The sequence below is a fragment of the Nerophis lumbriciformis genome, linkage group LG14 (genome assembly GCF_033978685.3).
Source record: "Nerophis lumbriciformis linkage group LG14, RoL_Nlum_v2.1, whole genome shotgun sequence".
NCBI lineage: Eukaryota > Metazoa > Chordata > Actinopteri > Syngnathiformes > Syngnathidae > Nerophis > Nerophis lumbriciformis.
In genome coordinates, this window is record NC_084561.2 from 42,865,049 (window position 1) to 42,937,137 (window position 72,089).

General features: G+C 41.1%; 2 protein-coding genes across 2 annotated transcripts in view; one reads left to right on the forward strand and one right to left on the reverse strand.

Annotated features, from left to right (window-relative positions):
• The first annotated feature begins 4,499 nt into the window (after nt 1-4,499).
• On the forward strand, nt 4,500-55,937 carry slc25a24 (solute carrier family 25 member 24). The gene is made up of 10 exons (XM_061976329.2): nt 4,500-4,948; nt 24,956-25,082; nt 25,166-25,253; nt 34,472-34,583; nt 50,118-50,276; nt 50,361-50,513; nt 50,620-50,727; nt 52,803-52,970; nt 53,045-53,195; nt 55,614-55,937. The coding sequence occupies exons 1-10, from the start codon at nt 4,769-4,771 to the stop codon at nt 55,793-55,795; spliced, it is 1,428 nt and encodes a 475-aa protein (XP_061832313.2). The 5' UTR covers nt 4,500-4,768; the 3' UTR covers nt 55,796-55,937.
• Nucleotides 55,938-67,567: 11,630 nt separating this feature from the next.
• Nucleotides 67,568-72,089, reverse strand: part of LOC133616743 (transmembrane protein 69-like) — an 8,414-nt gene continuing 3,892 nt past the window's right edge. Inside the window, exons 2-3 of the mRNA XM_061976328.2 lie at nt 68,463-68,504; nt 67,568-68,380 (exon numbers count right to left, since the gene is read on the reverse strand). Coding sequence (XP_061832312.2) covers nt 67,646-68,380; nt 68,463-68,504 — 777 coding nt within the window. The 3' untranslated portion in view covers nt 67,568-67,645. The remainder of the gene's footprint in view (nt 68,381-68,462; nt 68,505-72,089) is intronic.

Here is a 72,089-nt window from a genome sequence, read left to right on the forward strand (position 1 = left end):
CTTTGGAAAAGCAAGAATTCTGGAAAATCCTGGAATTTTTTTTAACTTGGAAAAAAGGTAGTTTGAATTTCCAGGATGGTGAAATGTGTTGAAGGTGGAATGATGGGTTAAAAAATGTGGAAATGATGGAAGTTTAAAAAAATGGCCAATTCATTTTGAATGGGGAAAAATGTCCCGGAAAACCTGGAATTATGGGAAATCTGGGAATTTGGGGAATTTGTCAACGGAATAGGCTGAACAGTTTGAAGGTGGAATGGTTTGAATGGGTTGACGAATGTGGGAATTGTGGAAGTTTGAAGAATGTCCCATTAATGTCAATGGAATTTCCAAAACATTTGGGAATTTCGGGAAAAGCTGGAATTGAAATTTTTATTTTTTTTAAAACTGGAATGGTCAGAATTCGTTGAAATGGTTGGTGTTGACATTTTCCAAATCGGTCGAGAAATGTTGAAGTAGTAACATGTTGAATTGAGAAATTGTATTACGGAATTCCTGGAATTGCGAGAAAACCGGGAATTTTTCCAGTTAAAAAAAACCTTGTTTTTTGTCCTGATTATGTGGAATGTGCTGACGGTGGAGCGGTTGAAAAATGTGGTAGGAGTAGTCGCCAGAAAAAAGGGTGGAAATGGGGCTTTGGAAAAGCAAGAATTCTGGAAAATCCTGGAATTTTTTTTAACTTGGAAAGAAGGTAGTTTGAATTTCCAGGATGGTGAAATGTGTTGAAGGTGGAATGAGGTTGAAAAATGTGGAAATGATGGAAGTTTTAAAAAATGGCCAATTAATTCATTTTGAATGGGGAAAAATGTCCCGGAAAACCTGGAATTATGGGAAATCTGGGAATTTGGGGAATTTGTCAACGGAATAGGCTGAACAGTTTGAAGGTGGAATGGTTGGAATGGGTTGACGAATGTGGGAATTGTGGAAGTTTGAAGAATGTCCCATTAATGTCAATGGAATTTCCAAAACATTTGGGAATTTCGGGAAAAGCTGGAATTGAAATTTTTTTTTGTTTTAAAACTGGAATGGTCAGAATTCGTTGAAATGGTTGGTGTTGACATTTTCCAAGTCGGTCGAGAAATGTTGAAGTAGTAACATGTTGAATTGAGAAATTGTATTACGGAATTCCTGGAATTGCGGGAAAACCGGGAATTTTTCCAGTTAAAAAAACAACTTTGTTTTTTGTCCTGATTATGTGGAATGTGCTGACGGTGGAGCGGTTGAAGTGGGTTGAAAAATGTGGTAGGAGTAGTCGCCAGAAAAAAGGGTAGAAATAGGGCTTTGGGAATGCAGGAATTATGGAAAATCCTGGAATTTTTTTAACTTGGAAAAAAGGGTAGTTTTAATTTCCAGAATGGTGCAATGTGTTCAAGGTGGAATGGTTTGAATGGGTTGAAGAATGTGGGTATTGTGGAAGTTTAAAGAATGTCCCATTAATGTCAATGGGAATTTCCAAAACATTTGGGAATTTCGGGAAATTTTTTTTTAAACTGGAATGGTCAGAATTCGTTGAAATGGTTGGTGTTGACATTTTCCAAATCGGTCGAGAAATGTTGAAGTAGTAAAATGTTGAATTGAGAAATTGTATTACGGAATTCCTGGAATTGCGGGAAAACCGGGAATTTTTCCAGTTAAAAAAACAACTTCGTTTTTTGGTCTGATTAAGAGGAATGTGATGACGGTGGAGCGGTTGAAGTGGGTTGAAAAATGTGGTAGGAGTAGTCGCCAGAAAAAAGGGTGGAAATGGGGCTTTGGAAAAGCATGAATTCTGGAAAATCCTGGATTTTTTTTTTTAACTTGGAAAAAAGGTAGTTTGAATTTCCAGGATGGTGAAATGTGTTGAAGGTGGAATGAGGTTGAAAAATGTGGAAATGATGGAAGTTTTAAAAAATGGCCGATTAATTCATTTTGAATGGGGAAAAATGTCCCGGAAAACCTGGAATTATGGGAAATCTGGGAATTTGGGGAATTTGTCAATGGAATAGGCTGAACAGTTTGAAGGTGGAATGGTTTGAATGGGTTGACGAATGTGGGAATTGTGGAAGTTTGAAGAATGTCCCATTAATGTCAATGGGAATTTCCAAAACATTTGGGAATTTCGGGAATTTTTTTTAAAAACTGGAATGGTCAGAATTCGTTGAAATGGTCGGTGTTGACATTTTCCAAATCGGTCGAGAAATGTTGAAGTAGTAACATGTTGAATTGAGAAATTGTATTACGGAATTCCTGGAATTGCGGGAAAACCGGGAATTTTTCCAGTTAAAAAAACAACTTCGTTTTTTGTCCTGATTATGTGGAATGTGCTGACGGTGGAGCGGTTGAAAAATGTGGTAGGAGTAGTCGCCAGAAAAAAGGCTGGAAATAGGGCTTTGGAAAAGCAAGAATTCTGGAAAATCCTGGAATTTTTTTTAACTTGGAAAAAAGGTAGTTTGAATTTCCAGGGTGGTGAAATGTGTTGAAGGTGGAATGATTTAAGGTTGAAAAATGTGGAAATGGTGGAAGTTTTATAAAAATGGCCAGTTCATTTTGAATGGGGAAAAATGTCCCGGAAAACCTGAAATTATGGGAAATCTGGGAATTTGGGGAATTTGTCAATGGAATAGGCTGAACAGTTTGAAGGTGGAATGGTTTGAATGGGTTGACGAATGTGGGAATTGTGGAAGTTTGAAGAATGTCCCATTAATGTCAATGGAATTTCCAAAACATTTGGGAATTTCGGGAAAAGCTGCAATTGAAATTTTTATTTTTTCAAAAACTGGAATGGTCAGAATTCGTTGAAATGGTTGGTGTTGACATTTTCCAAATCGGTCGAGAAATGTTGAAGTAGTAACATGTTGAATTGAGAAATTGTATTACGAAATTCCTGGAATTGCGGGAAAACCGGGAATTTTTCCAGTTAAAAAAACAACTTCGTTTTTTGTCCCGATTAAAAGGAATGTGCTGACGGTGGAGCGGTTGAAGTGGGTTTGAAAATGTGGGAGGAGTAGTCACCAGAAAAAAGGGTAGAAATAGGGCTTTGGGAAAGCAGGAATTTTGGAAAATCCTGGAATTTTTTGAACTTGGAAAAAGGGTAGTTTGAATTTCCAGAATGGTGCAATGTGTTAAAGGTGGAATGGTTTGAATGGGTTGAAGAATGTGGGTATTGTGGAAGTTTGAAGAATGTCCCATTAATGTCAATGGGAATTTCCAAAACATTTGGGAATTTCGGGAATTTTTTTAAAAAACTGGAATGGTCAGAATTCGTTGAAATGGTTGGTGTTGACATTTTCCAAATCGGTCGAGAAATGTTGAAGTAGTAACATGTTGAATTGAGAAATTGTATTACGGAATTCCTGGAATTGCGGGAAAACCGGGAATTTTTCCAGTTAAAAAAAAACTTTGTTTTTTGTCCTGATTATGTGGAATGTGCTGACGGTGGAGCGGTTGAAAAATGTGGTAGGAGTAGTCGCCAGAAAAAAGGGTGGAAATAGGGCTTTGGAAAAGCAAGAATTCTGGAAAATCCTGGATTTTTTTTTAACTTGGAAAGAAGGTAGTTTGAATTTCCAGGATGGTGAAATGTGTTGAAGGTGGAATGATTTAACATGTTGAATTGAGAAATTGTATTACGGAATTCCTGGAATTGCGGGAAAACCGGGAATTTTTCCAGTTAAAAAAACAACTTCGTTTTTTGTCCCGATTAAGAGGAATGTGCTGACGGTGGAGCGGTTGAAGTGGGTTGAAAAATGTGGTAGGAGTAGTCGCCAGAAAAAAGGGTGGAAATAGGGCTTTGGAAAAGCATGAATTCTGGAAAATCCTGGAATTTTTTTTAACTTGGAAAAAAGGTAGTTTGAATTTCCAGGGTGGTGAAATGTGTTGAAGGTTGAAAAATGTGGAAATGATGGAAGTTCAAAAAAATGGCCAATTCATTTTGAATGGGGAAAAATGTCCCGGAAAACCTGGAATTATGGGAAATCTGGGAATTTGTCAATGGAATAGGATGAACAGTTTGAAGTTGGAACGGTTTGAATCGGGTGAAAAATGTGGAATGTGAAGCGCGCCTATATCTGGAGAAGAAGAATAATAGATTTTGATGTAGAAAACCATATCAATAAAACCAATAAATAAATGTATAATAATCAATAAATAATAATAATAATAAATAATAATAATAATAATAAATAATAATAAATAATAATAATAATTAATAATAATAATAATAATAATAATAATAATAAATAATAAATACATAAATAATAAATAAATAAATACATAAATAAATAAATCAATCAATAAATCAATACATTTATAATAATAAATATATCAATACATTTATAATAATAATTTTAATAATCAATAAAACCAATCAATAAATGTCATGAATACATTTGGCAGCGAAAAGAATCAGTTCTCTTGAGTGACTTGAGTCATAAGAACCGAATCTCTTAAAAGAGCCGAAATGCCCATCCAGCTGCCAGGACGCCGTGTTGTTCCTTGTTAAAAGGGCGTGTCCGCGGCGTGCGTGTACGCGCACTAGAAGGGGAGGACTTTCCAGGCCAAGTCAGTAAATGTAAAGTGTGTTCACTCCCTCACGCTCACGCTACAACCTAAAAAAAAAACCCCACACTTTCATCACATTTTTGATGCCATCTTCTCCTCGTCGACGTAAGTTGACTTCGCGACGACGCGCGGCACGACGGAGGTGAAACCGGAAGTGGCAACCACAGGAATCGTCGTCCTCTTTCTTTTTTTCTTTTCTCGTGTGTTTGCATAGCTTCCATTCCTCCTGTCAGCCATGCACAGCTTCGTCAGAAAAGTCTTCTTGACGCACTGCCAATGCGCGGAGAGCGAGTCCAAAATGTACGAGGAGTTGTTCGCCAAACTGGACACGAACAAGGATGGGAAAGTGGATGTTTCCGAGCTGAAGGCGGGCATCGCGGCTATGGGCATCCGGTCTGGGAGAGGAGCAGCCCAGGTAACTGAAACACTAAAACTATGTCATAAATGATACCACAGTTAAATATTACACGTACTCACCAAGGAAGGACTTATTTCCTTGTCTATATTCACACATGAACTATAATGTGTGGCGACATGAAATAAGCAGGGGCGTCCGTGAAAAAAGACGTGGCTCGGTCGGCATCGTTTTGCTGAAATAAGCAGGGGCGTCCATGATAAAGTTACTTGGCTGTTGCTCCAAAACCTGTTTGTACCTTTCAGCATTAATGGTGCCTTCACAGATGTGTATACAAAAGCCAAAACCAGTGTAGTCATGTCGTCTAAATGGTAAATAAAAACAATACAATGATTTGCAAATAATTTTCAACTTATATTCAACTGAATAGACTGCAGATATATTTAATGTTCGAACTGAAAAACTTAATTTTTGTTTAACTTAGAATTTAATAGTAACACATTGCAAAAACGTTGGCAAAGGAGCATTTTTACCACTGTGTTACATGGCCTTTCCTTTTAACAACACTCAGTAAAGGTTTGGGAACTGAGGAGACACATTTTTGAAGTGGAATTCTTTCCCATTTTTGGTTGATGTACAGCTTAAGTTGTTCAACAGTCCGGGGGTCTCCGTTGTGCTATTGTAGGCTTCATAATGCACCACACATTTTCAATGGGAGACAGGTTTGGACTACAGGCAGGCCAGTCTAGTACCCGCACTCTTTTACTATGAAGCCACACTGTTGTGACACGTGGCTTGGCATTGTCTTGCTGAAATAAGCAGGGGCGTCCATGATAAAGTTACTTGGCTGTTGCTCCAAAACCTGTATGTACCTTTCAGCATTAATGGCGCCTTCACAGATGTGTATACAAAACCCGAAACCAGTGAAGTTGTCACGTTGTGTAAATGGTAAATAAAAAGAGAATAAAATGATTTGCAAATCCTTTTCAACTTATATTCAATTGAATACACTGCAGATATATTTAATGTTCGTACTGAGAAACGTAAAATTTTTTTTGCAAATAATCATTAACTTATAATTTAATAGTAACACATTGCAAAAAAGTTGGCAAAGGGGCATTTTTACCACTGTGTTACATGGCCTTTCCTTTTAACAACACTTAGTAAACTTTTGGGAACTAAGGAGATACATTTTTTAAGCTTTTCAAGTGGAATTCTTTCCCATTCTTGCTTGATGTACAACTTAAGTTTGTGGTATTTTAGGCTTCATAATGCGCCACACATTTTCAACAGGAGACAGGTCTGGACTACAGGCAGGCCAGTCTAGTACCCGCACTCTTTTACTATGAAGCCACACTGTTGTGACACGTGGCTTGGCATTGCCTTGCTCAAATAAGCAGGGGCGTCTGCGACAACGTTGCTTGGATGGCAACATATGTTGCTCCAAAACCCGCATGTACCTTTCAGCATTAATGGTGCCTTCACAGATGTGTATACAAAACCCAAAACCAGTGTAGTTGTCACGGTGTGTAAATGGTAAATTAAAAAAAGAATACAATGATTTGCAAATAATTTTCAACTCATATTCAATTGAATTGACTGCAAAGACAAGATATGTAATGTTCAAACTGAGAAACTTAATTTTTTTTTTGTGCAAATAATCATTAACTTATAACTTATTAGCAACACATTTCAAAAAAGTTGGCAAAGGGGCATTTTTACCACTGTGTTACATGGCCTTTCCTTTTAACAACACTTAGTAAACGTTTGGGAACTGAGGAGACACATTTTTTAACCTTCTCAGGTGGAATTCTTTCCCATTCTTCCTTGATGTACAGCTTAAGTTTGTGGTATTTCAGGCTTCATAATGCGCCACACATTTTCAACGGGGGACAGGTCTGGACTACAGGCAGGCCAGTCTAGTACCCGCTCTCTTTTACTATTATCCTGCACTACCATGAGCTAATGCAACAAAATGTTGTTCTTATCTGTACTGTAAAGTTCAAATTTGAATGACAATAAAAAGGAAGTCTAAGTCTAGTCTATGAAGCCAGGCTGTTGTAACACGTGGCTTGGCATTGTCTTGCTGAAATAAGCAGGGGCGTCCATGATAACGTTGGCAACATATGTTGCTCCAAAACATGTATGTACCCTTCAGCATCAATGGTGCCTTCACAGATGAAGTGTACAAAACCAGTGTAGTTGGCACGTTATGTAAATGGTAAATAAAAACAGAATAAATGATTTGCTAATAATTTTCAACTTATTTTCAACTGAATAGACTGCAGATATATTTAATGTTCGAACTGAGAAACTTGTTTTTTTTTTTGCAAATAATCATTAACTTATAATTTATTAGCAACACATTGCAAAAAAGTTTTGGCTTCATAATGCGCCACACATTTTCAACAGGAGACAGGTCTGGACTACAGGCAGGCCAGTCTAGTACCTGCACTCTTTTTCTATGAAGCCACGCTGTTGTGACACGTGGCTTGGCATTGTCTTGCTGAAATAAGCAGGGGCGTCCATGACAACGTTGCTTGGATGGCAACATATGTTGCTCCAAAAAATGTATGTACCTTTCAGCATCAATGGCGCCTTCACAGATGAAGTGTACAAAACCAGTGTAGTTGGCACGTTATGTAAATGGTAAATAAAAACAGAATAAATGATTTGCTAATCATTTTCAACTTATATTCAACTGAATAGACTGCAGATATATTTAATGTTCGAACTGAGAAACTTGTTTTTTTTTTTGCAAATAATCATTAACTTATAATTTATTAGCAACACATTGCAAAAAAGTTTTGGCTTCATAATGCGCCACACATTTTCAACAGGAGACAGGTCTGGACTACAGGCAGGCCAGTCTAGTACCTGCACTCTTTTTCTATGAAGCCACGCTGTTGTGACACGTGGCTTGGCATTGTCTTGCTGAAATAAGCAGGGGCGTCCATGATAAAGTTACTTGGCTGGCAACATATGTTGCTCCAAAACCTGTATGTACCTTTCAGCATTAATGGCGCCTTCACAGATGTGTATACAAAACCCAAAACCAGCGTAGTTGGCACGTTGTGTAAATGGTAAATAAAAAGAGAATACAATGATTTGCAAATCATTTTCAACTCATATTCAATTGAATAGACTGCATAGACAATATATGTAATGTTCGAACTGAGAAACTTCATTTTTTTTTTGCAAATAATCATTAACTTTATTCGCAACATTAGCATTTTTACCACTGTCTGAGTACGCAAGTGGCCCAGATCTTCCTGCAATAAAAGCAGATACAAGCAAATAATCCAACTATGCAATTAAAAAGATCCCAATACTATATTAAAAAAAATAGATTTTTCGAGTGATTTTTAAGGATTATCCATAGGTAGAATTCCCAGACATGTCGAACCATCTGGTGCTCCGACGTCATTCTACACGACAAAATAGATGAAAACTTGGAAAAGCATGGGGGTCTACAACTTCTTTGTGTGTGGCTGGGTTAAGGAAATTGGTATCAAGACTCTCCCAGATAAATATGCCGAATTTTTGCATCTATATAAAGTTGTATTTCATGATTCAACTTTGCGTCTTGCGGTGACACGTCCACGTAAATAAACGAGCACGCAACAACTGACACCTGTGACTGCATATCCATTTAACAAACTAACAATTAATTAATCATCACCATATTTGATTTCTTTCTTGTTATCATTTGTACTCTGACACATTTGTGTACGAAATAAACAAGAGGGGAGACGTAGAAATACCTTTCCTGACCAAGTATCGACTCTCATTTTTGGTTTCTGTTTGTTAAAAATTAAAATATAAATAATATCAAGACAATACTTCAATGGGAAATATTGAACAAGTAAAGTATATCAAACAAACCTTTAACAAAGTGTGTTATTCGACTCTGCTCTCTTGTACTGGAGAGTGTGCCACTTTTGTCGTTGTCTTTCGTAAAATCTTGCGCTCTTCTGCCCTTCTTGATGACCTCTCGAGGAACTCTGAAGAAACGTTTATTCTTTTCGCGATTTAAACGGCTCGTACAGCCGAAAACAAGGCAAGCATAGGGCATTTTTCTTAGAGAAAAGCTAAATAATGCCGAGTACCCATTGAGAACAGACGCTGCTTGACCACCACACAGATTTAATGAGCTGGACGTGAGCCGGACGCGACGTCATTAAAGTCCAAGCAATGGCAGTAATATCAAGCACTATGGTCTCTATGTATCAGTATCATGGTGACTGAGACGCTTCTACACTAAACCGGCTAAGGTTATCCAGGGTAAATCCCACCTAACCTTATCCTTGTCCACACACACACACAATGGTCATTTAAGACCCCCTCCGTACGCTCCGTCCGCTGGCGGAACGCGATTTAGTACGCATGCGCGGAAAATGCGCACGTCATAGTCACCTCCCAGTGTTGCTTTGTGTGCAAGTTCTTAAATGTAACTTATCTGAACAATATCCAGTGTTGAGGTATTTCAATGAACTGGAATCCAGTGTGCTGTGGGGCTCTATTGTAGTGAATCACACCTGAGACATCATAAATTAATCACATCTTTATTAGACATGTAAACAATGTGACAAAGAACATTTTACAACAATCAATCTCGACATCTAGATATCTGGTCAGGACACTCCTCACTCTTTTGCCTTCACCTTCATTGTCCATTCCTTTTTGGTGACTTTATATACTCTGGACCTGGACGTTGAGTCCGAGACATACATGGCGGACAATAACTGATACAGTCTGCTTTGCCAGTCCAAAAGCATTCGCCGTTTTCCGTAGTCTTCCCTCGACGGCCAGGTAATACAAAGCACATGCTTACCTTTTTTTTTATCACATCCACGGGAGCCCGCATTCTCGTTGACTCCCCTTCGACAAATGGACGAGGTTTTTCGGTAAGTAGAATCCCAGCTGACCTGGACATTGGAAAGTTGTCTTGCAGTCTGAGAAGTGTTGTATCCCAAATAGCTGCAATGGCTTTCTCTTAAAGGGGAACATTATCACAATTTCAGAAGGGTTAAAACCATTAAAAATCAGTTCAGTGGCTTATTTTTTTTTCCGAAGTTTTTTTTCAAAATTTTACCCATCACGCAATATCCCTAAAAAAAGCTTCAAAGTGCCTGATTTTAACCATCCGTCCATTTTCCTGTGACGTCACATAGTGATGCCAACACAAACAAACATGGCGCATAGAACAGCAAGCTATAGCGACATTAGCTCGGATTCAGACTCGGATTTCAGCGGCTTAAGCGATTCAACAGATTACGCATGTATTGAAACGGATGGTTGTAGTGTGGAGGCAGGTAGCGAAAACGAAATTGAAGAAGAAACTGAAGCTATTGAGCCATATCGGTTTGAACCGTATGCAAGCGAAACCCACGAAAACGACACGACAGCCAGCGACACGTTAGAAAGCGAGGACGAATTCGGCGATCGCCTTCTAACCAACGATTGGTATGTGTTTGTTTGGCATTAAAGGAAACTAACAACTATGAACTAGGTTTACAGCATATGAAATACATTTGGCAACATCATGCACTTTGAGAGTGCAGACAGCCCAATTTTCATCAATTAATATATTCTGTAGACATACCCTCATCCACGCTCTTTTCCTGAAAGCTGATCTGTCCAGTCCAGTTGGAAATGCATCTGCTTTGAGTGTCGCAGGATATCCACACATTCTTGCCATCTCTGTCGTAGCATAGCTTTCGTCGGTAAAGTGTGCGGAACAAACGTCCAATTTCCTGCCACTTTGGCATCTTTGGGCCACTGGTGCAACTTGAATCCGTCCCTGTTCGTGTTGTTACACCCTCCGACAACACACCGACGAGGCATGATGTCTCCAAGGTACGGAAAACCGTCGAAAAAACGGAAAATAACAGAGCTGATTTGACTCGGTGTTTGAGAAAATGGCGGATTGCTTCCCTATTATTCGCTCCGAGAGCGAATAATAGAAAGGCGTTTAATTCGCCAAAATTCACCCATTTAGAGTTCGGAAATCGGTTAAAAAAATATATGGTCTTTTTTTCTGCAACATCAAGGTATATATTGACGCTTACATAGGTCTGGTGATAATGTTCCCCTTTAAGGTATTCATGTGTGATTTCCACAAGCGTCTGTACATGTAGAAGAAGGAGAAACACGGCCATGTCTGGATGACTCGCCTCCATATTTCCAGTGGTTACCTCCGAGTTACGAAACCGCTTTATTATGAAGCTGGCGGTGGCGCGTTCTTTCTGACGTCACTTCCTGTGTGGGGCGCGGTCTTTCTGGCGTCACTTCCTCTCCGAACTCAGTTTGTAAACGATCAATGAGTCCATACAAAGCTAAGAGCCGCAGATTCAAGACGGCGTACTTACCCCTGTAAAAAAATTGTCCGAGGAGGAGGACCTTAAATGATAGTTTAGTGTGGCTGACACAAGGTTTATGCTAAATAATTATTTCTTTAAGGGGTTATCCGGCTTAGTGTAGACATAGCCTTACTCTATGGACAGCTATCCGTTTGGTCCAAATAGGGCCAAGGAGTATTCAAATTAGGGCTGGGCGATATGGCCTTTTTTTAATATCTCAATATTTTTAGGCCATGTCACGATACATCATATATATCTCCATATTTTGCCTTAGCCTTGAATGAACACTTGATGCATATCATCACAGCAGTATGATGATTCTATGTGTCTACATTAAAACATTCTTCTTCATACTGCATTAATATATGCTACTTTTAAACTTTCATGCAGAGATGGAAATCACAAGTAAAAGTGTATTTATTAAACAGTTATTAAGCAGTGGCACAAACATTCATGTCATTTCCAAAACAGAAAGTGCAAGATTGTCAGAGACATTTTAAAACAAGCTATTAGTGCACTTTTGTGCATGATGTCACTAAGATGACATATCAAAACAACACTCAATTAAAGTGCACTTTTTGTACAGAACGCCACTACAATAGTTTAAAACTAATAAAGTGCACTTTTGTGCATGATGTCACACAATATATTTCAAATAAAAATGAGCTGCATAATAGGAAATCAAATTGTGTCCGTCCTTCGCTATGTGGTAGGTTCCTGCGGACGTTATCTCCTTCTGTTGTGGACTAGTTTTTTCATACGGTGTTGATGTGGAAATGGTTGCTTTGGCATTTTGTTGGTGTGGCACCGAGCGGAGATGTTGACATGCGGAGTTTCAAGCACTCTTCATTCTCTAGCGGGTGACTTTTCAAATGATGCTACATATTAGCGGTAATGCTACATTTTGTAGCAACGCTTTTGCCCCACACTTGACAAATTACCGTATTTTCCGCACCATAAGGCGCCCTGGGTTATAAGCCGCGCCTTCAATGAACGGCATATTTCAAAACTTTGTCCACCTATAAGCCGCCCCGTGTTATAAGCCGCATCTAACTGCGCTAAAGGAATGTCAAAAAAACAGTCAGATAGGTCAGTCAAACTTTAATAATATATTAAAAACCAGCGTGATGTGGGCGCGCATGGAGTCGTATATCAACATAGATGGAGCTGCGTGAAAAAAGCCACCCGGCCTCTTCGCGTAAACTTACCTTAACCACTCGCTCATCTTTTCTTCATCCATCCCTTCGAGTTAGCTTTTATGATGACGCCGGCTGGAAAGGTCTCTTTTGGCAAGGTCTTCCTTTTGAATATCACCATGGGTGGAAGTTTCTGGCCATTAGCATGGCAAGCTAGAACCACAGTGAAGGATGACTTCTCATTCCCTGTGGTGCGAATATTCACCGTACGTGCTCCCGTTGTATCCACAGTGCGGTTCACAGGAATATCAAAAGTCAGTGGAACCTCTTCCATGTTGATAATGTTCTCTGGCCGGATCTTTTTTTCAGCTATCTTGTTTTTACAATATGCACGGAAAGTAGCCAGCTTTTCTTGAAAGTCTTTAGGCAGTTGCTGTGAAATAGTAGTCCGTGTGCGGATGGAGAGATTGCGTCTTTTCATGAACCGGAAACCTGTCGCTTAGTAGGAGCCATTTTGTGGTCTTTACAGATGTAAACACACAAAGGAAATGAAACGTAATATCCGCGCGCTTCTTCTTCTTCTTCTACGCGGGCGGGTGGTTGCTTACAGTAGTAGAAGAAGAAGCGCTTCCTGTTCTATGGGGGCGGGTGCTTACCTTGGCGGTTGCTTGCGTAGAAGAAGAAGCACTTCATCTTCTACGGGGAAAAAAGATGGCGGCTGTTTACCGTAGTTGCGAGACCGAAACTTTATGAAAATGAATCTTAATATTAATCCATATATAAAGCGCACCGGGTTATAAGCCGCACTGTCAGCTTTTGAGTAAATTTGTGGTTTTTAGGTGCGGCTAATAGTGCGGAAAATACGGTACGGTTGACTGTTCGACATCTTCCCGCTTGAAGCCACACCACCGCCAGACGATGGACCCCCTGCTGTTTTTCTTGGGAATTAATTCTTCCTTCATTTGTTACCAGATTCGCACCTTCTTTCTCTCGTAATACCACTCGCACCGCGGCTAACGTTACCCATGCCGCTACCGCTCTGCTCCGCGAGGGCGTATACGTATGTGACGTATGTAAGAAGGTGCGCTTGTTTTACGTCTCTGTGAGAAGGAGAGACAAGAAAGAGTGAGAAGAGCCTGTAGTGTAATGCTCGCAGCTAAAAGCAACTGCGTGAGAACGTACAGTGTTTCCCACACATTCATTTATTTTTGGCGGCCCGCCACGAAAAGAATTACGTCCGCCACAAATGGATTTTTCGGCTTTTGACTCACTCGACGGCTCATAAAAGCAATGGGACTGTCTGTGAATGTTGCTTGTAGTTACAACTCCGGTGCAGTAGGTGGCGGTAGCCTACTATGCATTGTAACTCCGCCAATAGCACTTAATTCACCTGGTGGGCCAGAATAAGATGAAGACGACGACAACGACGAAGTAAAAGAAGAACGGACCGACCGGATCAAAATACGAGGGTAATATAAGTTATAGGTAGATAGGTTATAGCTGCATCGCTCGTGGCTCGTCATATATTTAACGTTAATCCGCGATTTCACCGAGCGTTTCACTGATGGTGAGCAGCCTGACGCTGCTTCATTAACACCGCCGCTGTTTGACTCGGGGTCCGGGGCAGACGCACGTAGTAACAGTCACGTGTTACAATACCGACGAGCTAACGTGTCCAGGTTATAACCCTGTTGTCAATAAACACACATGGACTGAAGCTAAATTGTCCACTGTCCACTGCAGCATGTGAATGCAATGAAAATAATAAAATCTGAGCCAACCAGCTGTTAAAATGTTGTCCAGGTTAATGTTTTGGCCATTAAAGGCCCTTCATTTCAAGATTTCAACTGTGATCGGGCTTTAAACAGGTGGCTGACCTGTTCAGATGGGTGTAACTGCTACTGGTCAAATAATGTGAAATAGCATTTAATTTTACATGTATGCAATGCCATTTAAATGTATTTATAGATAATAATAATAATAATAATAAATACTGTGTAGTGTTGTAAATAGTCAACGGGAAGGATTTTAGTAAGATATAAGCCATGAGCACTACACAGCCAGAAAAAAACCGAGGCAGGACAAGTAAAAATATTGGGGCAAGTAGATTTGAGAAGTCAGGCAAGTAGAAAAAAACCTTAACGTTGAACCCTGCATGTGTTGAGCTGCTGCCGCTTAAGGTTAGACGGCACTGTAAATAGAGCGGTTCTGCTCGTTAGTAATACATTCTAATGTTGGATGTTCACTCCTTCACACAGATGAGTATAGAAAAATATTTTCAACGGCCGAAAAGGGCTGGACTTGGAGAGGAGGTAGGCCTACAGTCCGGACCACAGGTGCGACCTGTTCAGCAGCAGCAGGAGGAGGAGGAGGAGGAGGTTGACTGACTGTGGCGGCAACACTTCATGTTGCTGGTAAATAATATGGTTGTAGTAGTAGGCTAAAGTTAAATTATTTAGTATTCACTAATTAAAGGGGCAGAGCTTTAAGAGACATTTTAGCTTTTATATTTTATAAAATATATTTTTTGTAAGAACCACAATTAATAAATATATTTCAGTGAATCACTAATTGTTCAAATCTGTATATAAATATAAACATAAAATGTTGTAATTATATTCCAACTCCGCGTTCTTTTTGGTCATCGCCGCTGCTGCCGCCGCCACCCCCCGACCACACCACCACAAATAGATGCCTGTCCTGTGGGAAACACTGACGTATACTCCAATATCACCATATAGTCATTTTCTATATCGCACAGAGACAAACCCGCAATATATCGATATATCGCCCAGCCCTAGGTCCAATTGGCCTGGGATGTCCTTGTTGATTTTCGTTAGGTGGAAAAAAGTTACTATCACTGCAGGGTTTGGTATCAGAAACAATTCTTTATTCGTTGTAATGCAGTTTCTTGGCGTTCGGAGATACATCGATGGGAAGGCTTTGTGTAACACTGTGGTGTGTCACTAAGTGCAGCAGAAGTGCTCAATTGGCAATATAGTGTAGGTCAATCCACATTACCTGCATTGTTAACATCCTCTTGCTTGCAGTTTTTCACTATTTAGAACACACAGAAAAGTGTGTGTTCTTGACTCACTTAGGGACTGTGGATGATGGGCATAATTACCCAACAATTGCAGTTCCCCCTTAAAAAAATGATATTTTTACAATATAAAAAGGGAACTTCATAAATGTTCATTCATAGTAGACTGGTAGTTTTGTCGACTATAGCAGAAGGAAGCTGGTCCTGGTTTCTATTGGCGCTGGCCTCTGTTGATGTTTCATAACACAATGACTAGATGGCATCACATGACTTCATCTTATGAAAGTGGCATTATGCTCAGTTTGGGGAATCTCTGTTGGTTTTTATATTTCAAACTCAGAAAACGACAAATCTATGGACATATTAGGGATGTGTTTGACTTATTCAACCAGGGAGGAAATTAACAATAAATTAATTTATCATAGCTTCTTTTTTTTAATTAACATATTCTGTAGGTATGGGAAAATCTCTGAATATTCTGAACTCCTGTTTTCATGCCAGTGTTGTATTGAGCATATTAATACAGCCTGGAGGAGGTTTATCATCACATACATGTATCTTAACTTCATAAAGCTAAATGTCTGCCTTTAAAAATAAAAAAATAAAATATATATATATGTATGTATGTATGTATGTATGTATGTATGTATGTATGTATATATATATATGTATGTATATATATATATGTATGTATGTATGTATATATGTGTATATGTATGTGTATATATATATATGTGTGTGTATATATATATATATGTATGTATATATATGTATATATATATATATATGTATGTATATATATGTATATATATATGTATGTATATATATGTATATATATGTATGTATATATATGTATATATATATGTATGTATATATATGTATATATATATGTATGTATATATATGTATATATATATGTATGTATATATATGTATATATATATGTATGTATATATATGTATATATATATGTATATATATATATATATGTATATATATATATATATGTATGTATATATATATATATATGTATGTATGTATGTGTATGTATATATATATATATATATATATATATATGTGTGTATATATATATATATATATATATATATATATATGTATATGTGTTGCTAAAAAGCCAAACTTGAAATGTCATTTTCAAGACTCAAAAGTAACTAAAGGATTGATTGTGGTTAGGTATGTAACAATAAACAGTACTAATGATAATCACAGTAAAACTGCTAATGGTTAGTATTACTGCTTCAATTTAAAATGATTGAAAAACCGTGATTCTCGCTATTTTAAATGCTAACATGAAAACAAGACATTAACGTCTTTCCACATCGTCAATGATATACTGCAGTCTAAACGTATATAGACATGTTGCTATCTGAGCAAGTAAGCTATTCAATTGTGTACATTGAACCTACAAGCGGATCGTTCTATACTCAGAAAAATACGAGACAGATGTGTTTTTACGGTGTGTTCTAGGACCACTGAATGGATAATAATAATTGTCAGAATAATTGTATCTAAGTTATCACAAAACTTTGTGTTTCAATGAGTTCCCGGCGAAAGGACAAAAGCTGTCTTTGATCCTACCAATCAAAAGGCTTGTAAAACTCCACTGTGTAGGATGGGAAGCGACATGAAGGCGTGGGTTTCTTCGATGTATTGTAATCCCTTTGAACTGTTTTGTAACCAAAGGCGATGGCTGTTTACGACCCCCCTCCCTTAGAAACAGCTGTTGCCATGCAATCAGGGAAAGTCCAAATAAAAGAGGAGGCGTACAATCTTTTGTCAGAGCGTTGGACGACACTGTGCAAGGGTACAGTGTCTACGCGTTTCTCCTCAATTGAGCTAAATTGAATTCTGTCTCTATTTAATTCCTTGCTTCTTGTCTTGTTTAATAGATGTCATCAGTGTTTGAACCTGACAATAATACATTTTATTTGTCACGCACTTTTCTTTGAAATAAATCTTAAGGTGCTACATTAAAAAAACAATATTTAAAACAATATAAGCAAAGCCATTAAAACAGATACAACACTAAGACTAAAATACTATCAGTGAAGCATAAAAAATATGAAATATGCAAAATAGTGTGTTTTCTAACAGTTTTCTATTTGAGTTATTTTGAAAAATAGCTTGGTCAAGAGATTTCTGTGTGTTTATAAATACTTTTTGAGCACATTCAACAATACCGCAATGATAATGATAATCACGATAATTGTGGTAACGATAGCGTCATATGAAATTTTCATATCGTTACATCCGTAATCGTGATACAGTAGATGTATGCACATACGTGCATGTGCGTACCCTCCCGTCATGCTATGTCAAAGCCGTAAACCAAGGCTAAACACTGCCTACAGTAAAGCATAGTGGTGGTAGCATAATGGTGTGGGGTTGTATGGTTGCCATTAGCACTGGGAAGATGAGGTTGATTGGGGTGAAACATGAATTCCGACTCTACCATTATGAAACTGAAAGGGATTTTCCATTTTGGAAACGGGCTTGCACGGCACTTTTCCAACATGGAAAGGAGCCAAAACGCATCTCCAAGAAGATGAGTACCTTGCTGAAGAAGGTGAATGTGATGCAGCGCCCAATTTGGACATGTTTACTCTGAGGTGAAGTTGGCCTCTGTCTGTGTATATCTAGAAAGAAAAATAATCTGTTTAGTTAAACTACTTTTATAGAACATACAGAATATTGCACACACATACACGTAAGGTACATATACTGTATATCAGTGTTTTTCAACCACTGTAGATACAGTTTGGTGTGCCGTGGGAGATTATCTAAATTCACCTATTTGGGTTAAAAATATTTTTTGCAAACCAGTAATTATAGTCCGCAAATGATGTGTTGTTGTTGAGTGTCGGTGCTGTCTAGAGCTCGGCAGAGTAACCGTGTAATACTCTTCCATATCAGTAGGTGGCACCCGGTAGCTAATTGCTTTGTAGATGTCGAAACAGTGGGAGCCAGTGTGCAGGTAAAAAGGTGTCTAATGCTTAAACCAAAAATAAACAAAAGGTGAGTGCCCCTAAGAAAAGGCATTGAAGCTTAGGGAAGGCTGTGCAGAACGAAACTAAAACTGAACTGGCTACAAAGTAAACAAAAACAGAATGCTGGACTACAGCAAAGACTTACTGTGGACCAAAGACGGCGTCCACAGTGTACATCCGAACATGACATGACAATCAACAATGTCCCCACAAAGAAGGATAAAAACAACTGAAATATTATTGATTGCTAAAACAAAGTAGATGCTGGAAATATCACTCAAAGGAAGACATGAAACTGCTACAGGAAAATACCAAAAAAAGAGGAAAAGCCACCAAAATAGGAGCGCAAGACAAGAAGTAAAACACTACACACAGGAAAACAGCAAAAAAGTCCAAATAAGTCAGGGTGTGATGTGACAGGTGGTGACAGTACACCTACTTTGAGACAAGAGCTATAGTGATGCATGCTTCGTTATGCTTTAAAGCAGGGGTGCTCACACTTTTTCTGCAGGCGAGCTACTTTTCAATTGATCAAGTCGTGGGGATCTACCTCATTCATATATATAATTTATATTTACTTATTTATGAAACATATGTTTTTGTTAACAAGTTAAAGGTGTTTAATGATAATACAAGCATGTTTAACACATATAGTTAATATTGTTAATAAATTAAAGGTGTTTAATGAAAATACAAGTATGTTTAATACATATAGTTAATATTGTTAACAAGTTAAAGGTGTTTAATGATAATACAAGCATGTTTAACACATATAGTTAATATTGTTAATAAGTTAAAGGTGTTTAAAGATAATACAAACATGTTTAACACATATAGTTAATATTGTTAATAAATTAAAGGTGTTTAATGAAATTACAAGTATGTTTAATATATATAGTTAATATTGTTAACAAGTTAAAGGTGTTTAATGATAATACAAGCATGTTTAATACATATAGTTAATATTGTTAATAAGTTAAAGGTGTTTAATGATAATGCAAACATGTTTAACACACATAGTTAATATTGTTAACAAGTTAAAGATGTTTAGTGATAATGCAAGCATGTTTAACACATATAGTTAGTATTGTTAATAAATTAAAGGTGTTTAATGATAATACAAGAATGTTTAACACATAGTTAATATTGTTAACAAGTTAAAGGTGTTTAAAGATAATACAAGCATGTTTAACACTTGTAGTTAATATTGGTAATAAGTTAAAGGTGTTTAAAGATAATACAAGCATGTTTAACACATATAGTTAATATTGTTAATAAGTTAAAAGTGTTTAGAGATAATACAAGCATGTTTAACACATATAGATTCCTTTCTTTCATGAAGACAAGAATATAAGTTGGTGTATTACCTGATTGTGATGACTTGCATTGATTGGAATCAGACAGTAGTGCTGATAAGGTCCGCATTTTCGAATGGAGGAGGAAAAAAGTCCTCCTTTCTGTCCAATACCACATGAAAATGGTTGGTTTTTGGCATCTTATTTGTCCAGCTTCCGTACTCCTTTGTATACACTTTACAAGAAATACATTGTCGGCAAACTCCGTAGTTTGCTAGCTTGTGCACACCAGCTTTCTGAGACTCTTATTTTGGTAGCGCAGGCAGGATGAAGCAGCGCTTTTATTGTGCAACTGTGCAGTCGGTCTTTGGAGTTTTGACGACAGGTACGGCGCCAGAGTCTGTTGAAATAAAGTGTTTCTCGCCTTCCAGTCGGTAATTTTAATGAGCTGGCGGCAGCCAGCGTCATCTCAGAAGACCCTCGGGTGCCGTGAATGTCAATCAAGTGACGAAAGTGACGTCATAGTGAAGATTTATGATCGCTCATTTTTAGGACTATTTTATTAATGCCTGGCTGGTGATCGACTGACACACCCTCCACGATCGACCGGTAGCTCGCGATCGACGTAATGAGCACCTCTGCTTTAAAGTCATACCCAACAATTGCGACGACGACTTTTTCCTGTCAACTGAGTTTCGTTTTTTAGTGATTTCTGCTGGTGGTGTGCCTCCGCATTTTTTCAACGCAGAAAATGTGCCTTGGCTCCAAAAAAGGTTGAAAAACACTGCCGTATATGGACAGTGCACTGCGTCATTGGTGTCGTTTAGTTTATTATTTAGTTCAATTGACATGCTGAATAGGAGAGGAGAAACATTGGTAGCATCACTCAGAACATTCCAGTTCTATCTCTAAGTTCAAACTCTGGATCAGGGTAAATTTGTGTGGGTGTGCCTAATGACTTGATTAGTGAACAGAAGCAACAGTTTGATCAAAGTCCAAAAACAGGCCTCATGTGATACCTTTTTAGAAAGTGTATTGAGTAGGAGGACATTGTCGTCCAGAGTCCACAAATCTGGTCTCAGGAGACTTTGAAGGTTAAACACAAGTCCTCAAAGTGTTCAAACGGCATAAGAGAGTTTTTATTACAGGTCACAACTTAAGAGAAAGGTCCCGCCTTTGCTTGGATGGACCAACAGTCCATCGGGGCTTCACAGCTCACACAGGTTTATGTGTGTGATAAGAGTGTGTAGCAGAAGTGAATATGTCCTACTCTGAAAAATAGATAATGTACTGCATGTAGACTGTTGTTAAGGAAAGTAAACAAACAACAACAAGAAGCAGTGTTGCAAACATTTTGCAACCATCTTTCATTATCAGAAAAAATGGTAAATATTTTCAATCTTTATTTTTTATTTATTTTCGGTTGACTTTCTAATAATGCTGGGTTAATTGGAAACTCTAATGTGAGTGATTGTTTGTTTATATACAGTCGTGGTCAAAAGTTTACATACACAGAACATCATGTCATGGCTGTCTTGAGTTTCCAATCATTTCTACAACTCTTATTTTTTTGTGATAGAGTGATTGGAGCACATACTTGTTGGTCACAAAAAACATTCATGAAGTTTGCTTCTTTTATGAATGTATTATGGGTCTACTGAAAATGTGACCAAAGTATACATACTAGAGATGCGCGGATAGGCAATTTATTTCATCCGCAACCGCGTCAGAAAGTCGTCAACCATCCGTCATCCACCCGATGTAACGTTTGATCAGAACTGCACCCGCCCGCCATCCGCCCGCACCCGCCCGTTGTTATATATCTAATATAGACGATGCAAGGCATTAGTGAGGCATACCTGCCAACTACTCCGGTTTTCCCGTAATTCGTACGGTTTTCATCAACCTATTCCGGGTTACGGTTGCAGTGATAAAAAATACGGTTTTTCATTAATTAAAAAAAAAAAAAGGGTGAAAACTACGCGAATTGCACCTTGTGCAGACAAGATTTTTCGATCGGACACGGAGGAATTAGCGATGTAAAAGACCACGTTGGGACAAAAAAACACAAGTCTAATGCCGTTGCTAGCGATACAAGTGGAAAACTTTCAACGTTTTTCGTCGCCCAAACAGATTCTTTGGATGTGATAAATGCCGAAGTTTTATTTACGGAGGCAATAATTGAGCATGGACTTCCAATCGCACTGGCTGATCACATGGGACAGTTAAATGTTTGTAATGCAACCTTTAAAAATCATTACGCGGTGATCGCGGTCCCAAAAATAAACTTTTCTTGCATGATAATGTCCAGAAAAACTCGCTTTATATTACTATAGAGTCCTTTTAACGAATGAGTTTGATGGTTTATCACAAACCTTAAATGAAAGAAGTCCTTTGTTCTCCTGCAGCATGCATGCGCTTTGGCCTTGCTTCGTGTTTGGTGCGCAATCCTGTCGGCTGTATTTCACAGCACGACATACTGTTAAAAGTGTTTATACTATTTATGCTTTCAAGTCCAAGTTGAAGAAATCTTGTTAAATGTTGACAGCATAACTACCAAAATACAGAAGTATGTCCTTAATATTTTTGCAGTGCTATTTCTGTTGAAAAGTTCAAATGATTACATTAGAGATGTGATGTGCCACTTTTCAAGTGTCTGATGGCTTAAATTAATTTTCATTAATTTTTCACATTTTGAATTCTTTTGAAAGGCTTACAAAAAAACTACATTTGAATTGTAATTCCATGCTATTGACAGGACTATTAATTTTAATGAAGTTAGCTTACCATGTTTACAGTATGATAATTGTGATAGAAATGTGAATTTTAGGCACAGAATATTTTTTACAATTGAACAAGGCAGTAGATTATACAAGCTTGGACAGAAAGTTAATGACACCAATTTTTTTTTTAATGGAATTGTTTAGTACTGTTTTACCATTTGTTTACTGTAAAAAGTGTTTATACTGTTTATACTTTCAATTAACAAATTGAAGTCTTGTGAAAGGTTGACAGGATAACTGGCATTAACTGTCAAAATAATTTCAAACTATTGAAGTTAGCTTACAGAATAAACATGTCAATCAACCCATATGATTTTTGCTGTAATAGTTTTGTTTTGAAAAGTCACTGTGACTGATAGAAAAGTGATGGTTTTAGCAACATTTTAACCTGTCGGAATGCTAATTATCATTTTGCTTTGGGGGGCGAAGTGAACCCCCCACCAGGACTTTGTCCTGGACCTACCGGGGCCTGCGGCCCCTGGACCCTGGCTACTAGGTTTTTCTGATTTCAAAAGTTGGCAGGTATGTAATCACAATAAAAAATAAATAAATAAATAATACTCGGTGAAGTAAGTTATATTTCATATAGTGAGATGAGTAAGATTATTTGGAAATGAATGGATGGATGGAATAAATTCAGAATGTTTATCTTTGTAAACACTTTAAGTTTGAAGAGTTTCTTGAAGTGGATTATATTAGTACGTTGTTTGATTCCTTTGCTTAATCCATCCCATCATTTAATTCCACATACGGATATACTGAAGGTCTTAAGTGTAGTACATGCGTACAACATTTTAACCTGTCTGAATGCTAATAATCATTTTGCGTCAGGGGGCTACTAGGTTTTTCTGATTTCAAAAGTTGGCAGGTATGTACAGTATATGTAGACTGTTGTTAAGGAACGTAAACAAACAACAACAACAACAAGCAGTGTTGCAAACAATTTGCAACCATCTTTCATTATCAGAAAAATGGTAAAAATTTTCAATCTTTATTTTTCATTTATTTTCGGTTGACTTTCTAATAATGCTGGGTTAATTGGAAACTCTAATGTGAGTGATTGTTTGTGTATATACACAGTCGTGGTCAAAAGTTTACATACACTTGTAAAGAACATCATGTCATGGCTGTCTTGAGTTTCCAATCATTTCTACAACTCTTATTTTCTTTGTAGTAGAGTGATTGGAGCACATACTGGTTGGTCACAAAAAACATTCATGAAGTTTGGTTCTTTTATGAATTTATTATGGGTCTACTGAAAATGTGAGGGTCAAAAGTATACATACAGCAATGTTAATATTTGCTTACATGTCCCTTGGCAAGTTTACCTGCAATAAGGCGCTTTTGGTAGCCATCCACAGAACTTTCCTCCAGAAGGTCTTATCTTTGTCCATGTGATGTCAGATGAAACAAAAATGTAGCTGTTTGGCCACAATACCCAGCAAAATGTTTGGAAAATAAAAGGTGAGGAACACCATTCCTACCTAGGGATGTCCCGATCCGATATTTGGATCGGATCGGCTGCCGATATTTGCCAAAAATTGCGTATCGGCAAGGCATGGGAAAATGCCGATCCAGATCCAGTTTAAAAAAAAAACTCCGGTCCGTGTTTTCCAACGCACCTATTTAAATAATACATTCCACTTTTCTGCTGCTCCGTAATTTCCGTTCCGCATTTTCCAGCACACCTTTACCTCAATTGAGGAGAAATGTGTAGACCTGTACCCTTGCACAGTGTCCCACCACGCTCTGACGAAAGATTGTACGCCTCCTCTTTTATTTGGTTTTTCCCTGATTTACATGGCAGCAGCTGTTTCTAAAGGAAGGGGGGTCGTAAACAGCCGTCGCCTTTGGTTACAAAACAGTTCAAAGAAAAGGTGCCTGGAAGGGGGTCAGGTCCTGCTTCCTCTCCGCTTTGTAGATCTCGGGTTAAGACAAAATCTTCATGTGGATTACAATACATCAAAGAAACCGACACATTCATGTCGCTTCCCATCCTACACAGTGGACTTTTACAAGCCTTTTGATATGGAAAGATCAAAGACAGCTTTTGTCTGCTCGCCGGGAACTCATTGAAACACAAAGTTTTGTGATATCTTAGATACAATTATTCTGACAATCGTGCCTTCAAGAATGAGATTCAGAATCCTTAACTGTAGTCAATTATCTATTTTTTGTTTAGAGCGCCAACAATCTGGTATAAGCAAGTTTGTAGACAATGAAAGCAAATCAGTAAATTTGGATGAAATTTGATTAGACACTTTATGGTCCCGTTTAGGTTTGCCCTCAGGGAAATTGTAAGGTTTCAGTTGCAACAACACCGAACGTAGTATACAGGAAAGTAATAACAATGATACATTTAGGAATAAAAAAACGGCTGTGAACATACAAAAAAAATGACTTATGTGGTAACCATCAATATCTTTTCTGTTACCTTTTTTAGAAAATTGTTTCCTCTGGAGACCAGGACCAAGACGACGGGCTTGACTTCAACGAGTTCTCCAAGTACCTGATGGAACATGAGAAAAAGTTGCAATTAACATTCAAAAGCTTAGACAAAAACAAAGACGGTACAGTAAATATTCTCACAGGTCTGCAACATTTTTAAGATTTATGCAGACAATGTGTTGATAGTTTGCTTTTATTCAAACAGGCCAAATAGACTTTATGGAAATCAAGCAGTCGCTTGCAGATCTTGGGATGGACATCAGCAAGGAAGAGGCTGAGAAGATACTTCAAAGGTAATATTGGGCCCTTCTCCACCGCAGGAACTTTTTAAATACAGTTCCCCCTGTGTTTGCACCAAAGACCACGCCGATTTAGTTCTGCATGAACTAACGGATGTCCTGCCCGCTAAGTGGGTCTTTTGGAAGGTTGCGGGAAACTTATTGGGCTGTGCTGTCGAACGCTGATTGGTTGAACACAGTTGGGGGCGTTCCTAAATCGTATCTTTCAAACAGACGACTGCCATTATGAAGTATGCGTGTATCCGTATTACAACAAACTCGACAGCGGAGAGAAAGAAGAAAGAAGGGGACTTTCGACTTGCAGGAACTTTAGTGTGCTGAAGAACGCTGATCAGTGAAACTATCTTGCAGTGTTTTTACTCAGCCGTAGTCTTTAAACTATATGCAGTTTATTGTTGTTTATTATTTTTCACAAATTTAATTTATGAATGAATTGCGTGTGAATGCTCCAATGCTGAAATTGAACTGAAAACCTGGAATTTTTTTTAGAAATGTTGAAGTAGAGCACACAATACTGTGCTGTAAAGTTCAAATTTGAATGACAATAAAAAGGAAGTCTAAGTCTAAGTCTAGAGCACACAATTCCTGAACAGGCTGAATATTTTGAAGTTGAAACAGTTTGAATCAGATGAAAAATGTGGGAATTGTGGAACTTTAAAGAATGTCCCATTGATTTCAATGGGAATTTCCAAAGAAATTTGGAATTTCGGATAAAGAGGGAATTTCTTTTTGAAAATGGTAAAAAAAACTTGCATGGTCTGAATGTGTTGAAACGGTTGATGTTGAAATTTTTCAAATTGATCAAGAAATGCAGAAGTTGTAACATGTTGAATTGAGAAATGGTAGTATGGAATTTCGGGAAAACTGGGAATTTTTCCAGTTCAAAAAACAACTTCATATTTTTTTACTGATTAAGAGGAATGTTTTGGCGGTGGAATGGTTGAAATGCATTGAAAAATGTGGAAGGAGTAGTCGCCAGAAAAAAGGGTGGAAATAGGGGTTTGGAAAAGCAGGAATTCTGGAAAATCCTTGAATTTTTTTTAAAGGGGAACATTATCACCAGACCTATGTAAGCGTCAATATATACCTTGATGTTGCAGAAAAAAGACCATATATTTTTTTTAACCGATTTCCGAACTCTAAATGGGTGAATTTTGGCGAATTAAACGCCTTTCTAATATTCGCTCTCGGAGCGATGACGTCATAACGTGACGTCACATCGGGAAGCAATCCGCCATTTTCTCAAACACCGAGTCAAATCAGCTCTGTTATTTTCCGGTTTTTCGACTGTTTTCCGTACCTTGGAGACATCATGCCTCGTCGGTGTGTTGTCGGAGGGTGTAACAACACGAACAGGGACGGATTCAAGTTGCACCAGTGGCCCAAAGATGCCAAAGTGGCAAGAAATTGGACGTTTGTTCCGCACACTTTACCGACAAAAGCTATGCTACGGCAAGAATGTGTGGATATCCTGCGACACTCAAAGCAGATGCATTTCCAACGATAAAGTCAAAGAAATCTGCCGCCAGACCCCCATTGAATCTGCCGGAGTGTGTGAGCAATTCAGGGACAAAGGACCTCGGTAGCACGGCAAGCAATGGCGGCAGTTCGTTCCCGCAGACGAGTGAGCTAAACCCCCTGGATGTCTTGGCTCACACCGTCCCTTATGTCACCGAAGATGATCAAGAGAAGAATATCGACCCTAGCTTCCCTGGCCTGCTGACATCAACTCCAAAACTGGACAGATCAGCTTTCAGGAAAAGAGCGCGGATGAGGGTATGTCTACAAAATATATTAATTGATGAAAATTGGGCTGTCTGCACTCTCAAAGTGCATGTTGTTGCCAAATGTATTTCATATGCTGTAAACCTAGTTCATAGTTGTTAGTTTCCTTTAATGCCAAACAAACACATACCAATCGTTGGTTAGAAGGCGATCGCCGAATTCGTCCTCGCTTTCTCCCGTGTCGCTGGCTGTCGTGTCGTTTTCGTCGGTTTCGCTTGCATACGGTTCAAACCGATATGGCTCAATAGCTTCAGTTTCTTCTTCAATTTGGTTTTCGCTACCTGCCTCCACACTACAACCATCCGTTTCAATACATTCGTAATCTGTTGAATCGCTTAAGTCGCTGAAATCCGAGTCTGAATCCGAGCTAATGTCGCTATAGCTTGCTGTTCTTTCCGCCATGTTTGTTTGTGTTGGCATCACTGTGTGACGTCACAGGAAAATGGACGGGTGTTTATAACGATGGTTAAAATCAGGCACTTTGAAGCTTTTTTTAGGGATATTGCGTGATGGGTAAAATTTTGAAAAAAACTTCGAAAAATAAAATAAGCCACTGGGAACTGATTTTTAATGGTTTTAACCCTTCTGAAATTGTGATAATGTTCCCCTTTAACTTGGAAAAATGATACAGAATGGTGGAATGTGTTGAAAGTGGAATGGTTTGAATAGGTTGAAAAATGTCTAAATGGGGAAAGTTTTAAAAATGGACAATTAATTTTGAAAGGGGGAAATGTCCTAGAAAACCTGTCATTCTGGTAAATCTGGGGAGTTTTTGGAATGTTTCAAGGGAAATCCCGCGATTCCCGAATAGGCTGAACAGTTTGAAGTTGGAACGCTTTGAATCGGATGAAAAATGTGGAAGGTAGAGCGCGCCAAAATCTGGAGATGAAGAAGTTGTTTAATAATAAATATATGAATTTTGGTGTAGAAAACCATGTGTGTGAATGTTTTGGAGCATTCACACAATTAGTAATCTCACTCTTGATTTTTCTTCAATAATTATATCCAACCTATTGACAGTTTAACAGGATGGGCCTTGTCAGTTGATGACATTCGTTTATGCAACCAAAAGTTGTCACAGTTGCCAAACGAGTTCTCCCAGAGAAAGTCAGCAATTTTCTTCCTGTCAATCACATACGCACAAATGCCTGCTTGGAAAAAGTGGCCAAAAGGTTGGGCAAGTTAGCAAACCACATGGAATAAGTTGTTGTGTTATTATACGTTACGGAAGAGATCACAAATGCAATAGATTGTAGAAAATGTTTATGGATTTAACAAAAGCATTTGACACAATCAATCATAGCATTTTAACAAATTAGAACGGTGTGGAATCAGAGGGTTGGTTTTGAACTGGATAAGAAGCTACTTAACCAACAGGAAGCAATACGTGAAGATAGGCGAACACACTTCCTCAGAGCTACCATATCTTGTGGCGTACCTCAGGGATCAATGCTATGACCAAAAGTGTTCCATCTCCATACAAACGACATTTGTAAAGTTACAAAGGACTTAAAGTTAGTATTATTTGCGGATGATACGACAGCATTTTGTTCAGGAGAGAACACACAGAAGATGATACAAATACCGTATTTTCCGCACCATAAGGCGCCCTGGGTTAAAAGCCGCGCCTTCAATGAACGGCATATTTCAAAACTTTGTCCACCTATAAGCCGCCCGGTGTTGTAAGCCGCATCTAACTGCGCTAAAGGAATGTCAAAAAAACAGTCAGATAGGTCAGTCAAACTTTAATAATATATTAAAAACCAGCGTTCTAACAACTCTGTTCACTCCCAAAATGTACGCAAATGTGCAATCACAAACATACGTATATCAACATGGACAGAGCTGCGTGAAAAAAGCCACCCGGCCTCTTCGCGTAAACTTAAACTTACCTTAACCACTCGCTCATCTTTTCTTCATCCATCCTTTCGAGTTAGCTTTTATGATGAAGCCGGCTGGAAAGGTCTCTTTTGGCAAGGTCTTCCTTTTGAATATCACCATGGGTGGAAGTTTCTGGCCATTAGCATGGCAAGCTAGAACCACAGTGAAGGATGACTTCTCATTCCCTGTGGTGCGAATATTCACCGTACGTGCTCCCGTTGTATCCACAGTGCGGTTCACAGGAATATCAGTTGCTGTGAAATAGTAATCCGTGTGCGGATGGAGAGATTGCGTCTTTTCATGAACCGGATCCCTGACGCTTAGTAGGAGCCATTTTGTGGTCTTTACAGATGTAAACACACAAAGGAAATGAAACGTACGGTATATCCGCGCGCTTTTTCTTCTTCTACGCGGGCGGGTGGTTGCTTACAGTAGAAGAAGAAGCGCTTCCTGTTCTATGGGGGCGGGTGCTTACCTTGGCGGTTGCTTGCGTAGAAGAAGAAGCGCTTCCTGTTCTACCGGGAAAAAAGATGGCGGCTGTTTACCGAAGTTGCGAGATCGAAACTTTATGAAAATGAATCGTAATATTAATCCATATATAAAGCGCACCGGGTTAAAAGCCGCACTGTCAGCTTTTGAGTAAATTTGTGGTTTTTAGGTGCGGCTAATGGTGCGGAAAATACGGTAATAACAGAAGAAATGAACAAATTAAAAAGACGGTTTGACAAAAACAGACTCTTTGAATCTCAGTAAAACTAAAATAATGCTATTTGGTAACAGTAGAAGAGGAAGTCAAACACTAAATATTGAAAGGGTAAAATAATTTTTGGGTGTAGTAATAGATGATAAAGTGAATTGGAAATCTCATGTAAAAAATATACAACATAAAGTAGCAAGAAATGTCAATAATGAATAAAGCAAAACATGTTCTTGAACAGTGGTTCTTAAACTTGTTTGAGGTACCGAACCCTACCAGTTTCATATGTGCATTCACCGAACCCTTCTTTAGTTAAAAATAAAATGTTTTTTTTTCAAATTCAAGACAAAGTTATGTTTTTTTTACTGGTGCACAAAATGAACCGTGCATGAACATCACCTTGTTCAAAGAACAACACAAACACAGTGCATGAACTCACAACAAATTACACACCTGCAAATCAGATGGAAAATTAGAGGGAAAATTGTTTGGGGGGGGTGTCCATAATACGCCGATAGGGAGAAGTTTTTATTTACACGATGAGTCGGGTGTGTCTTGACCTCAGCGGCGGAGGCTCTGTCAAACCCCTGAGGCCGACTCACCGAACCCCTAGGGTTCGATCGAACCCAGGTTAAGAACCACTGTTCTAGACCAAAAATCACTTCATATTCTCTACTGCTCACTAGTGTTACATATCTGAGTTATGGTGCAGAAATATGGGGAAATAACTACAAATGTGTGCTTGATTCACTAACGGTGTTACAAAAAAGATCAATTAGAATAATACATAATGTTGGATATAGAGAACATACAACCCCTTTATTTATTGAATCACAATTATTGAAATTCAACGATTTGGTGCATTTGCAAACAGCTAAAATGATACACAAAGCAATCTATAACCTGCTAGCCAAGATTGTACAACAATTCTTCTCAACAAAAGAGGATAAATATAACCTGAGAGGAAAATCTAATTTAAAACATTTGTATGCACGTACAACAGTTAGAACCTTTTAGTATATCAGTATGTGGAATGAAATTATGGAAAGGATTAACCAAAGAAATCCAACAAAGCGGCAATATGATTCAGTTTAAGAGACTGTTCTAGGGATGTCCCGATCCAGGTTTTTGCACTTCCGATCCGATACCGATATTGTTTTTGCATTTCCGATCCGATACCGATACTGACCGATACTGGCCTATCCGAGCATGTATTAAAGTTTAAAGTTATTTAGCCTACTTAGTTGTCAGAATCATGTTGAAAAGGGTTTTAGTACTCTTGATAACAACTAGCCAGCTGAATTAGGGGAGTTTGAATAATACACAATGGTTGGTAACAAGAAACTGACCTGTTTATTCAAGGATAAACACAAAATAGACAAAATTATACATCACAAACAGAAATGGCATCATTGAACTAGAGCTGGGCGATATGGCCTTTTTTTAATATTACGATATTTTAAGGCCATATTGCGATACACGATATATATCTCGATATTTTGCCTTAGCCTTGAATGAACACTTGATGCATATAATCACAGCAGTATGATGATTCTATGTGTTTTGATTGATTGATTGAGACTTTTATTAGGTTGCACAGTGAAGTACATATTCCGTACAATTGACCACTAAATGGTAACACCCGAATAAGTTTTTCAACTTGTTTAAGTCTGAGTCCACTTAAATTGATTCATGATACAGATATAAACTATGAGATATATACTATCATCATAATACAGTCATCACACAAGATAATCACATTGAATTATTTACTTTATTTATAATCCAGGGTGTGGAGGGGGGCGCCGGATGTAAGTGTCAAAAAGACAGCCAAAAGAGTTTGATATGAGAATAAATCTAAAGTTAAAATATAGGGTAGAAATGCACCCATTTGCAGGAAATGTAGTCTTGATTTTCAAAATGTTCTTTCAAGGCTTGCATGTCTACATTAAAACATTCTTCTTCATACTGCATTAATATATGCTACTTTTATACTTTCATGCAGAGAAGGAAATCACAACTAAAAAAATCACTAATTTTTTCATACGGTGTTGATCTGGAAATTTTTGCTTCGGCATTTTGATGGTGTGGGCGTGTGGCACCGAATGGAGATAAGCGTCTCGACAGACGTCACAATATTTGAACAATGATGACGAAAACTGTTTTCTCTGTCGTGTCCGTGTGTCAAATTGTTATGCGCTTATTTTTTTATTTGATTTTGTGCGTGGCATAGATTTGCTATGTGCAGAGGACACTTAAACAGTGCGCAATTGCACAGGCGAGCACCTTAGAGGGAGCGTTGCTCGCACGGCTGCGCTAGCATCACAGCTAACGTTAGCCATGCTGCTACCTCTCTGCTCGGGGAGGATGTATACGTATGTGACGTGTGACGTAAGAAAGTGCACTTGCTGTCTGTGAGAGGGAGACACAGGAAAGAGTGAGAAGAGCCTGTCGTGTAATGCCAGCAGCTAAAAGCAACTGCGTGAGAATTCAGACCTGTGGATGTGTTGAAGGTGTGCTGGAAAATGCGGAACGGAAATTAGGGAGCAGCAGAAAAGTGGAATGTATTATTTAAATCGGTGGTTTGGAAAACACGGACCAGAGTTTTTTTTAAACTGGATCTTTCTTTCTTTCTTTCTTTTAGTTTATTTCGAACATGAACACACTTACATCATAATACATCACACAATTTCATATCATTTCATTTTACATCATGCCCGAAAAGGAGTAGGAAGAAGCAAAGCTTATTTAATCCTACCCCTTTCCCACTTCAAGCGTTTACAAATATATAGAATCATTTACTGACCTTTTTATATAATAAAATAACATCTATGAATTAGTATACAACAGTTTTGTAATATGTATTTAATTAATTAATTCAGTCATTATTAACATACTGAGATGAAGAATATCTTATTTTCAATAAGGTTGAAAGTATTTCTCATAATTCTTCTTTTTTGTACTCTGTAAGCACTATTATTTTGAACAACCTCTTAAACTGGATCATATCAGTACAATTTTTAACTTCTTTACTTAATCCATTCCATAATTTAATTCCACATACTGATATGCTAAACGTTTTAAGTGTTGTACGTGCATATAAATGTTTTAAATTATTTTTTCCTCTAAGGTTATATTTCTCCTCTTTAGTTGAGAAGAATTGTTGTACATTCTTTGGTAGCAGGTTATAGTTTGCTTTGTACATCATTTTAGCTGTTTGCAATTTTACCAAATCACCAAACTTTAATATTTCTGACTTAATAAATAAAGGGTTTGTGTGTTCTCTATATCCAACATTATGTATTATTCTAACTGATCTTTTTTGTAACACGGTTAGCGAATGTAGCGCACATTTGTAGTTATTTCCCCATATTTCTGCACAATAACTCAGATATGGTAACACTAGCGAGCAGTAGAGAATATGTAGTGATTTTTGGCCCAGGACATATTTTGCTTTATTCATTATTGAAATGTTTTTTGCCACCTTATGTTGTATGTTTTGTATATGAGATTTCCAGTTCATTTGATCATCTATTAATACTCCCAAAAATCTAGTTTCTTTTACCCTTTCTATGTCTACTTCATCTATTTGTATTTGTGTATGATGCTCTTTTCTACTATTACCAAATAGCATTATTTTAGTTTTACTGAGATTCAAAGATAGTCTGTTTTTGTCAAACCATCTTTTTAATTTGTTCATTTCTTCTGTTATTATTTGTATTATCTTCTGTGTGCTCTCTCCTGAACAGAAAGCAGTTGTGTCGTCTGCAAATAAAACCAACTTTAAGTCCTTCGTAACCTTACAAATGTCGTTTATATAAAGATTGAACAATCTTGGTCCCAGTATTGACCCCTGGGGTACACCACAGGATATATCTAGCCGTGTTGACATATTTTCACCCATCTTTACATATTGCTTCCTGTTGGTTAAATAACTTCTTACCCAATTCAATACCAAACCTCTGATGCCATATCGTTCTAATTTTCGTATTAAAATATCATGATTAATTGTGTCAAATGCTTTTGTTAAGTCCATGAATACTGCGGCCGCACATTCTTTACCATCTATTGCATTGGTAATTTCCTCTGTTATTTTGGTTAGTGCTATTGATGTTGAGATATTTGCTCGGAATCCATATTGGTTCTCCACAAGCGTCCCACTTTTGTAAATAAATAAATCTAATCGACTATTGAATAATTTTTCCAAGATTTTGGAGAATTGTGGAAGTAATGAAACTGGTCTGTAGTTAGTAAACTGGTGTACGTCTCCATTCTTATAAATTGGTACGACTTTTGCAATTTTCATTATATCAGGGAATTTACCGGTTAAAAATGATGATCTGGATCGGCATTTTCCCATGCCTTGCCGATACGTAATTTTTGGCAAATATCGGCAGCCGATCCGATCCAAATATCGGATCGGGACATCCCTAGACTGTTCAAACTACAAGTGTTCACAAAGTACACAGAACAAGAATCTTAAACCCTTTTTTAAAAATGTTTTCCGGAAATTTCCACCCCTCTGCAACCCTAGGCCTAACACACTCCCTGAGATATGACGGCTGTTTAGCTCAGTTGAATATTATGAGATCACTTTCCACAACAAGCACTTAAAGTGAACAAACTCAGGCGCTCACAATGGGAAATACTAAACTCGAAGGGAAAGAACACAATCTCGTTCCCACATTAGTACTAATATTTTGCCAGTGTGCTCCCCAGCAGTGCCCATTTACAAGACAATGATTTTTGTCGTCAATGTCACATGAATAATTGTTTATCATTTGAAATATCCACCAAAAACATTAGTAGTCACTAATCAAGTATCTTCCCTGCCTGTCTTTGTATACAGTATTGATAAAGATGGCACCATGACCGTGGACTGGAATGAATGGAGGAAACATTTCCTGTTGAATACCGCCACCAACCTGCAGGAGATTGTCCGCTATTGGAAACACACCACGGTAAGAAGACTCACACTCCTACACAATGCTAAAATGACTTACTGTATTTGTTATGAGACAAAGTAAAACCCAAAGTAGCCATCCACAAGCTTCTGGTTGAATTTTTGACCACTCCTCTTGACAAAATTGGTGCAGTCCAGCTAAATGTGTTGTTTTTTTCCTGACATGGACTTGTTTCTTCAGCATTGTCCACACGTTTAAGTCAGGCCTTTGGGAAGGCCATTCTAAAACCTTCATTCCAACCTGATTTAGCCATTCCTTTACCACTTTTGACGTGTGTTTGGGGTCATTGTCCTGTTGGAACACCCAACTGCATTATGTATGCAGGAGGAGTAGTGACGTCACAGTTCCACAAGAGGGCGTAGTTGCACTGTGATTTATTATATATATATATATATATATATATATGTATATATATATATATATATGAAGTTTAACTTTAACTTGATATATATAGACTATATATATATAATAACAACCAATTATACTTAAACTAAGGAAATGGAGTGTGACTAAATTCAAAAGTGTGTATGGTGTGAGACTATGTGAAGCAGTTATCTGTTGAGTGTTACCGGGAGGTGTTGTTCCAAACTCGGTAGTCCAAGAGGGCGAGGCTGACCTGGGAAGTCCATGAGGCAGGCGAAAGATCCCGGGCGAGAGAGAGAGGTGTCAGAGTCCGTGTCCATGCGAGGGGGTCGAGATCCGGGAAGCAGTCCAGAATCCAGAGGGGAACTGTCAGGTTCAAATACAGGACATCTGTTACACAAGACAAAAGGCAAGGAATCAAACAGAGACAGAATTCAATTTGGACTCAATTGAGGAGAGACGGCTTCAACCTGTAACCTCTTACAGTGTCTTAGCACGCTCTGACCAAGAAGGTCCTCGTCTCCTCTTTTAATTCAGATGTTCCAATGTTCACGCACCAACATATGTCACAATAGGAATAGGGAGGTATGTAAAACAGTCATTGTTTTCAGTCGCTTTGAAGTCCAAGAAGAGGACTTCTCGGGCTTGGCTCTTCCTGGATCCAGCTGGGGCAGGTGTTGGAGGACAATGGACAACCCCTCCCGTCTCCTGTCCACAGTGACTTCAAGAGGGCAGCGTGTCGTAAATAGCGTTGACCAAATAGTATGAAAGAGAGTTTGTGAATTACTTCAAAGAGAGTTCGTTTAACACTTCAAAGAGAGTTCCTCCAGGAGTTGAGCACATCCTGCCATCTGTCCGTGCTGAACTCACAGTGGCGTTTCCCGAGACTTCATCCTTTTGTTAGGCCTCGAAATACAGCATTCATAATACAACATTTGAAATACAGCATTCATAATACAACATTTCTTTTGTGATAACTTACAAACAATTATTCCAACATTTCCCCCCTGTTTATCGCAAAAACCTCCCATAATCTCCTTATCCCTAATAACTTCTTCTTGCAATTTTCAGTTAATGGTTAATTTCCTTACGACAAAGTTATGTTTCCACTCAGAGTTCAACATCAATTTTTCTCATTGTTACTCGGGTCTGGAAACGGATCAGGAACACCATCCAGGTAGGTATCCCCATCATCAGATTCATCTTCCTTATCGTCCGCCAGGAAGTGCATCTGAACAGCTTTATCATCTGCTGGGCTAATCGCTGTGGTAATCAGACGGTTAAGCAGAGAACGCAGACAGGGAATACAACAACATCCACACAACGTCAGTATTGCTACAAACACGGCCATAGATACTAGAATTGATGATACCAAAGACTTGTATTTGCCGAAACCGTCCATCCACCCATCCCACATAGATGTATCTATGCCTGAGTGCTCTTTCATTTTACCGTTGAGGGTGCGAAGGCCTTCCAGTGCTTTGGTCAGGCTACCTTCTGCATCGGTGTTGTTTGGTATGAACGTGCAACACTGTTCACCAAATATTGCGCACACACCCCCTCTTTCCGCTAACAACATGTCCAGCGCCATACGGTTTTGAAAGGCCATAAGGGAGGTGGCGGCGAGTTGATCAGCGACTGCTTCAAGTTCGGCCTGTGTCCAATTTCCCAATCTCTGTACGTTGTAGTGGACATAGTTTATTCTGTCAACATTCTTGTTAATCGTACACCACCAGTAGACGGATGATTCAAATTCAGCTGCAACTTGATTTACCAATTTATAGTCGTCAGATACACCTCTTGGACACCCATCAATATAAGTTGGATCTACAACACTTTGCCAGTTTACATCATGTCTAATTATTTTCCAATGTTCAGATATCAAACTGTTCAGGCGTGTTAACAATTCTTGTACAAATATTGATACTTTTACTATGTGTATGCAGTTATCTGATGATACGTTTCCTAACTGTTGTACAGAGCCTTGCATGTTAATGCAGGTATAATTAGCTTTTTTTCACATATTTATCAAATATTGGTTTCTGTTTTGTCTCTTTAGCTACAGGGTCAATTTTGTTTTGCTCATTACTTCAATTCAACTTTTTTTTGACTCATCTTGAGTAATTGTCTGGGCTTATACATACAACACAATCAGTTTTTGTAGCCTTTCCCACTTGCTCCGCCATAAGGAACAAATTAATTACCAAAACAGGAACCAATTATTAACAAACTTTGACACACCATCAAATGGTATGCTTACAACTTTGTCACAGTGGAATTTGTAGTGTGCTAGTTAACATGTCCCTTTGATAACACAAATACAATTCCAAATACTTTTTTTTTTTTTTTTCATTATATGACCTTTCTACAATGTAAATACAATCCCAAATACTTTTTCCCATTATATGACCTTTTTACTATGTGCTAAGTGTATTTAGCTTGGTCTTTCCACTATCTTTCAAATGGTGTTAGTCCTGTTGTACTTGTAATGTTAATGTACATTTTTACTAAATATTTGCATAATGCTTTTGCTACTGTCAGCACATCTGCTTTTCCTTTAGGAAATATTTCTAACTACTTTGAAAATGCATCTACTATGACCAGACAATAATGTTTTCCTTCACTCTTATTTAGTTAATTGCATAGATGTTTTATACAATTTTTTTTTATAAGAATTAAACTATAGGAAGTATAGTACTTCTGTATAAGGGCATTCATATCCCTCCTGTTGAGCCATGAGTTCAACCTTGGCTCAATATTGCTGCTCACTTATACCGATTTTTCTTTGTAAGATTGGTTTATTGTCTGGACATACATAGATGTCTTTTTTGTTCAACATCATCCTCATAATTTCTTTGTATTCCTTTCATTGCTTGTCTCAATATATTGGTCAACTTGTTTTTGTAGTTCTTACAGCGTTTTTCAGCATTCTCTGTTCTTGATTTGATAAACGCCTTACAAAGTCTATTTTTCTTTTTACATGCATTTTTCAAACTGTTTATCATCCAAGGTGCATTATTTTGCCTTTGTTTGGATCTGCATGGAACCTCAGGACAATGCTTGTTATACATATTACTTTATGCATTTTTTAAGTAATGTTTTAAACTCACTTAACTGTCTATATGCTACTTAATCTATACTTTTAAACTCTGAATTTACATTCTTCCCATAATCTAACTTAAGAATGTTATACTACACTTCAAAGTTAAACCTACTTTAAATTTACATGTAATAAATTCACTTTCACACCTCCCCCACTGCGCCACGCACACACACACACACACACACACACACACACACACACACAAGGTGGTGTGTGAGGGCGTGAGTGCACTTCTTAGGGCAAAGGTCAGCAACACTTGAGCTTCTCTCCTTTTTTTTTTTTCTTCCCTCAGCTAATAAACATGTAACCCACTTTATCATTTTATCATACTATACATCTCAACTCTTATTATAGTTATTAATCTAGGTTTTTATTTGTTCCATTATTTAATTATACATATATATATTTGTATATATAAAAGCGCTCTTTATATATCCAAACATACATGTATATCTTCAGTCTACCTTTTCTTCATCTCTTATTTCAATACCCCCATTATCTCTCTCTCGCATTAGTTTATTTCATTTTGCATTAATTCTTATTATTGATTTTTCCCTATTTCTTCATTTATTTTTACTTTTCTCTCACTTCAGCACTTTGAGATTTTTCTCCTATTTGCTTTTTCTTTTAACCTATTTTTATTTTTATTTGAACCTCCAGGGTTTTTACACAATTTGTACCTGGAAAGATACACACTTAAACACACACTAACAAACAAACAAACAAACACATTTGCAGCGATCTTACCACCAATGGCATACGCTGACAACATGACTAATTGGTGTTGTCTTTTAACAGTCATGCTGAGTTACTTTGATTTTTTTTTTCCCAGGACAAGAATTTCTTGCAAAATGTCCTTCTCTGCTTCAACGCCAACATGCAGTAGGGTCTAACCGCTGACGTTGTGGTTGTTGTCTTCTATTTTGGTTTAAATAGATTGTAATAGACCATATTAGATCTGCGTTTCTTTGTGTCCCTCTTTCCATTTTGAGAATTTGGAGTAATCCGTCGCCCCCTCAGAGCCGAAACTTATAAGGATTACTTTTGTCTTTGTTGTAAGATAGTGGTTTAATTTATTATTGTGGTACACGTCGCTTCTACTGGAGATGGTTCCCCAGTGGAGGTGTCTTGCCTAGAGCATCCACAATAACCCACTATTTACTTCTCACAACTTTCATATGGAGTGATAGCCTAATGGCGATTACTACCACACACTCTCACATTCACACCTTTCAGTATATTGATCTACGGAAATTTCAATGTATATTACATGCGGACTCCGTCGCCCTCCAGGTTATTGTTTTTTCACGGACAAAATTCAGTTTTTTATTCTGAATAGACCATTTTAGGTCTGTTGGACTCCGACGTCCCCAGGATAATGGTTCACGGATATTTCAAATTATTGTGGGCTCCGACACCCCCTAGTATGTTTGTTTATGGATATTACGGATTCCAGTTTTCGCGGTTCCGTTTACCTGCATTCAGTTTTTATTTAAAATTTTAATACTCACGGACGTTGGACTCCGACGTCCCTCTAATTTGGCCTTTTTACCTGTTAGAACCTAGGATTTACAGGGTTTGTTTTACCTGTTAGAGCCTAGAATTTACAGGGTTTGTCTATGCGTCGTAACCCTCAGTCACACGCTTTCTCTCAGTCGTTTCTTTCTTCGTCAATTTAAAACGTACTCACTGCTCTCTGCCTTCCTTCCTGTTGTCCTCGGATTTTCCGTCAGTCTTTCAATTCCAGCCCGAAATGAAGAAAAAGCAGTTCCTCAATCAGGATTTGGTTGCCATGGTCCTCTGGTTTCACTCACTCATGCTGGAATCGTCAGACGTGTTGGAATCCGGCTCGAAGGACCAATTAGATGTCAGGTTCAAATACAGGACATCTGTTACACAAGACAAAAGGCAAGGAATCAAACAGGGACAGAATTCAATTTGGACTCAATTGAGGAGAGACGGCTTCAACCTGTAACCTCTTACAGTGTCTTAGCACGCTCTGACCAAGAAGGTCCTCGTCTCCTCTTTTAATTCAGATGTTCCAATGTTCACGCACCAACATATGTCACAATAGGAATAGGGAGGTATGTAAAACAGTCATTGTTTTCAGTCGCTTTGAAGTCCAAGAAGAGGACTTCTCGGGCTTGGCTCTTCCTGGATCCAGCTGGGGCAGGTGTTGGAGGACAATGGACAACCCCTCCCGTCTCCTGTCCACAGTGACTTCAAGAGGGCAGCGTGTCGTAAATAGCGTTGACCAAATAGTATGAAAGAGAGTTTGTGAATTACTTCAAAGAGAGTTCGTTTAACACTTCAAAGAGAGTTCCTCCAGGAGTTGAGCACATCCTGCCATCTGTCCGTGCTGAACTCACAGTGGCGTTTCCCGAGACTTCATCCTTTTGTTAGGCCTCGAAATACAGCATTCATAATACAACATTTGAAATACAGCATTCATAATACAACATTTCTTTTGTGATAACTTACAAACAATTATTCCAACAGGAACAACAGTAGATCACAGGAGAACTCGGGAAAGCACGGCGGGAGGACAACACGGACATCAGACACGGAAACAAGGAAGTCACAGGGGGAGAGCGAGTACACAGGATAGAAGCCAGACAAGGGGTGCTTATTAGGGTACAGAAGACTAAGTTTCGGCGAGGATCTTTGGGTCCACTGGTCTAAATACAGCTCGTCCTCATCAGTCCCGGGTGTGTTGATTGCTGATCGCCCACAGCCTTGCCGGCATGTGGGCGTGATGCGGCCAGCGCGAGCAGGGGCGTGTCTCGGCGCGCTGCCAACGGAGGTGCTGGCAGACCCAGCTGCCGGAGAAAAGCGGGTTCGAGCCCACGCCTTGACAAACTGCGCCCAAGACCCAACCTCCGGGCTGATGATTTTAGCTTGGGCTGATGATTTTAGCTTGTCCTGAAGAATTTGGAGGTAATCCTCCTTTTTCATTGTCCCATTTACTCTCTGTAAAGCACCAGTTCCATTGGCAGCAAAACAGGCCCATAGCTTAATACTACCACCACCATGCTTGACGGTAGGAGTGGTGTTCCTTGGAATAAAGGCCTCACCTTTTCTCCTCCAAACATATTGCCGGGTATTGTGGCCAAAAAGCTCAATTTTTGTTTCATCTGACATCACATGGACAAAGATAAGACCTTCTGTAGGAAAGTTTGGTGGTCATAAAAAAAAAAATTTAGCTGTTTGGAACTGGTGCTTTAAAATGGGACAATGAAAAAGGAGGATTACCTCCAAATTCTTCAGGACAAGCTAAAATCATCAGCCTGGAGGTTGAGTCTTGGACGCAGTTGGATGTTCCAACAGGACAATGACCCCAAACACATGTCAAAAGTGGTAAAGGAATGGCTAAATCAGGCTAGAATTAAGGTTTTAGAATGGCCTTCCCAAAGTCCCGACAGAAGGTCTTATTTTTGTCCATGTGATGTTTCAGATATACAAATAAATATACATAGTGGATTTTTGTCATTTATATATATATATATTTTTTTGTATTATATTCTACAATGTTTGGGTCCTAAATTAAACATTTAATAAGTCTAAAAAGTTCACTATTACAGTAGTATTGGCCACTAAAGGAGACCAAACCAATCAGAGCACACTGTTCAGTATGAATGGGAGACCAGGCTTTCTGCTCCGCCGCTCCCAGTCTGTGGAACGCTCTCCCTGACCACCTGAGGACACCACAGACTGTGGATGCTTTTAAAAAAGGCTTAAAAACCCTTTTAAAAAAAAAAAGAGAGAAAAAAAGCCTTTTTTTTCCGATTTATGCGTGCTAGTTCTAGCTATTAGGGTGTTCTAGTTTTTATTTTTTTTAATTTTTATTATCTTTTTATTTTTGTAATACTCTGTAGCACTTTGAGGTTGTTTGCTCAATGTAAAGTGCTTTTTAAAAATAAAATGTATTATTATTATTATTAGTACCGTGGCCACTGATTGGCTCAGCCTCAGACAGAATTACTATTGGATTAATTGTTATTTCATCTCTAGAGGGCTGTCATGTTTTTGAAAAACATGTTTAGAAGGTCATTAACAGGTTTTTATTATCGCGGTCATGTCCAGAACCAATTTACGGTGATAAATGAGGGACGACTTCAGTATTATATTACAAGTTACTTTGTTATTATTGGCTTATGCAATGGACAGTCAATAAATATATATATATATATATATATATATATATATATATATATATATATATATATATATATATATATATATATATATATATATATTTTTTTTTTCTTCTTTTTTTCCCCCCAAAATTATAGTTTATTAAAAAAAATTATTACCGTATTTTCCGCACCATAAGCCGCCCTGGGTTATAAGCCGCGCCTTCAATGAACGGCATATTTCAAAACTTTGTCCACCTATAAGCCGCCCCGTGTTATAAGCCGCATCTAACTGCGCTAAAGGGAATGTCAAAAAAACAGTCAGATAGGTCAGTCAAACTTTAATAATATATTAAAAACCAGCTTGATGTGGGCGCGCATGGAGTCGTATATCAACATGGACGGAGCTGCGTGAAAAAAGCCACCCGGCCTCTTCGCGTAAACTTACCTTAACCACTCGCTCATCTTTTCTTCATCCATCCATCCCTTCGAGTTAGCTTTTATGATGACGCCGGCTGGAAAGGTCTCTTTTGGCAAGGTCTTCCTTTTGAATATCACCATGGGTGGAAGTTTCTGGCCATTAGCATGGCAAGCTAGAACCACAGTGAAGGATGACTTCTCATTCCCTGTGGTGCGAATATTCACCGTACGTGCTCCCGTTGTATCCACAGTGCGGTTCACAGGAATATCAAAAGTCAGTGGAACCTCGTCCATGTTGATAATGTTCTCTGGCCGGATCTTTTTTTCAGCTATCTTGTTTTTACAATATGCACGGAAAGTAGCCAGCTTTTCTTGAAAGTCTTTAGGCAGTTGCTGTGAAATAGTAGTCCGTGTGCGGATGGAGAGATTGCGTCTTTTCATGAACCGGAAACCTGTCGCTTAGTAGGAGCCATTTTGTGGTCTTTACAGATGTAAACACACAAAGGAAATGAAACGTAATATCCGCGCGCTTCTTCTTCTTCTATGGGGGCGGGTGGTTGCTTACAGTAGAAGAAGAAGCGCTTCCTGTTCTATGGGGGCGGGTGCTTACCTTGGCGGTTGCTTGCGTAGAAGAAGAAGCACTTCCTCTTCTACGGGGAAAAAAGATGGCGGCTGTTTACCGTAGTTGCGAGACCGAAACTTTATGAAAATGAATCTTAATATTAATCCATATATAAAGCGCACCGGGTTATAAGCCGCACTGTCAGCTTTTGAGTAAATTTGTGGTTTTTAGGTGCGGCTAATAGTGCGGAAAATACGGTATATTGATAATAATAACATGATTTTCCCATATATGTAAGGGAACTTTGACACTTCTGTTGCATGTCTGAAACGCAGCCAGTTCTAGTCTGTGGCTAAGCTCTGACATTGGCCAGCCTCTTCTCAGTGGCCAAGCCTTATATAAAAGTATAGTGCTAAACCTGGCAGAGATAGGCTAATTTCAGTGTGACCCAAGGAGGGATTACGTCCGCAATGGGATTGGGATTGAAGAAGGGAAAGGAAGTAAAGGTTGAGAAGTGACAGCATTTAAACACCTAACTATCCATGCCTGTGGAACATAGGGAAAACACTACTTCTATCTTATGGATGCACTTTATCTGACTGGATCCTTTTTTGAGGGATACACTTCAATATTGGGACAGTCCATCACTGGATAAGTAGTGGATATTTAACTTTTGAGATGGCCATGGCTCTGCTGCAGCCTCGGCAGCAACAACAACAACAACAACAACAACAACAACAACAACAGAAAAAACATGTTTTCCTTGATTTTGAGGATGCTGACGGGATCATTTATGAGGTGGAGATGGTAGGTTAATAAAACTTGACTTGGTATAACCTGCCCGATACATAATCAGGCTTGAAGTCAGTAGTCTACTAGATATCGTAATTAATTGTGTTGTCTGTATGATTTATAACATTGTAATTGAAAGAGTGAAAACACATTTTATTCCTGGTACTGTATATGCAGTAGCTTACTTCTGTGGTTGATCTCACATTGGTTTTTGTACTAAAATGCCTCATAATTTTTTGGAAAACGTGTTCTTAAATCTCTGGTTTTAAGGTAGCCGGTGCAAGAAAACGATTTAAGAGACCATACAGTTATATAAACCACATTGTCTAGTAGATTGTAAAAAGGACATCTCGCTAAGTTCCATCATTTATTTTACACATAGCTTCTGTGGTTGATTTCACATTGTTTTTCATACTAAAATGCCTCATTTTTTCGGAAAACATGTTCTTAATCTCTGGTCTTAAGGTAGCTGGTGCAAGAAAACGTCTTAAGAGACCATACAGTTATATAAAAAGTAAAGTACCACTGATAGTCTCACACACACACAGTAGGTGTGGTGAAATTACTCTCTGCATTTGACCCATCCCCTTGTTCCACCACAACGACATCCTTGGCTCAGATCCCACATCAGGGCAAGAACAAACTCAACCCAATGGGATACAATGAGAAACCTTGGAGGGGACCGCAGATGTGGGGCCCCCCACCCAATGGACGTCGAGTGGATCTCGCATAATATTATGAAAGTCCAGTCCATAGTGGATCTAACATAATAGTGTGAGAGTCCAGTCCATAGTGGATCTAACATAATAGTGTGAGAGTCCAGTCCATAGTGGATCTAGCATAATAGTGTGAGAGTCCAGTCCATAGTGGATCTAACATAATAGTGTGAGAGTCCAGTCCATAGTGGATCTAACAAAATAGTGGGAGTCCAGTCCATAGTGGATCCAACAATATAGTGAGAGTCCAGTCCATAGTGGATCTAACATAATAGTGTGAGAGTCCAGTCCATAGTGGATCTAACATAACAGTGAGAGTCCAGTCCATAGTGGATCTAACAAAATAGTGAGAGTCCAGTCCATAGTGGATCTAACATAATAGTGTGAGAGTCCAGTCCATAGTGGATCTAACATAATAGTGTGAGAGTCCAGTCCATAGTGGATCTAGCATAATAGTGAGAGTCCAGTCCATAGTGGATCTAACATAATAGTGAGAGTCCAGTCCATAGTGGATCCAACAAAATAGTGTGAGAGTCCAGTCCATAGTGGATCTAACATAATAGTGAGAGAGTCCAGTCCATAGTGGATCTAACATAATAGTGTGAGAGTCCAGTCCATAGTGGATCTAACATAATAGTGTGAGAGTCCAGTCCATAGTGGATCTAGCATAATAGTGAGAGTCCAGTCCATAGTGGATCTAACATAATAGTGAGAGTCCAGTCCATAGTGGATCTAACATAATAGTGTGAGAGTCCAGTCCATAGTGGATCTAACATAATATTGTGAGAGTCCAGTCCATAGTGGATCTAACATAATAGTGTGAGAGTCCAGTCCATAGTGGATCTAACATAACAGTGAGAGTCCAGTCCATTGGGAATCTAACATAATAGTGTCAGAGTCCAGTCCATAGTGGATCTAACATAATAGTGAGAGAGTCCAGTCCATAGTGGATCTAACATAATATTGTGAGAGTCCAGTCCATAGTGGATCTAACATAATAGTGAGAGAGTCCAGTCCATAGTGGATCCAACAAAATAGTGTGAGAGTCCAGTCCATAGTGGATCTAACATAATAGTGAGAGAGTCCAGTCCATAGTGGATCTAACATAATAGTGTGAGAGTCCAGTCCATAGTGGATCTAACATAATATTGTGAGAGTCCAGTCCATAGTGGATCTAACATAATTGTGTGAGAGTCCAGTCCATAGTGGATCTAACATAATAGTGTGAAAGTCCAGTCCATAGTGGATCTAAAATAATAGTGTGAGAGTCCAGTCCATAGTGGATCTAACATAATAGTGTGAGAGTCCAGTCCATAGTGGATCTAACATAATATTGTGAGAGTCCAGTCCATAGTGGATCTAACATAATAGTGAGAGTCCAGTCCATAGTGGATCTAACATAATAGTGTGAGAGTCCAGTCCATAGTGGATCTAACATAACAGTGAGAGTCCAGTCCATTGGGAATCTAACATAATAGTGTCAGAGTCCAGTCCATAGTGGATCTACCAAAATAGTGAGAGTCCAGTCCATAGTGGATCTAACAAAATAGTGAGAGTCCAGTCCATCATGGATCTAACATAATAATAATAATAATAATAATAATAATACCTGGGATTTATATAGCGCTTTTCTAAGTACCCAAAGTCGCTTTACATGTAGAACCCATCAATCATTCACACCTGGTGGTGGTAAGCTACTTTCATAGCCACAGCTGCCCTGGGGTAGACTGACGAAAGCGTGGCTGCAATTTGCGCCAACGGCCCCTCCGACCACCACCTATCATTCATCATTCATTCACCGGTGTGAGTGGCACCGGGGGCAAAGGGTGAAGTGTCCCGCCCAAGGACACAACGGCAGCGATTTTTGGATGGTAAGAGGTGGGGAGCGAACCTGCAACCCTCAGGTTCTGGCACGGTTGCTCTACCCACTACGCCATGCCGCCCCAACATAATAGTGAGAGTCCAGTCCATAGTGGATCTAACATAATCGTGAGAGTCCAGTCCATAGTGGATCTAACATAATAGTGTGAGAGTCCAGTCCATAGTGGATATAACATAATAGTGTGAGAGTCCAGCCCATAGTGGATCTAACATAATAGTGTGAGAGTCCAGTCCATAGTGGATCTAACATAATATTGTGAGAGTCCAGTCCATAGTGGATCTAACATAATATTGTGAGAGTCCAGTCCATAGTGGATCTAACAAAATAGTGAGAGTCCAGTCCATAGTGGATCTAACATAATAGTGTGAGAGTCCAGTCCATAGTGGATCTAACATAACAGTGTGAGAGTCCAGTCCATAGTGGATCTAAAATAATAGTGTGAGAGTCCAGTCCATAGTGGATCTAAAGTAACAGTGAGAGTCCAGTCCATAGTGGATCTAACATAATAGTGAGAGTCCAGTCCATAGTGGATCTAACATAATATTGTGAGAGTCCAGTCCATAGTGGATCTAACAAAATAGTGAGAGTCCAGTCCATAGTGGATCTAACATAATAGTGTGAGAGTCCAGTCCATAGTGGATCTAACATAATAGTGTGAGAGTCCAGTCCATAGTGGATCTAACATAATAGTGAGAGTCCAGTCCATAGTGGATCTAACATAATAGTGAGAGTCCAGTCCATAGTGGATCTAACATAATAGTGTGAGAGTCCAGTCCATAGTGGATCTAACATAATAGTGTGAGAGTCCAGTCCATAGTGGATCTAAAATAATAGTGTGAGAGTCCAGTCCATAGTGGATCTAACATAATAGTGAGAGTCCAGTCCATAGTGGATCTAACATAATAGTGTGAGAGTCCAGTCCATAGTGGATCTAACATAATAGTGTGAGAGTCCAGTCCATAGTGGATCTAGCATAATATTGTGAGAGTCCAGTCCATAGGGGATCTAACATAATAGTGTGAGAGTCCAGTCCATAGTGGATCTAACATAATAGTGTGAGAGTCCAGTCCATAGTGGATCTAACAAAATAGTGGGAGTCCAGTCCATAGTGGATCCAACAAAATAGTGAGAGTCCAGTCCATAGTGGATCTAACATAATAGTGTGAGAGTCCAGTCCATAGTGGATCTAACATAATAGTGTGAGAGTCCAGTCCATAGTGGATCTAACATAATAGTGTGAGAGTCCAGTCCATAGTGGATCTAACAAAATAGTGAGAGTCCAGTCCATAGTGGATCTAACATAATAGTGAGAGTCCAGTCCATAGTGGATCTAACAAAATATTGTGAGAGTCCAGTCCATAGTTGATCTAACAAAATAGTGAGAGTCCAGTCCATAGTGGATCTAACAAAATAGTGAGAGTCCAGTCCATAGTGGATCTAACATAATAGTGTGAGAGTCCAGTCCATAGTGGATCTAACATAATAGTGTGAGAGTCCAGTCCATAGTGGATCTAACATAATATTGTGAGAGTCCAGTCCATAGTGGATCTAACAAAATAGTGAGAGTCCAGTCCATAGTGGATCTAACATAATAGTGTGAGAGTCCAGTCCATAGTGGATCTAACATAATAGTGAGAGTCCAGTCCATAGTGGATCTAACATAATAGTGAGAGTCCAGTCCATAGTGGATCTCACATAATAGTGTGAGAGTCCAGTTCATAGGGGATCTAACATAATAGTGAGAGTCCAGTCCATAGTGTATCCAACAAAATAGTGAGAGTCCAGTCCATAGTGGATCTAACAAAATATTTTGAGAGTCCAGTCCATAGTGGATCTAACAAAATAGTGAGAGTCCAGTCCATAGTGGATCTAACATAATAGTGAGAGTCCAGTCCATAGTGGATCTAACATAATAGTGTGAAAGTCCAGTCCATAGTGGATCTAACATAATAGTGAGAGTCCAGTCCATAGTGGATCTAACATAATAGTGTGAGAGTCCAGTCCATAGTTGATCTAACAAAATAGTGAGAGTCCAGTCCATAGTGGATCTAACATAATAGTGAGAGTCCAGTCCATAGTGGATCTAACATAATAGTGTGAAAGTCCAGTCCATAGTGGATCTAACATAATAGTGTGAGAGTCCAGTCCATAGTGGATCTAACATAATAGTGTGAGAGTCCAGTCCATAGGGGATCTAACATAATAGTGAGAGTCCAGTCCATAGTGGATCCAACAAAATAGTGAGAGTCCAGTCCATAGTGGATCTAACATAATAGTGTGAGAGTCCAGTCCATAGTGGATCTAACATAATAGTGAGAGTCCAGTCCATAGTGGATCCAACAAAATAGTGTGAGAGTCCAGTCCATAGTGGATCTAACATAATAGTGAGAGAGTCCAGTCCATAGTGGATCTAACATAATAGTGTGAGAGTCCAGTCCATAGTGGATCTAACATAATATTGTGAGAGTCCAGTCCATAGTGGATCTAACATAATATTGTGAGAGTCCAGTCCATAGTGGATCTAACATAATAGTGTGAGAGTCCAGTCCATAGTGGATGTAACATAATAGTGTGAGAGTCCAGTCCATAGTGGATCTAAAATAATAGTGTGAGAGTCCAGTCCATAGTGGATCTAACGTAACAGTGAGAGTCCAGTCCATAGTGGATCTAACATAATAGTGAGAGTCCAGTCCATAGTGGATCTAACATAATAGTGAGAGTCCAGTCCATAGTGGATCTAACATAATATTGTGAGAGTCCAGTCCATAGTGGATCTAACAAAATAGTGAGAGTCCAGTCCATAGTGGATCTAACATAATAGTGTGAGAGTCCAGTCCATAGTGGATCTAACATAATAGTGTGAGAGTCCAGTCCATAGTGGATCTAACATAATAGTGAGAGTCCAGTCCATAGTGGATCTAACATAATATTGTGAGAGTCCAGTCCATAGTGGATCTAACATAATAGTGTGAGAGTCCAGTCCATAGTGGATCTAACATAATAGTGTGAGAGTCCAGTCCATAGTGGATCTAACATAATAGTGTGAAAGTCCAGTCCATAGTGGATCTAAAATAATAGTGTGAGAGTCCAGTCCATAGTGGATCTAACGTAACAGTGAGAGTCCAGTCCATAGTGGATCTAACATAATAGTGAGAGTCCAGTCCATAGTGGGGCCAGCAGGAGATCATCTTGAGTGGAGACAGGTCAGCAGTGCAGAGACGTCCCCAACTGATGCACAGATGAGTGGTCCACCCTGGGTCCTGACTTTGAACAGCTAGCGCGTCATCTGTGGTCACTTAATAACCTCTCCACGCAGGAGAAGGGGGCAGAGCAGAAAAGAGACGGCAGATCAACTGGTGTAAAAGGGGGGTCTATTTAAAGGCTAGTCTACACAAATGAGTTTTAAGATGGGACTTAAATGCTTCTACTATTTATGAAGGCTTCATGCTGCAGAACAGGGGTTAAAAAAAAAAAGTATCATTATTTTTTCTGTGCTAGTAACGTTAGCGTTGAGAAATGAATGTCTCCATTAATGTTACTCACCCACATATTGTTTTTAGGTGCTGGACATCGGTGACAGCCTCACCATCCCAGATGAGTTTACAGAAGAGGAGAAGACCACAGGTGTGTGGTGGAAGCAGCTGTCCGCGGGGGCCATGGCAGGTGCGGTGTCTCGCACGGGGACCGCCCCCCTGGACAGAATGAAGGTCTTTATGCAGGTATGTCACTTGGGATTTTGCACGGTGATCTTAACCGCCTTTTCCACATCCTGAATAACCACAGTGTTTTTTTTTAACGCACAGGTCCACGCCTCCAAGAGCAACAAAATCAGCCTGGTCAGCGGTTTCAAGCAGATGGTGAAAGAAGGAGGCGTGGCATCTTTATGGCGAGGAAATGGCACTAATGTCCTCAAGATTGCCCCAGAGACTGCCATTAAATTCATGGCTTATGAGAAGGTACCTCCAGTAAACAGACATGGTGATATACCAGCGGGCCGTATTATCCATGCACTTTTAAACTTGTTATGTTTAAGATTTGTATTTGTTATTGTCACCTGACCAGTACAAGACGTTGTTGGCCAGTGAACCAGGGAAGGTCAAGACCCACGAAAGGTTCATTGCAGGATCACTGGCTGGAGCAACAGCACAAACAGCCATCTACCCCATGGAGGTAAGCTTTTAACTAGAGATGACGATATTATCGGCCGATAAATGTTTTAAAACGACTTCCGGACGGCTTCGAAGCAATTCTGGACCACCATCCGCCGCCTCAGGAAGGGGAAGCAGTGCAGTGTCAACACCGTGTATGGTGGGGATGGTGCTCTGCTGACCTCGACTGCGGATGTTGTGGATCGGTGGAGGGAATACTTCGAAGACCTCCTCAATCCTACCAGCACGTCTTCCTATGAGGAAGCAGGGCCTGGGGAATCTGTGGTGGGCTCTCCTATTTCTGGGGCTGAGGTTGCCGAGGTAGTTAAAAAGCTCCTCGGTGGCAAGGCCCCGGGGGTGGATGAGATCCGCCCGGAGTTCCTTAAGGCTCTGGATGTTGTGGGGCTGTCTTGGTTGACAAGACTCTGCAACATCGCGTGGACATTGGGGGCGGTACTTCTGGATTGGCAGACCGGGGTGGTGGTTCCTCTCTTTAAGAAGGGGAACCGGAGGGTGTGTTCCAACTATCGTGGGATCACACTCCTCAGCCTTCCCGGTAAGGTCTATTCAGGTGTACTGGAGAGGAGGCTACGCCGGATAGTCGAACCTCGGATTCAGGAGGAACAGTGTGGTTTTCGTCCTGGTCGTGGAACTGTGGACCAGCTCTATACTCTCGGCAGGGTCCTTGAGGGTGCATGGGAGTTTGCCCAACCAGTCTACATGTGCTTTGTGGACTTGGAGAAGGCATTCGACCGTGTACCCCGGGAAGTCCTGTGGGGAGTGCTCAGAGAGTGTGGGGTAACGGACTGTCTTATTGTGGCAGTTCGCTCCCTGTATAATCAGTGTCAGAGCTTTGTCCGCATTGCCGGCAGTAAGTCGGACACGTTTCCAGTGAGGGTTGGACTCCGCCAAGGCTGCCCTTTGTCACCGATTCTGTTCATAACCTTTATGGACAGAATTTCTAGACGCAGTCAGGGCGTTGAGGGGATCTGGTTTGGTGGCTGCAGGATTAGGTCACTGCTATTTGCAGATGATGTGGTCCTGATGGCTTCCTCCGGCCAAGATCTTCAGCTCTCACTGGATCGGTTCGCAGCCGAGTGTGAAGCGACTGGGATGGGAATCAGCACCTCCAAGTCCGAGTCCATGGTTCTCTCCCGGAAAAGGGTGGAGTGCCATCTCCGGGTTGGGGAGGAGATCTTGCCCCACGTGGAGGAGTTCAAGTACCTCGGAGTCTTGTTCACGAGTGGGGGAAGAGTGGATCGTGAGATCGACAGGCGGATCGGTGCGGCGTCTTCAGTAATGCGGATGCTGTATCGATCCGTTGTGGTGAAGAAGGAGCTGAGCCGGAAGGCAAAGCTCTCGATTTACCGGTCGATCTACGTTCCCATCCTCACCTATGGTCATGAGCTTTGAGTCATGACCGAAAGGACAAGATCACGGGTACAAGCGCCCGAAATGAGTTTCCTCCGCCGAATGGCAGGGCTCTCCCTTAGAGATAGGGTAAGAAGCTCTGTCATTCGGGGGGAGCTCAAAGTAAAGCCGCTGCTCCTCCACATGGAGAGGAGCCAGATGAGGTGGTTCGGGCATCTGGTCAGGATGCCACCCGAACGCCTCCCTAGGAAGGTGTTTCAGGCACGTCCGACCGGTAGGAGGCCCCGGGGAAGACCCAGGACACGCTGGGAAGACTATCTCTTCCGGCTGGCCTGGGAACGCCTCGGGATCCCCCGGGAGGAGCTGGACGAAGTGGCTGGGGAGAGGGAAGTCTGGGCTTCCCTGCTTAAGCTGCTGCCCCCGCGACCCGACCTCGGATAAGCGGAAGAAGATGGATGGATGGATGGATGGATACATTTTGGATTGCTATTCTGCATGTTGCTGGGTTTGGAATTAAAATGGTATAATTATGGTATTATTGTGTATTATTTTGTTGGATTGATTAATATTAAAAAATAAAAACAAAACACTTTATAAATGCTATTATAATAACAATAATATTTCATTTCTGAAGTAGCCACTGGTGCAGGAGTATCCCTATGTGAGAGCAATTGATGATGGACGAGTGGAGGTTCTTTCTTCTAACAAACATCTTTGCTGATTTAGGTGATGAAGACCAGGTTAACCCTGAGGAAGACGGGACAATACTCAGGAATGTTTGACTGTGCCAAGAAAATCCTGAAAAAGGAAGGAGTGAAGGCGTTCTACAAGGGCTACGTTCCTAATATCCTGGGCATCATTCCGTATGCTGGCATAGATCTGGCTGTGTATGAGGTGTGTCACCACGCACATGTTTGTTTTCATCAACTATTATGTTATATATGCCACATCTCTCTAATCCACAACAGAGCTTGAAGAACCTCTGGTTGTCCCGCTATGCCAAAGACACAGCCAACCCCGGTCTGCTGGTTCTACTGGCCTGTGGCACCATCTCTAGTACTTGTGGCCAGCTATCCAGTTATCCCCTGGCCCTGATCCGCACCAGGATGCAGGCACAAGGTACAGACGTCTAGACATGAGCCGATACTCCACAAGTCAATTAATCGAACGATAAATCGCTATCTTTGCCCGCCTCAATAAATCGTAATGTGTGTTTATGGGCTGTAAGAGCGGTACAAATAATAACTGTTGTAAAACTCCCGACCGTTAGTATTACCGTATTAGATTAAAATGATCGAAAAACTGTGTTTGATAAACCAGTCAAATCCAGTCGTGAAATTTCCTCGCTCCTAAATATTCCAAAGTCAACTGTCGGCTTTATTATAAGAAAATGGAAGCGTTTGGGAACAACAGCAACTCAGCCACCAAGTGGTAGGCCACGTAAACTGACAGAGAGGTCAGCATAGTGCAAAGACTTTCTGCACAGTCCGTTGCTACAGAGCTCCGAACTTCATGTGACCTTCCAATTAGCCCACGTACAGTACGCAGAGAGCTTCATGAAATGGGGTTCCATGGCCGAGCAGCTGCATCTAAGCCATGCAATAACCACGTTCAATGCAAAGCGTGGGATGCAGTGGTGTAAAGCACGTCGCCACTGGACTCTAGAGCAGTGGAGACGCCTTCTCTGGACTGATGAATTACGCTTTTCCATGTGGCAATCATATGGACCAGTCTGGGTTTGGAGGTTGCCAGGCGAACGCTACATTTCAGACTGCATTGTGCCGAGTGTGACATTTTGGTGGATGAAGAATTATGGTGTGGGGTTGTTTTTTCAGGAGTTGGGCTTAGCCCCTTAGGTGCACAAAGCAAGGTCCATAAAGACATGGATGACAGAATATTGTGTGGATGAACTTGACTGGCCTGCACAGAGTCCTGACCTGAACCTGATAGAACACCTTTTGGGATGACTGAGAGCCAGGCCTTCTCCACCAACATCAGCATGTGACCTCACCAATTCGCTTTTGAAAGAATGGTGGAAAATTCCTATAAACACACTCCGCAACCTTGTGGACAGCCTTCCCAGAAGAGTTGAAGCTGTAATAGCTGCAAAAGGTGTCATATTGAACCCTATGGGTTAAGAATGGGATGGCACTTCAAGTTCATATGTGAGTCAAGGCAGGTGGCCAAATACTTTTGGCAATATACAGGTAAAAGCCAGTAAATTAGAATATTTTGAAAAACTTGATTTATTTCAGTAATTGCATTCAAAAGGTGTAACTTGTACATTATATTTATTCATTGCACACAGACTGATGCATTCAAATGTTTATTTCATTTAATTTTGATGATTTGAAGTGGCAACAAATGAAAATCCAAAATTCCGTGTGTCACAAAATTAGAATATTACTTAAGGCTAATACAAAAAAGGGATTTTTAGAAATGTTGGCCAACTGAAAAGTATGAAAATGAAAAATATGAGCATGTACAATACTCAATACTTGGTTGGAGCTCCTTTTGCCTCAATTACTGCGTTAATGCGGCGTGGCATGGAGTCGATGAGTTTCTGGCACTGCTCAGGTGTTATGAGAGCCCAGGTTGCTCTGATAGTGGCCTTCAACTCTTCTGCGTTTTTGGGTCTGGCATTCTGCATCTTCCTTTTCACAATACCCCACAGATTTTCTATGGGGCTAAGGTCAGGGGAGTTGGCGGGCCAATTTAGAACAGAAATACCATGGTCCGTAAACCAGGCACGGGTAGATTTTGCGCTGTGTGCAGGCGCCAAGTCCTGTTGGAACTTGAAATCTCCATCTCCATAGAGCAGGTCAGCAGCAGGAAGCATGAAGTGCTCTAAAACTTGCTGGTAGACGGCTGCGTTGACCCTGGATCTCAGGAAACAGAGTGGACCGACACCAGCTGGACTGCTGCTGAGTGGTCCAAAGTCATGTTTTCTGACGAAAGCAAATTTTGCATTTCCTTTGGAAATCGAGGTCCCAGAGTCTGGAGGAAGACAGGAGAGGCACAGGATCCACGTTGCCTGAAGTCTAGTGTAAAGTTTCCACCATCAGCGATGGTTTGGGGTGCCATGTCATCTGCTGGTGTCGGTCCACTCTGTTTCCTGAGATCCAGGGTCAACGCAGCCGTCTACCAGCAAGTTTTAGAGCACTTCATGCTTCCTGCTGCTGACCTGCTCTATGGAGATGGAGATTTCAAGTTCCAACAGGACTTGGAGCCTGCACACAGCGCAAAATCTACCCGTGCCTGCTTTACGGACCATGGTATTTCTGTTCTAAATTGGCCCGCCAACTCCCCTGACCTTAGCCCCATAGAAAATCTGTGGGGTATTGTGAAAAGGAAGATAATTTACTGGCTTTTACCTGTATACTATCATCATAATACAGTCCTCCAATACCTCACCTGTGCAGTTGCTGCTATTTGGTGGACCAACAATGTTTCCTTCCACGTTCACGTCCTACTTTTGTATGCAGTGTTTGAAGTACAATGGTCAACATCACACCGTATGTGTCTCTCTCCTTGCAGCTTCTCTGGAAGGTGCGGAGCAGCTGCATATGAAGCAGATGGTGAAAAAGATTCTAGAGAAGGAAGGATTCTTTGGACTTTACCGTGGCATCTTGCCCAATTTCATGAAGGTGCTGCCAGCGGTCAGCATCAGCTACGTGGTTTATGAATACATGCGGTCCGGCCTGGGCATACAGAAGTAGGTATGTTGTTGTTCTCACACTAAAGCATGCACACACGGACTATCTACAGTAAAATGAGTAGAAGTAGTCTACATACAGTAATGTCACCTGTATTTGGCTTTTACTGCCAATGTTGGAGGTATTAAAATGAGACAAAGGTTTACCAACTCTTGATTGAGACAAAAAAAATGAATAAGAAAACAAGTTTTGAGTTGAACTTAGCAATTAGCACAGCTCACGTTAACTTTGGTTGAAATCAATGTAGCTTTTTATTGATTGTGTACACAATTCTCCATAAGGGTCCTATTTTGTCACAAAAAAAAATACTAAATAACTTAAATACCAAAGCAAGCCATGACCTGACAAAGCCATATTGTGGAAAATACAGTGGTGGTCAAAAGTTTACATACACTTGTAAAGAACATCATGTCATGGCTGTCTTGAGTTTACAATCATTTCTTATTTTTTTGTGATGTAGTGATTGGAGCACATACTTGTTGGTCACAAAAAACATTCATGAAGTTTGCTTCTTTTATGAATTTATTATGGCTCTACTGAAAATGTATATTTTACATGGTTTTTGGCAAGTTTCATTGCAATAAGGCGCTTTTGGTAGCCATCCACAAGCTTCTGCTTGAATTTTTGACCACTCCTCTTGGTGCAGTTCAGCTAAATGTGTTGGTTTTCTGACATGGACTTGTTTCTTCAGCATTGTCCACACGTTTAAGTCAGGACATTGGGAAGGCCATTTTAAAACCTTCATTCTAGCCTGATTTAGCCATTCCTTTACCACTTTTGAGGTGTGTTTGGGGTCATTGTCCTGTTGGAACACCCAACTGCATTGTGTATGCAGGAGGAGTAGTGACGGCACAGTTCCACAAGAGGGCGTAGTTGTACTATGATTTATTATATATCTATATATATATATATATATATATATATATATATATATATATATATGAAGTTTAACTTTAACTTTATATATATAGACTATATATATATAATAACAACCAATTATACTTAAACTAAGGAAATGGAGTGTGACTTTTTTGACGTGTGTTTGGGGTCATTGTCCTGTTGGAACACCCAACTGCGCCCAAGACCCAACCTCCGGGCAAGGAAACCTTAGCTCCAGAAGCGACACCTTAAGGCTCGTCTAAACTGGGTTAAATGTAACTTAGATATTGGGTTTCACTATGTAAAGCGCTTTGAGTCACTAGAGAAAAGCGCTATATAAATATAATTCACTTCACTTCACTAAAGTTTGCTGCTGATCACATGGACAAAGACAAGACCTTCTGGAGGAAAGTTCTGTGGTCAGATGAAACAAAAATGGAGCTGTTTGGCCACAATACCCAGCAATATGTTTGGAGGAGAAAATGGGAGGCTTTTATTTCCAGGAACACTATTCCTACCGTCAAGCATGGTGGTGGTAGTATTATGCTCTGGGCCTGTTTTGCTGCCAATGGAACTGGTGCTTTACAGAGAGTAAATGGGACAATGAAAAAGGAGGATTACCTCCAAATTCTTCAGGATAACTTAAAATCATCAGCCCGGAGGTTGGGTCTTGGGCGCAGTTGGGTGTTCCAACAGGACAATGACCCCAAACACACCTCAAAAAGTGGTAAAGGAATGGCTAAATCAGGCTAGAATGAAGGTTTTAGAATGGCCTTCCCAAAGTCCTGACTTAAACGTGTGGACAATGCTGAAGAAACAAGTCCATGTCAGAAAACCAACAAATTTAGCTGAACTGCACCAATTTTGTCAAGAGGAGTGGTCAAAAATTCAAGTAGAAGCTTGTGGATGGCTACCAAAAGCGCCTTATTGCAGGTAAACTTGCCAAGGGACATGTAAGCAAATATTAACATTGCTGTATGTATACTTTTGACCCATTTTCAGTAGAGCCATAATAAATTCATAAAAGAAGCAAACTTCATGAATGTTTTTTGTGACCAACAAGTATGTGCTCCAATCACTACATCACAAAAAAATAAGAGTTGTAGAAATGATTGTAAAGTCAAGACAGCCATGACATGATGTTCTTTACAAGTGACCACAACTGTATATATATTTTTTGTTTATTTTGCTGCTTTTTTTTTTTTACATTACCAAAGTAGTTTCCAGTCCCCAAAAATGTGGTGCCATTTTTGCACCTTGCAAGTCATCTTTTCAATGTGCACACATTTGTTGGTCACAGTTTAAAAAAAACCCCACCTTTCGATGAAGCTGGTGAATGTAGACTCATGTGCCTTATGGTTGCCTTTTCCCTTATTTAGATGTTGGTGTTTACATTAATAAAGACCATTCAGTACAAACGTTCCTTTGAGTGCATTTATTTATGACAAGTGATTCATTGTTAGGACGAAAACCACACTGTTCCTCCTGAATCCGAGGTTCGACTATCCGGCGTAGCCTCCTCTCCAGTACACCTGAATAGACCTTACCGGGAAGGCTGAGGAGCTGGAACACACCCTCCGGTTCCCCTTCTTAAAGAGGAACCACCACCCCGGTCTGCCAATCTAGAGGTACCGCCCCCGATGTCCATGCGATGTTGCAGAGTCTTGTCAACCAAGACAGCCCCACAGCATCCAGAGCCTTAAGGAACTCCGGGCGGATCTCATCCACCCTCAGGGCCTTGCCACTGAGGAGCCTTTTAAGTACCTCAGCAACCTCAGCCCCAGAAATGGGAGATCCCACCACAGATTCCCCAGGCACTGCTTCTTCATAGGAAGACGTGCTGGTAGGATTGAGGAGGTCTTTGAAGTATTCCCTCCACCGATCCACAACATCCGCTGGTCGTGGAACTGTGGACCAGCTCTATACTCTGAGCAGGGTGCATGGGAGTTTGCCCAACCAGTCTACATGTGCTTTGTGGACTTGGAGAAGGCATTCGACCGTGTACCCCGGGAAGTCCTGTGGGGAGTGCTCAGAGAGTATGGGGTATCGGACTGTCTGATTGTGGCGGTCCGCTCCCTGTATGATCAGTGTCAGAGCTTGGTCCGCATTGCCGGCAGTAAGTCGGACACGTTTCCAGTGAGGGTTGGACTCCGCCAAGGCTGCCCTTTGTCACCCATTCTGTTCATAACTTTTATGGACAGAATTTCTAGGTGCAGTCAGGGCGTTGAGGGGATCTGGTTTGGTGGCTGCAGGATTAGGTCTCTGCTTTTTGCAGATGATGTGGTCCTGATGGCTTCATCTGGCCAGGATCTTCAGCTCTCACTGGATCGGTTCACAGCCGAGTGTGAAGCGACTGGGATGAGAACCGGCACCTCCAAGTCCGAGTCCATGATTCTCGCCTGGAAAAGGGTGGAGTGCCATCTCCGAGATCTTGCCCCAAGTGGAGGAGTTCAAGTACCTCGTAGTCTTGTTCACAAGTGAGGGAAGAGTGGATCATGAGGTCGACAGGCGGATCGGTGCGGCGTCTTCAGTAATGCGGACGCTGTATCGATCCGTTGTGGTGAAGAAGGAGCTGAGCCGGAAGGCAAAGCTCTCGATTTACCGGTCGATCTACATTCCCGTCCTCACCTATGGTCATGAGCTTTGGGTTATGACCGAAAGGACAAGATCACGGGTACAAGCGGCCCAAATTAGTTTCCTCCGCCGGGTGGCGGGTCTCTCCCTTAGAGATAGGGTGAGAAGCTCTGTCATCCGGGAGGAGCTCAAAGTAAAGCCGCTGTTCCTCCACATCGAGAGGAGCCAGATGAAGTGGTTCGGGCATCTGGTCAGGATGCCACCCGAATGCCTCCCGAGGGAGGTGTTTCGGGCACGTCTGACCGATCGGAGGCCACGGGGAAGACCCAGGACACATTGGAAAGACTATGTCTCCCAGCTGGCCTGGGAACACCTCAGGATCCCCCGGGAGGAGCTGGACGAAGTGGCTGGGGAGAGGGAAGTCTGGGCTTCCCTGCTTAGGCTGCTGCCCCCGCGACCCGACCTCGGATAAGCGGAAGAGGATGGATGGATGGATGGACTTAGGCATGCTATGCTACTGTATTTTAATGTTGGTCTTTACGGTAGTACGTAGAGACAGGTTTTTTCTGAGGTGGTACTTGGAGAAAAAGTTTGAGAGTTTACAAGCCCTCATGGCGTATGCTACAATCTGACGGCGCACTTCAAGAGGATTTAAATACAGATTACTCCACTTTCTCCCTTACGTAATGTGCTTTGCCTCCTCAGTGTCATTGCTGCAGAACAGTCTTATCTGGGACTATGAACAACATTGGTTAGGTAGGTTGTGAGTTCATACTGTTGCGTTTGAACCAGTTGTTCTTCCCAGGGAATTCAAGTTGCTGGCCACTCCCAAGCTTTTTTATGACACAAAAAGCTGAGTAGAAGAACCACCAGAGACAGAATAGGTATTTTGTCATTTTATTTCCAAAGCCTTGGAAATAGAATGAGACCAGTCCCGCATAGAACATTCAATCGCGCGGCTAAGATGGTCTGATCTAAAATATGGAAACATTCTGTTCTATAAAGTGTCTCTCGCTCCCACCCTCGTTGTCTCTCTTTCCAGCCCAAACACATGCCCATTGTCCTCCTCAGCTGGGCACAGGAACAGATAAGGAAAAGGAGTATCTGTCCTCCTTACATTCCTAAAGTCAAGGTTAGCACACAGTACTTGCAGACAATCAAAAGACCACAATTGGAAGAAGAACACTAGCTGTTTTGTAATATGACTATGAAAATAAAGAAGCAACACTTAAATACGGATATATGTAAATATCTGCCTCCGACAATACCAAAGACTATAAAAATGGGAGCCATTACCTCCCTGCTTGGCACTCAGCATCAAGGGTAGGAATTGGGGGTTAAATCACCAAAAAATTATTCCCGGGCGCGGCCACCGCTGCTGCTCACTGCTCCGCTCACCTCCCAGGGGGTGATCAAGGGCGATGGGTCAAATGCAGAGAATAATTTCACCACACCTAGTGTGTGTGTGTGTGACAATCATTGGTACTTTAACTTAACTTACCATTGACGTGGTGAGTGGCATGTGGTCAGGGGAGGCGGTCTCACCTGTCATGGGAGAAGAAAAAAAAAGATTAATAAATATTTCCCCATTTTAACTGTTTACTAAATGTATTTTCTGTAGGATTCCAGACATTTTCAGCATTTTTCAAACTCCTGAATTTGCACATTTCCCGATCAAATAAAGAGCAGAAAACTCTGAGGTGAGGCTGCACATTTTAACCACCTTGAGTGCACAATCCTCCATGACCTGGCGTGTCATTAATGGGACAATAAACTGCAAGGTTAGTGCGTCTGCCTCACAATACGAAGGTCCTGGGTTCAATCCCGGGCTCGGGAGTCTTTCTGTGTAGAGTTTACATGTTCTTCCTGTGAATGTGTGGGTTCCCTCCGGCTTCCTCCCACCTCCATAGACATGCACCTGGGGATAGGCCCCTCCCACCTCCAAAGACTTGCACCTGGGGATAGGCCCCTCCCACCCCTAAAGACATGCACCTGGGAATAGGCCCCTCCCACTTCCAAAGACACACACCTGGGGATAGGCCCCTCCCACCTCCAAAGACATGCACCTGGGGATAGGCCCCTCCCACCTCTAAAGACATGCACCTGTGGATAGGCCCCTCCCACCTCCAAAGACATACACCTGGGGATAGGCCCCTCCCACCTCCAAAGACATGCACCTGGGGATAGGCCCCTCCCACCTCCAAAGACATGTACCTGGGGATAGGCCCCTCCCACCTCCAAAGACATGCACCTGGGGATAGGCCCCTCCCAGCCCCAAAGACATGCACCAGGGGATAGGCCACTCCCACCTCCAAAGACATGCACCTGGGGATAGGCCCCTCCCACCCCTAAAGACATGCACCTGGGGATAGGCCACTCCCACCTCTAAAGACATGCACCTGGGGATAGGCCACTCCCACCTCCAAAGACATGCACCTGGGGATAGGCCCTTCCCACCCCCAAAGACATGCACCTGGGGATAGTCCCCTCCCACCTCTAAAGACATGCACCTGGGGATAGTCCCCTCCCACCTCTAAAGACATGCACCTGGGGATAGGCCCCTCCCACGTCTAAAGACATGCACCTGGGGATAGGCCCCTCCCACCTCCAAAGACATGCACCACCTGGGGATAGGCCCCTCCCACCTCCAAAGACATGCACCTGGGGATAGGCCCCTCCCACCTCCAAAGACATGCACCTGGGGATAGGCCCTTCCCACCCCCAAAGACATGCACCTGGGGATAGTCCCCTCCCACCTCTAAAGACATGCACCTTGGGATAGGCCCCTCCCACCTCCAAAGACATGCACCGCCTGGGGATAGGCCCCTCCCACCTCCAAAGACATGCACCACCTGGGGATAGGCCAGTCCCACCTCCAAAGACATGCACCTGGGGATAGGCCCCTCCCACCTCCAAAGACATGCACCTGGGGATAGGCCCCTCCCACCTCCAAAGACATGCACCTGGGGATAGGCCCCTCCCAGCCCCAAAGACATGCACCAGGGGATAGGCCACTCCCACCTCCAAAGACATGTACCTGGGGATAGGCCCCTCCCACCTCCAAAGACATGCACCTGGGGATAGGCCCCTCCCAGCCCCAAAGACATGCACCAGGGGATAGGCCACTCCCACCTCCAAAGACATGCACCTGGGGATAGGCCCCTCCCACCCCTAAAGACATGCACCTGGGGATAGGCCACTCCCACCTCTAAAGACATGCACCTGGGGATAGGCCACTCCCACCTCCAAAGACATGCACCTGGGGATAGGCCCTTCCCACCCCCAAAGACATGCACCTGGGGATAGTCCCCTCCCACCTCTAAAGACATGCACCTGGGGATAGTCCCCTCCCACCTCTAAAGACATGCACCTGGGGATAGGCCCCTCCCATGTCTAAAGACATGCACCTGGGGATAGGCCCCTCCCACCTCCAAAGACATGCACCACCTGGGGATAGGCCCCTCCCACCTCCAAAGACATGCACCTGGGGATAGGCCCCTCCCACCTCCAAAGACATGCACCTGGGGATAGGCCCTTCCCACCCCCAAAGACATGCACCTGGGGATAGTCCCCTCCCACCTCTAAAGACATGCACCTTGGGATAGGCCCCTCCCACCTCCAAAGACATGCACCGCCTGGGGATAGGCCCCTCCCACCTCCAAAGACATGCACCACCTGGGGATAGGCCAGTCCCACCTCCAAAGACATGCACCTGGGGATAGGCCCCTCCCACCTCCAAAGACATGCACCTGGGGATAGGCCCCTCCCACCTCCAAAGACATGCACCTGGGGATAGGCCCCTCCCAGCCCCAAAGACATGCACCAGGGGATAGGCCACTCCCACCTCCAAAGACATGCACCTGGGGATAGGCCCCTCCCACCCCTAAAGACATGCACCTGGGGATAGGCCACTCCCACCTCTAAAGACATGCACCTGGGGATAGGCCACTCCCACCTCCAAAGACATGCACCTGGGGATAGGCCCCTCCCACCCCTAAAGACATGCACATGGGGATAGGCCACTCCCACCTCGAAAGACATGCACCTGGGGATAGGCCCCTCCCACCTCCAAAGACATGCACCTGTGGAATAGGCTGTTCCCATTTCCAAAAACATGCACCTGGGGATAGGCCCCTCCCACCTCCAACGACATGCACCTGGGGATAGGCCCCTCCCACCTCCAAAGACATGCACCTGGGGATAGGCCCCTCCCAACTCCAAAGACATGTACCACCTGGGGATAGGCCACTCCCACCTCCAAAGACATGCACCTGGGGATAGGCCCCTCCCACCTGCAAAGACATGCACCTGGGGATAGGCCCCTCCCACCTCCAAAGACATGCACCTGGGAATAGGCCCCTCCCATTTCCAAAAACATGCACCTGGGGATAGGCCCCTCCCACCCCCAAAGACATGCACCTGGGGATAGGCCCCTCCCACCTCCAAAGACATGCACCACCTGGGGATAGGCCCCTCCCACCTCCAAAGACATGCACCTGGGGATAGGCCCCTCCCACCTCCAAAGACATGCACCTGGGGATAGGCCCCTCCCACCTCCAAAGACGGGCGACTGGGCGGTGCGGCTGGATTCGAAAAAGACGTCGGAGACGCTTTGCTGGACAAAAAGTTGCTTTATTACATGCGAGTGTCATTAAGCAGGTCTGCAGTACCTGGAGGAGCTCAGGTCAAAAATGAAGGACTCCTAACCTGGAGAGGCTGAACCTTGGTCTTGTAATCCTTCTTCCTGCTTCTGGGTGTGTCGTTGGTTCAGAAGAACACAACCTGACCATTTAAGGAGATGTTAAAGTACCAATGATAGTCACAAACACACTAGGTGTGGTGAAATGTGTCCTCTGCATTTGACCCATCACCCTTGTTCACCCCCTGGGAGGTGAGGGGAGCAGTGGTGGCCGCACCCGGGAATCATTTTTGCTGATTTAACCCCCATTTCCAACTTTTGATGCTGAGTGCCAAGCAGGGTGGTAATGGCTCCCATTTTTATAGTCTTTGGTATGACTCGGCCGGGCGTTGAACTCACAACCGGACACTCTAACCACTAGGCCATTGAGTAGGTTGTTCATGTGAAAGTGTCTTCAAAACAACTCATTTAAGTCATAACTTAAATGCTGGCTTTGAGCTGGACAGGTAGCCCTATCCTTGAGAAGAGACTATCACTTTTGCATTCCGAAGTCCCAATTAGAGCCTCTTTTTCCTACGAGAAGTGATCCGATCCACCCGTGAATATCAAACTAAGGGGCCTGATCTTATGTGCTCAAGGTGAAATACCACTATTTGATTAAACTTGGTGGTTTGCCTTCTCCAAGTTGGATATAAATCTTCACCCAGAAGCAAAACATATGAGTTAATTAATTCACTTCACCATTTAAAGAGCAACCTGTATTAACACTGATTAGAGACTATATACAGATGGTGGATAAGCGGGTTAACATAATAATCATAATCAATACACAACTAGGGGTGGAAAGTTTCCGGAAATTTACCACGGGAAGTTTGGAAATATTGACCATTTTTTGGATTGTTCAAAGTTGTACACCGTCCATGAGAATTAATGGGGAATTACAATAATTATTTATATACACCTACTCAGTGGCCTAGTGGTTAGAGTGTCTGTCCTGAGATCGGTAGGTTGTGAGTTCAAAAAACCCCGGCCGAGTCATACCAATGACTATAAAAATGGGACCCATTACCTCCCTGCTTGGCACTCAGCATCAAGGGTTGGAATTGGGGGTTAAATCACCAAAAATGATTCCCGGGCGCGGCCACCGCTGCTGCCCACTGCTCCCCTCACCTCCCAGGGGGTGATCAAGGGTGATGGGTCAAATGCAGAGAATAATTTCGCCACACCCTAGTGTGTGTGTGACAATCATTGGTACTTTAACTTTTAACTTTATAAGAAATATTTTCGGTTCAGGGTTTGAACTCACAACCGGACACTCTAACCACTAGGCCACTGAGTAGGTTGTTCATGTGAAAGTGTCTTCAAAACAACTCATTTAAGTCACAACTTAAATGCTGGCTTTGAGCTGGACAGGTAGTCTCTTCTCAAGGATAGGGCTATCACTTTTGTATTCCGAAGTCCCAATTAGAGCCTCTTTTCCTTTACTTAAATACTATAGATCAAATATATGTACCCCAGTAATATCATCAACACTTACCTGACTGGATGAAGTCCTTGGGCTCAAATACTAGTGTGGCCTCAATAGCCCTGCTGTAGTGTGTAGCATGCTGGGAATTATCTGGGCATGGGATGGAGGAATGCACATTTCAGGGTTGAAATTCTACTGACTTTGCATGAAATCAGGTTGTTTTAGCTAATAATCATGCTGCAAGATCTAGCATGTTGCATTCAATGTTTATTCTCGTTAATTCCCATGAAAAGTTTCCAACTTTGAATATTCCCGGAATTTTGCAACCCTATACACAACACTGAATGGAGAAAATATTCAGATTCAGATAGGTCTTTATTGTCATTGCACAAGTACAACAAAACTTTGTTTTCAGCACAAACCCGTTCAAGGATGGGTCGCCATTTTAAGGCGCTCCGTAAAAGATGGGAAAAAGGTAAAGCGCTGGGGAAAAAGATGAGTAAAAAAATACAATCTAGACTGGGCTCCTAAGGGGGCCTAGTCTGGAGTCGGAAAAAACCTCCGTGCCATGCACACATAAACATGTTACATTTAATCACGACAAACTCGCAACAGAAGGGCGGGGAGTTGGGGCCCTGGAGGTCGACTGCTGCTATGAAGTGAAGTGAAGTGAATTACATTTATATAGCGCTTTTTCTCAAGTGATTCCAAGCGCTTTACATTGTGAAACCCAATATCTAAGTTACATTTAAACCAGTGTGGGTGGCACTAGGATCAGGTGGGTAAAGTGTCTTGCCCAAGGACACAACGGCAGTGACTAGAATGGCGGAAGCGGGGATCGAACCTGGAACCCTCAAGTTGCTGGCACGACCGCGCTGCCAGCCGTCCATCACCCCGAGGGGAAAGAAGCGGTGGTGAAGTCGTGGGGTGGGGGAGGGTGTGTGTGTGCCCAATTGTCTTGGGTGTGACGATGTAATGTTTTTTATAGACTGAGGCCGATCTGCAAAAGTTCGACTCCAGGTGTTGTTGAGGAGGGAGGGAGGTGTCCTCGGGGGTGTTTTTCAGAACAGCCTGGTCCTGCGTCAAGGCCATTCGAGGGAGTCAAATCGTAGATTAGGATGTTTTTTTTTTTCCGCGAGCAGACAAAACAATGACTTGTCTGTTCTATTTGTCCATGCTGGCTTCTCTCAAATTCAATGAAAAATAACTCATGTTCAATTATTTATGCAATCAAAAGGTTGTACTCCCCAGTTCCCATCGACAATTCCAGACCATCGTGAGCCAGGCTCTCTGTGTAGTTTTATTTTTAATCTTTATGTTGCTTTGCTCAAACTTCACAATAATTCATATCCAGGATCAAGACAAGATGTAAACCAAACATCCTCTCAACCAGGGCCGGCCCGTGGCATAGGCCGTATAGGCAAATGCTAAGGGCGCCGTCCATGAGGGGGCGCCACGCCAGTGCCACAAATGTTGGAGAAAAAAAAAAAGTTGGTACTATTATTTCTAAATACAAAAAATAATCCCACGTTAATTAAAATGCAAAGTAAAGCCTATTTAATAGAAATATTATTTGTTACAACATTACAAGCCCCCCCCCGCCCCCCTTCGCCCGGTGCGCCCCTCCCTTCCCGTATCAAGACTCTTTTTGGACGTCACCACATCAAAAAATCAACACAAGATGTCAAAACGGCCAAAACTGTCAGGTGCCCAGGGAAGAAAAAAGAGAAAAGAAGAGGAGGAGAAACGAGAAAAAGACAAGAGGTAGCAGGTAGGTAACGTTAGCCTACATGAAATTATTTGTCTGTTACAGAATGTGATAGTAACCTGGCTTTTTAGCATTAAGCTAATGTTACATGATTCGGCAATTGCTAATCAATAAATAGCTAGTTCTGTTTTAACGTCGGGTTAATATTGTGGAGGGGGCTAAATTGTTATGGAAAATAATAATGTAACGTTAGGTAATTACAGTACTCCCACCTTACATTCCTCAGGGACATTTGTATTAGATATTTTAAGCAGGTGTTTTTTGTTTACATTGTTATTGCCTTCTGGTTAGCTCATGTTTGCCCTGCAGGTAATAGTCACTTTTCCACCCATTAGGTATAGTTGTAAGCCTAGTTGTTAAAGTGCACATCATTAATGTTAATTAAGCAATATGTATGTAAAAAATATTGTATTTCATATATTCATTTTTTATTTTTTGCATTCTTGCCTATGGCGCCAGATTGGTTAGGGCCGGGCCTGCTCTCAACCACGGATGCAATCAGGCTTGTACTGTCTGCATGATTTCTTACTCTGAAAACAATTTCTTTGTTGGATATACGTTGATCACCAGGATTGTGCCCAGAAGAGACACGACGGCCACGATGGTCAAAACGGCTCGCAGGGCTTTGAACCAGCTGGGGTAAGTGGGCAGCAGTGACAGGTCATAGTGAAGGGAGATCCCCAGTGCTACGATGACCGTAGTGGCTGCAGAAATGCTGTCGGCTATCAACATGGCGGCCCAGGCCAGGAGTGGGGACACCACACTGTTGCTCAGGTTTACCCAGTCGGGTTTGGCGGGGCTGCCCTCGGGGAGAGCGAATCCCCAACGAGACCCGCCCAGGAAGGAAACGATGGAGGCTCCGTAGGCCACCTGAGCGTAGACCAGCTCCGTGTAGCAGATCTCGGCGGCGCCCATGAAGAGAGTCGGGGCGACAAACGGGATCAGCCCGGCGGACCCCAGCCAGAGAGCGGGTTTGGGACTCTTCCAGAAGTCCTGCATGTCATCGCGCAGCAGGTCCACGTCCCTGGGAGGAGGCTCGGGCTTCTCTCGCTTTTTCAGCCTCACCACAGAGGAATGGAAATATTGGTTCCTTGCTGGGAACGTGGCTGCATGACTCTTTTCTACAACCCCGGTTCTCAGTGTTGGCCACCTGGAGGAGAATACCCAATTTATATCTGGAGGGTCTGACCTGCCCGGATTAGTTGCTCTGGTAAGTAACAACGTCCGACATTTGGGTGAGGGTCTTGCCAGGTGCCACACCTAAGCAAAGATACATGGGTGTCAAAATTCTATTTATTAATAAAATAGACAATCACAGTAAGAAAACCACACATTTTATTACCTTCTGGGCAGTTATGGTGCTTCTAAGTCTCGCAGAGAACATCTGAAGAAAGATGGGAACGTAAATCTTACGAGACAATACAGTCGTGGTCAAAAGTTGACATACACTTGTAAAGAACATCTTGAGTTTCCAATCATTTCTACAACTTTTGTGATGTAGTGATTGAAGCACATACTTGTTGGTCACAAAAAACATTCATGAAGTTTGCTTCTTTTATGAATTTATTATGGCTCTACTGAAAATGTGAGCAAATGTGCTGGGTCAAAAGAGGAGATAATGTTTGAAGAGAAGTGACCGGTTTATAAAAAAATTTTGTTTTGAAGGGGAAATTGCAAACTTCCTGTTGATTTTTGCTGAGGGTTGTCAATCTATGAAAAGTAGGTCTAAGTGAGACCTACATAGAGGTTTTTGTTTCATGTCTCTCTGACTTTCCCAGTGGGAGTTACAGGCAGTTTTGTCATTATTTTCTTCCGAGGAGCAGTATTTTCTCCATTTTATTCAAAAATTGCTCTAGAGCGCAATTTTGAGATTTGGGGTTAGGTTTTTTCATTAGATCGCAATTTTAGCCAGTCCTGATGTGTGTGTTCAGTTTGGTGAGTTTTGAAGCATGTTAAGGGGGTCAAATTGCAGCTCAAAGAGGCAAAAGTGACTGTTTTTAGTACTTTTTTGTCTTGAAGGGGGAATTGCCAACTTCCTGTTGATTTTTGCCCGAGAATATACTATTATGAAATCTAGGTCTAAGTCACACCTACATAAAGGTTTTTGTTTCATGTCTCTCTGACCTTCCTAGTGGGAGTTACAGGCAGTCTAGTTTTTTTTTCTTTTTCGTAGGGGGCACTAGAGCGCAATTTTGAGTTTTGAGGTTTGGTTTTGTGATAAAAAGTTTTGCCGTATATTACTGATGTGTGTGTAACATTGGGTGAGTTTTGAAGTATGTTAAGGGGGTCAAATTACAGCGCAAAGTTGCGGAAGAATAATAATAATAATTAAAGCTGCAAGCAGCATTGGTCGGGCCCGCGTATTTGGCAGGTGCTAGTCCTAAGTGTCCCAATACTTTTGTCAAGTTTTAGTCCCAAGTGTCCCAATACTTTTGTCTACTTTTAGTCTGAAGTGTCCCAAGACTTTTGTCTAGTGTACCTACCTTGTCTGCATTGTGTGGGCACGTTGGTGCTTCCTGCTTTTAAGCAGCCATCTTAAAAAAACAGCAGCGCAGCAGCATCAGCGCAGCGGTTCTTTGAAGGCTTATAAAATCAAAACCGGAGCAGTTAGAAAATGTTTTTCGATAACTTTTATTTGGAAGGGTTCAATCTCTCTCCTGTGTTAGTTTGAAGCCAAACGACAAACGCGCTCAGAGGAGATAATGTTTGAAGAGAAGTGACCGGTTTATAAAAAAAATTTTGTTTTGAAGGGGAAATTGCAAACTTCCTGTTGATTTTTGCTGAGGGTTGTCAATCTATGAAAAGTAGGTCTAAGTGAGACCTACATAGAGGTTTTTGTTTCATGTCTCTCTGACTTTCCCAGTGGGAGTTACAGGCAGTTTTGTCATTATTTTCTTCCGAGGAGCAGTATTTTCTCCGTTTTATTCAAAAATTGCTCTAGAGCGCAATTTTGAGATTTGGGGTTAGGTTTTTTCATTAGATCGCAATTTTAGCCAGTCCTGATGTGTGTGTTCAGTTTGGTGAGTTTTGAAGCATGTTAAGGGGGTCAAATTGCAGCTCAAAGAGGCAAAAGTGACTGTTTTTAGTACTTTTTTGTCTTGAAGGGGGAATTGCCAACTTCCTGTTGATTTTTGCCCGAGAATATACAATTATGAAAACTAGGTCTAAGTCAGACCTACATAGAGGTTTTTGTTTCATGTCTCTCCGACCTTCCTAGTGGGAGTTACAGGCAGTTTTGTCATTTTTTTCTTCCGAGGAGCAGTATTTTCTCCGTTTTATTCAAAAATTGCTCTAGAGCGCAATTTTGAGATTTGGGGTTAGGTTTTTTCATTAGATCGCAATTTTAGCCAGTCCTGATGTGTGTGTTCAGTTTGGTGAGTTTTGAAGCATGTTAAGGGGGTCAAATTGCAGCTCAAAGAGGCAAAAGTGACTGTTTTTAGTACTTTTTTGTCTTGAAGGGGGAATTGCCAACTTCCTGTTGATTTTTGCCCGAGAATATACTATTATGAAATCTAGGTCTAAGTCACACCTACATAAAGGTTTTTGTTTCATGTCTCTCCGACCTTCCTAGTGGGAGTTACAGGCAGTCTAGTTTTTTTTTCTTTTTCGTAGGGGGCACTAGAGCGCAATTTTGAGTTTTGAGGTTTGGTTTTGTGATAAAAAGTTTTGCCGTATATTACTGATGTGTGTGTAACATTGGGTGAGTTTTGAAGTATGTTAAGGGGGTCAAATTACAGCGCAAAGTTGCGGAAGAATAATAATAATAATTAAAGCTGCAAGCAGCATTGGTCGGGCCCGCGTATTTGGCAGGTGCTAGTCCTAAGTGTCCCAATACTTTTGTCAAGTTTTAGTCCCAAGTGTCCCAATACTTTTGTCTACTTTTAGTCTGAAGTGTCCCAAGACTTTTGTCTAGTGTACCTACCTTGTCTGCATTGTGTGGGCACGTTGGTGCTTCCTGCTTTTAAGCAGCCATCTTAAAAAAACAGCAGCAGCATCAGCGCAGCGGTTCTTTGAAGGCTTATAAAATCAAAACCGGAGCAGTTAGAAAATGTTTTTCGATAACTTTTATTTGGAAGGGTTCAATCTCTCTCCTGTGTTAGTTTGAAGCCAAACGACAAACGCGCTCAGAGGAGATAATGTTTGAAGAGAAGTGACCGGTTTATAAAAAAAATTTTGTTTTGAAGGGGAAATTGCAAACTTCCTGTTGATTTTTGCTGAGGTTTGTCAATCTATGAAAAGTAGGTCTAAGTGAGACCTACATAGAGGTTTTTGTTTCATGTCTCTCTGACTTTCCCAGTGGGAGTTACAGGCAGTTTTGTCATTTTTTTCTTCCGAGGAGCAGTTTTTTCTGCGTTTTATTAAAAAATTGCGGTAGAGCACAATTTTGAGATTTGGGGTTAGGTTTTTTCATTAGATCGCAATTTTAGCCAGTCCTGATGTGTGTGTTCAGTTTGGTGAGTTTTGAAGCATGTTAAGGGGGTCAAATTACAGCTCAAAGAGGCAAAAGTGACTGTTTTTAGTACTTTCATACCTGCCAACTTTTGAAATCAGAAAAACCTAGTAGCCAGGGTCCAAGGGCCGCAGGCCCCGGTAGGTCCAGGACAAAGTCCTGGTGGAGGGTTCAGGGCTTCGCCCCCCGACGCAAAATGATTATTAGCATTCAGACAGGTTAAAATGTTGCTAAAACCATCACTTTTCTATCAGTCACAGTGACTTTTCAAAACAAAAATATTACAGCAAAAATCATATGGGTTGATTGACATGTTTATTCTGTAAGCTAACTTCAATAGTTTGAAATTATTTTGACAGTTAATGCCAGTTATCTTGTCAACCTTTCACAAGACTTCAATTTGTTAATTGAAAGTATAAACAGTATAAACACTTTTTACAGTAAACAAATGGTAAAACAGTACTAAACAATTCCATTAAAAAAAAAATTGGTGTCATTATTAACTTTCTGTCCAAGCTT

Bases quoted from the DNA above. Each gene is read 5' to 3' on its own strand.
- slc25a24 (XM_061976329.2), top strand. From the start codon at position 4,769: ATGCACAGCTTCGTCAGAAAAGTCTTCTTGACGCACTGCCAATGCGCG. The intron at 50,728-52,802 runs GTAAGCTTTTAA...TTGCTGATTTAG, and splicing joins CAGCCATCTACCCCATGGAG to GTGATGAAGACCAGGTTAAC. The intron at 52,971-53,044 runs GTGTGTCACCAC...AATCCACAACAG, and splicing joins TAGATCTGGCTGTGTATGAG to AGCTTGAAGAACCTCTGGTT.